The sequence below is a fragment of the Pogoniulus pusillus genome, chromosome 31 (assembly GCF_015220805.1).
Source record: "Pogoniulus pusillus isolate bPogPus1 chromosome 31, bPogPus1.pri, whole genome shotgun sequence".
NCBI classification, from domain to species: Eukaryota; Metazoa; Chordata; class Aves; order Piciformes; family Lybiidae; genus Pogoniulus; species Pogoniulus pusillus.
Genome location: NC_087294.1, coordinates 9,467,783 through 9,539,498, shown reverse-complemented (window position 1 = coordinate 9,539,498; position 71,716 = coordinate 9,467,783). Strand labels below are relative to the sequence as shown.

The 71,716-nt window shown below is 44.3% G+C and overlaps 1 protein-coding gene across 8 annotated transcripts; it reads left to right on the top strand.

Annotated features, from left to right (window-relative positions):
• The first annotated feature begins 35,161 nt into the window (after window positions 1-35,161).
• Window positions 35,162-66,655, top strand: MYB (MYB proto-oncogene, transcription factor). Of its 8 annotated transcripts, none has more exons than XM_064169314.1 (16): window positions 35,162-35,329; window positions 38,977-39,094; window positions 40,594-40,665; window positions 41,736-41,828; window positions 42,243-42,463; window positions 43,924-44,158; window positions 44,956-45,036; window positions 45,439-45,543; window positions 46,884-47,138; window positions 48,176-48,541; window positions 50,115-50,257; window positions 50,661-50,775; window positions 50,862-50,987; window positions 51,665-51,775; window positions 52,337-52,444; window positions 65,095-66,655. In XM_064169314.1, the coding sequence occupies exons 1-16, from the start codon at window positions 35,307-35,309 to the stop codon at window positions 65,209-65,211; spliced, it is 2,289 nt and encodes a 762-aa protein (XP_064025384.1). In that variant the 5' UTR covers window positions 35,162-35,306; the 3' UTR covers window positions 65,212-66,655. The 8 variants fall into 8 exon arrangements, with proteins under 8 accessions (XP_064025384.1, XP_064025383.1, XP_064025380.1 ...); XM_064169313.1 differs by having other exon boundaries at window positions 35,162-35,728; XM_064169310.1 differs by having other exon boundaries at window positions 35,162-36,047.
• Window positions 66,656-71,716: the final 5,061 nt, after the last annotated feature.

Genomic DNA, 71,716 nt, shown 5'->3' with positions numbered 1-71,716 from the left:
CTCTGCCCCATACCTTCTGACTTCTCTGGCCAGTTTCTGGAAATTTCAAAGTGTGCCAAGTGTCTGAGTGATAATTAGGATGCTAAGTGTTTCTTGGAATTCAAATCAGAAGCAGAATGCCACCCCACATTAAAAATTCTGTAGAGTGAAAGGGAAGGAGAATTCAGCAGTGACAAAAAGTATTTGCCACATTGGCCAATGAACCCACACATACTGGCTGGCCACCAAGCACATAAGTATCTCCAGATCAGGCACGATAGCAAACTCTCCTTCATGCTGGAGGTGTTGAAGGAATTATTGCTGAGCATGGGCTATTGTGCAAAAAGTGAAGAGGCAAAGGATTCAGAGCTGTAGGAAGCCAGCAACACCTTTTCTCAGGGAACCACTTATTAATCACACACCTGAAACCTCTGCAGTCAGAAATATTCAGCATGCAGTAGGCCATTCAATAAGCATATGCATGAAGAAATGTCTCAAATGCAGCTTTAAATGCAATTAAATATGTTTACCAAATAGCTAAGGAATATGTCCATATGTTTATGCAGCAATCCTAAACATTCAAATGCTTTCTTGAATATGCAAATACAATATACATTTACAGCACTTGTAATATAAGCAGCAAGAAAATGTGATTAGCATTTCAGCTAACCATAGAAACATTATTAGTTTTACCCAGACTACTGACAAGAATCTCAAGTCCATTTAAAAAGAAGGGGAAAAAAGAACTATCATAGAAGCATAGAATCAGTCAGGGTTGGAAGGGACACAAAGATCACCTCATTCCAACCCCTCTGCCATGGGCAGGGGCACCCTACCCTAGATCAGGCTGGCCAGAGCCCCCCCAGAAGTAGTTTAATATACTGTTATATATATATATATATTTACCAAAGGTAGACTTTCAAAATAAGTAGAAAACCTAAACTGAACATTATTAATTGGAGGAATATATGTTGCCAAGCACAGACAAGATAATGAAAGGTATCTTCTGAGACAAAGGGTGAAACAAACTTTCAGTCCAAGACATTGTTTTTTCATTGCTATCACCAGAGGGGCACATGGTCCATCGTGGCTTCTCTGCCAACTCTTTTTTTTTAATGAGTCAGCAGGAGATCAAATTCTGTCAAACAGCAGAAAAGAGATAACACATCCCTAGACCACACTCTTTCATTTTAACATGTCTTATTCTGACATGCCAGAAGAGGAGAATCAAAATGACTCCTTTCTCAAGTCCAGTCATGTGCCCCTCCATGCAAGCCTTGGTGAGCTAAGGTAAATGGGCTGCCCGGGGAGGTGGTGGAGTCGCCGTCCCTGGAGCTGTTCAAGGCAGGATTGGACATGGCACTTGGTGCCATGGTCTAGCCTTGAGCTCTGTGGTAAAGGGTTGGACTTGATGATCTGTGAGGTCTCTTCCAACCTTGGTGATACTGTGGTACTGTATGATAATGTGAATATCCCAGCTGCAACAAACACTTGGATTCCACTCCAAGAGTGCCAGGAGGGAGACACGTGGGAGCAACTACTGGCAAAACTGCATCACAGCTTTGACCTTCGTAATTTTATATGGAAGCTGCATAAAGGGTCAGACCCTCTGTGTGAAAGTCTGCATTGTGCTGGTGAAGAAAACAAGCAATGGATCGCTCTAATATGAAGTCATACCTCAAAATCAACCAATCGTTAATTTGTAGCCAGGTGCTGGAAGGTGTCCAGAGAAGAGCGACAAAGCTGGTGAAGGGCCTGGAGCACAAACCCTATGAGGAGAGGCTGAGGGAGCTGGGGGTGTGCAGCCTGCAGAAGAGGAGGCTCAGGGGTGACCTCATTGCTGTCTACAACTACCTGAAGGGAGGCTGTAGCCAGGTGGGGGGTGGCCTCTTCTCCCAGGCAACCAGCAACAGAACAAGGGGACACAGTCTCAAGTTGTGCCAGGGAAAGTCTAGGCTGGATGTTAGGAGGAAGTTCTTGCCAGAGAGAGTGATTGGCACTGGAATGGGCTGCCCAGGGAGGTTGTGGAGACACCATCCCTGGAGGTGTTCAAGAAAAGCCTGGATGAGGCACTTAGTGCCATGGTCTAGTTGACTGGGTAGGGCTGGGTGCTAGGTTGGACTGGATGATCTTGAAGGTCTCTTCCAGCCTGCTTGATTCTATGATTCTATGATTCTTTTTAAAATATCTACAGCAGCTTTCAAAGAAAAAAAGACTTTCTATATATCTTAATTTCTCAAGATATGTTCAGAGAACTCTCCTGCCCTTTTATGTGTTCACATCTTCCAGATGTGTCTGAAGCTGTAACACTGATAGATCACATTTATTAGGTACGATTCTGCACTGATAGTTAAGATGATGCAAAGTTTCAAAGAGAAACCTGTCATGTGCAATAGTAAAACAACAATAAAAAAAGAAGCCAAATGGAAAATCATCTTTAAAAACAGCATCAAGACTCTTCCCCAGAGACTGAGTACAGTCAAAATAAATTTTTTTACCGAATAATTAACAGGTGTTACTGAAAATGGGGTGGAGTGGCTTTAGGCTTATATCCTGAAGGAAGTAGCATGGTGCCACACTAAATCATGCATCACATGAAAATGTAATCCTACCCACCTAACTGCTCTTGAACCTCTAAGAACTGCCATTGCACAGGTGGTTAATAAGGCACAAGCTAAGGAAGAAGCCTGGAGCACAACTGCATCCTTCGACTTAAGAGTTTCAGCATTGCTCCAACAGACAGCTAAGATCACAGTGACACAGGATGTTAGGGGTTGGAAGGAACCTTCAGAGATCACCAAGTCTAGTTGATTGGACAGGGCTGGGTGCTAGGTTGGACTGGATGATCTCGGAGGTCTCTTCCAACCTGGTTGATTCTATGATTCGAAGTCCAACCCCCCTGCCAGAGCAGGACCATAATCTAGTTCAGGACCATAATATAGTGCATAAAGATCACAGTATCACAGTATCACCAAGGTTGGAAGAGACCTCACAGATCATCAAGTCCAACCCTTTACCACACAGCTCAAGGCTAGACCATGGCACCAAGTGCCACGTCCAGTCCTGCCTGGAACAGCTCCAGGGATGGCGACTCCACCACCTCCCCGGGCAGCCCATTCCAGTGTCCAATGACTCTCTCAGTGAAGAACTTTCTTCTCACCTCCAGCCTAAATTTCCCCTGGTGCAGCCTGAGGCTGTGTCCTCTCGTTCTGGTGCTGGCCACTTGAGAGAAGAGAGCAACCTCCTCCTGGCCACAACCACCCCTCAGGTAGTTGTAGACAGCAAGATCATGCTGGCGATGTTATAGGCAGCAATGTCAATTAACAATATCACCACCACACTCCAGATAAGAATTCAAGTCCAAAGCCTAGTGAAGTCAAACATGAGTGGGCTTCAGTGGGCATTGGATTAGATACAGGTTGCATGAGGTGGAGAAGCTGCACTCAAGACTTGGGAAGAGAAGAAGCCCACACTACCCAACCTACAGCAATCAACAAGGGAATGCTTCTTGGGTTCCTACACATAGATTTCTCTGTCAAAACACTGCAATCCAAAGACAATCTCAGGTCTCTGCAGTGCAAGTCTTTGCACTGCAACAAGCTGCCCAGAGAGGTTGTGGAGTCTGCTTCTCTGGAGACTTTCAAGACCAGTCTGGGTGCATTCTTGTGTGACCTGAACTAGATGTTATGGTCCTGCTCTGGCAAGGGGTTTGTACTTGATGATCTATGGAGGTCCCTTCCAACCCCTGTGATCCTGGGATTCTGTGACCTCTTTGTTTTGGCTATAACAGCTGAGCTGAAAGGGGTATAGAACCTAGTGCTGCACAATTAGCCGGTCTGACAGGTTGAACCCTGTTTGCTCATAGCATGGACTGCTGTAGAAGCCTCAATTTAAAGTGATATCTTGAATTACTAAAAATTGAAAAAGAAATACCAGAAGGTGTTCTTTGAGAATAATACTTACTTGACATGTGAAAGTTATGACCACCATATGAGTCACTGCAAGTAACTTCTGATGATTCATTGCCCTTTAAAAAAACCCTGATAGCAATCTCTAGCTGTTTGCAAACACTTTCTTTTCTTTTTATCCCCCCAATGTAATAGTTCAGGCAGCTTTTTGTGTCAAAAGTCTACAGTTTTGTTTTTCTGCTTTTTAAGCCTTGATACAGCTGTAATAGTGGTCTGTAGTAGGAGAAGTTTGCTTACATTTTTTTGCTTCTTCTATCCTGGAAGGTAGAGTTTCTAGTGGAGAGCACTGAGATCTTCATTGCTTCATCTCAAACTGTAAATGATTTGTGATTGTGGTGGAGGTGATCATTGCCCAGGAGCTGGACCAAGGGAACAGAGCTCATGCTAGTACACCACTGATATGAGACCAGATTACAACGGTTGGCTACTAACACTGCCTTACTTAAGTAGGGATGTTTAACCACTTGCTTAAGCCACTAGCATTGCTCAGATGAAAGTAGTTTGGTGGATGTTCTGTCAGGTATGAGAATGTTCCTCCCAGTCAAGCATAAATTCATGATTTTTTCCATATCATAGAATGATAGAATGATAGAATGGTTTAGTTGGAAGTGACCTCAAAGATTATATAGTTCCAACCCCCTGCCATAGGCAGGGACACCTCCCACTAGAACAGGTCACTCAAGGCCTCATCCAAACCAGCCTTGAACACCTCTAGGGAGGGAGCAGCCACAACCTCCCCGAGCAACCTGTGCCAGTGTCTCACCACCCTCACTGTAACGAGCTTCTTCCTAACATCTACTTTAGATCTCCCCTCTGCCAGCTTAAACCCATTACCCCTTGTTCTGTCATTACAAGACCTTGCAAATAGTCCCTCCCCAGTCCTCCTGTAGGCCCCCTTCAGATACTGGAAGGCCACTACAAGGTCTTCTAAAAGCCTTCTCCAGGCTGGAGAGCCCCAACTCTCATAGCCTGTCCTTGTAGGACTGCTGCTCCAGCTTTTGGAAAGCCATTAAAGACTGATCTGCTTTGCAGATAAATTACTTGAATAAAATAAATGATTGCTTTCTAGTTCAGGCTGCAGGAAGAATCTCTTCAGTCTGTTCATTCTGCATCTTATTACACATAGGTATTATGAAAATTTTGGATGGGGAAACACCAATAGTCAGATATTTCTTCTAGTAATTCTGCTCTGAATTTTTATTCTGTTCCAGTCAGTCTAAACCTACCCAGTCACAGCTTGAGGCCATTCATTCTTGTTCTATCACTCAATACCTCTGAGAAGAGACCAGCAGCAGCCTCTCTACAACGTCCTTTCAGGTAGCTGTAGACAGAGATGAGGTCTGCCCTCAGTCTCCTCTTTTCCAAACTAAGCAGCCCCAACTCCTGCAGTCGCTCCTCATAAGATCTATTCTCCAGGCCCTTCACCAGCTTTGTTGCCCTCCTTTGCACTCACACCAGCACTGACTGATCTCTTTTAATTAATCTATACTTTGGACTTCTTATCCTATGACACTGGTTTTGCTGTGTCACGTTTTGTGCATCACATGGAGAAAACCATTCTCATTCTATAAAGCCTGCTGCCTGGTGATTTTCTGGTGTGGCTCAAGCCCTTCTGCTGCATGCATCAGAAGTAGAAGGCACAAATAGCTTTTACTAACTGTAAGACCAAATTTTGCTGTCGTATTCATGCATTAAGCAGTATTTTTGCTTGTAAATCAATGCAATTGTGCAAGTCTTCACTGCATCTTCCATTTGCTTCTACTGCATGTAGACCTGGCAGTTTCTGCCCTTTCAGTTACAGTGTGAAGATGAAGGCTTTTCTGATTCCTATTGGGACATCTGTTCATTAGCACACAGGGTGGCCAATATTGCTTTAGGTAAAGATCAGCTAGTCCCTCTGTTCTACACACTTGGGAAGAATAGCATTGCTTATAAAATGTAACAAATGTTTCCTGGGCTCTAGCCAATATATTTTTGATCCTTTCTTGATCTTCATTTTCACTAATCCTTTTCTTTTTGTATTCTTGCCTTTTGTTGAGATGCCAACATTCTGTCAGTCTTGTTTCCTCTTTCAAAAAACGTATTTTTGTTAAGTTGAATTAAGCATTCTGCCCTGTTGCCAAGAGCAAATTAAGTTCCCCACGCACTGAAATCAAATTTCGTGAAGTGTCCGGGCAATTAGCTCTAATATGTGGTTGCTGTAACTCTTAATTTTCCCCTTTCAAGGGTTTTCTTTTTTTCCTCTCTCTTTGTTTCTGAACAGAAGATGTGAGATTCCTTCTCTTCCCTCTGGTTGTGGCCTTTTAGTTCCCCAGCATCCAGCAGCTATCCACTGATACTTAGCCAAACCTCACTTTTAATCTATTACCCAAAGGTATTTGAAGTAACAAATTGTTCATTCTTCAACCAGAAAGCTGAGCTGGTGGACCAGCCTGCTGGAACTGGAACAAAACTTGAAGAGCAGAATTCTGAGGAGCTCTTGCAAGCAAAGCATTTAAGCACATCATATGCTTATGATTTCCCATGACGACTTAAAACTGGCACAGCTCCCCCACCTAACTCAACAAAAGGAGTCTTTTACATCAGACACTGTCTTCTGTGCATTGGTTGTCAGGGGGTTGATTCCAGCAGGTTCAAGGAGAACAAAATATGAGCACATAATTATTCCAAGTAGATGGGAAAGGGAAGGCCTCATTTTATAAAGACCACAACAAACTGCTGCCTGCTGTTGTGTGGCAGAATGGCCCAGCTCTAGCTTTGCCTTCTGGCAACGCTTGAACATTCTCACATCCACATCAGCCTGCTGTAGGCTTTTCTCTCCGGGCTGCCTTCCTTGAAGAGTTTTTCCTCATCCCCTTCACCAGACCCTTTGTATTGCTGTCTACAACTACCTGAAGGGGCATTGTAGCCAGGTGGGGGGTGGCCTCTTCTCCCAGGCAACCACCAATAGAACAAGGGGACACAGTCTCAAGTTGTGCCAGGGTAGGTATAGGCTGGATGTTAGGAAGAAGTTCTTCACAGAGAGAGTGATTTCCCATTGGAATGGGCTGCCCAGGGAGGTGGTGGAGGCACCGTCCCTGGGGGTCTTCAAGAAAAGACTGGATGAGGCACTTAGTGCCATGGTCTAGTTGATTGGTTAGGGCTGGGTGCTAGGTTGGACTGGCTGATCTTGGAGGTCTCTTCCAACCTGGTTGATTCTATGATTCTATTGATGCACAGGCAGGATATATAAGACAAGGAATGAAACTTCTCTCTGCTAGCCATACCAAACACTCTGTGGTGAGGAAGGATGTAACCAGAGCCAAGGAAGCAGTTGTTTCAGTTCCAATAAGAAGTTATCTTATATCAAAAAATAAAAAAATCCTGGATGGCTTCCCAATGTCAACTAGATTAGGATCAGCTAATTTGTTCCTAAAGAATTTGACAGTTTGAACATTACTCAGTCAGCCACTGAGTCCCTCTCTTTCCTTTACATCCCCATTTATTTTGGCAGGCTTAAACACTGTACACGATAAAGCTGTGGCACAGTAAGAGCCATCCTGCTATTCTAAACATAGCACTAGGAGCTGGAGAAGAGCTGCTTGGACTCCACAGGATACCAATAGATATTTACAAATTACCCAGCCACACTGCAAACAATTAATGAAGAAACAACTGATACAGGTTGGGAAGCTACCCTGCTGGAAAGCAGTTCGGTGGAGAAATACCTTGGAGTTCTGCTGGACAAGTTCTGCACGGGCCAGCAATGTGCCCTTCCAGCATCCTGGAGTGCATCAGGAAAAGTGTGTCCAGCAGGCCTAGGGAGGTTCTCCACCTCTACTTTGCTCTGGTGAGACCACAGCTGGAATACTGTGCCCAGTTTTGGCCTCCCCAGTTCAAGAGAGACTGGAATCTGCTGGAAAGAGTCCAGTAGAGAGCCATGAGGATGACTGGGGGACTTGAGCATCTCCCTTACAAGGAGAGACAGAGAGACCTGGGGCTGTATAGTCTGGAGAAGAGAAGACTGAGAGGAGATCTGATCAATATATACAAATATCTGAGGGGTGGGTGTCAAGTCAATGGAGCCAATCTGGTTTTGGTGGTCAGCAGCAATAAGACAAGGAGCAACAGCTACAAATTGGAACACAGAAGGTTTCACCTCAACAGGAGAAGAAAGTTCTTTACAGTGAAGAAGACAGAACACTGGAACAGGCTACTCAGAGAGGCTGTGGCCTTGCTAAAACTCATGGTGTTGGACTGTGCCCATCTGTCCAGCCTGTCCAGGTCTCTCTGCAGCACTTTGGCCACAACAACCCCATGCAGTGCTACAGGCTGGGGACAGAGTGGCTGGAGAGAAGCGAGGCAGAGAGGGACCTGGGGGTCCTGGTTGACATCTGCTGAACATGAGCCAGCAGTGTGCCCAGGTGGCCAAGAAGGCAAACGGTATCCTGGCCTGTATGTGACCATCAGGACGAGGGAAGTCCTTCTGACCCTGTACTCAGCACTGGTTAGGCCACACCTTGAGAGGTCCAGTTCTGGGCCTCTCAATTTAAGAAAGATTTTGAGGTGCTCAGGTGTCTCCAGAGAAGGGCACTAAGCCTGTGAGGGGTCTGGAGCACAGTCCTACGAGGAGAGGCTGAGGGAGCTGGGGTTGTTCAGCCTGGAGAAGAGGAGGCTCAAGGGAGACCTTATTGCTGTCTACAACTACCTGACAGGAGATTGTAGCCAGGGGGCGTTGGTATCTTCTCCCAGGCAACCAGTGACAGAACAAGAGGACACAGTCTCAATCTGAGACAGGGCAGGTTTAGGCTGGATGTCATTAAGAAGTTCTTCACATAAAGAGTGATTGGCATTGGAATGGGCTGCCCAGGGAGGTGGTGGAGTCACCATCCCTGGAGGTGTTCAAGGAAAGCCTGGCTGAGGCACTTAGTGCCATGGTCTGGTTGATTGGATAGGGCTGGGTGCTAGGTTGGACTGGATGATGTTGGAGGTCTCTTCCAACCTGGTTGATTCTATGATACACAAACAAGAGAGACAAATTGCAATCAGCCACTTGGAAGAAAATATATATTAACAAGGTCAGAACAATACTGGACAGAGCAAAGAAAAAGCAGGTTCTAGAATATATTTAGATAAGTGAGTTACCTTCTAGCCAGCAAAGATGAGTGGAAATGACTCTAGACAACACTAACAAAACTTGAAAGTAGCCAAACTAGTTGGATTTGGAACTAAGTCAAATACTTTCCCAAATATTAGTTATTGTCTGTGGGAATCTGGGGAGCACAAAGGAGGCTCCCAAAGGACAGAAGCCTTTCAAAGAGGGGGGAAAAGGAAGATGTGAAGATGCCGAGCATCATAAACTAATCAGTCTATAAAAATCCTGGAATGAATTACTAAGCAATCCATGTCAAGTGCTCTACAGATAATAAAGTGATAAAAACAGGCAACAAGGGTGTGTTGAGAACAGCTTGCTTGTAATAGATGTAGCACAGAAGGAAGGAAGTAGAATCTAGGCTATATTTCAACAGCAGTAAAGTGTTGTCCACATGGCATTCTCAGAGGGAAGCAGAATCTCAGCAGTCACTATGAGGTGGATGAAGTTGGCTGAAAACATTGGTTTCAAATCTGCTTATCACTGATATCCACCAAACAAAGAAAGAGTCTTGAGTGGATGTGTTTCTGCTGTGGGTCTTGTGAATCCAGTTACATTTAATATGTCCATAATGACTTGCATGGTACAATAGAAATCATACTTGAAACATTTGTGGGCAGCCACAAATACTTTGGTGAGGAGGATCAGAGTTCACACTAATCTTTTCAAATGTGAAGAACTGTCAAAATGTACTTAGCTGAAAATCAGAGAATAAATCTTCATAATGCTGCAGGACACCACAAACACAAAAGTAGGAATAATCTAGGCAATGTGACAGTATCACAGAATTGTCAGGGTTGGGAGGTACCTCAAGGATCATGTAGTTCCAACTCCCCTGCTGTGAGCAGGGATGCTTTCCACTAGATCAGGCTGCCCAGAGCCACATCCAGCTCAGCGTTAAAAACATCCAGGGATGGGGCTTCCACCACCTTCCTGAGCACACCAAGAGCTGGAGTACCTAACAAACTGGATGAGAGTCAACAATATGACATGGCTAGTGAAAAAAGCCCAAACAAACAAATAATCTTTTATTCTGTGCTGGGGAGATTTCTGACGGTGCCCTCCCTATCTGTGCTGATACTGGAGGCCCCCAGACTCACCCTGGTCACATCCATATTACATACTAGATGTATTCTGCTTCTCAACTCTATTGCCAATCCTAGGAGCCGTTCTGGTTCTCCTGTTAAATAAGAGGTTGAAGGATATTGCTTGTGCTGAGGAGTTTTGAAGAGGCATGTTGTATTGTGAAGTTGATAAATGGATCTATCCCCAGAGACCACTTAGAATCATAGAATCAGAGAATCAACCAGGTTGGAAGAGACCTCCAAGATCATCCAGTCCAACCTAGCACCCAGCCCTAGCCAGTCAACTAGACCATGGCACTAAGTGCCTCATCCAGTCTTTTCTTGAACACCTCCAGGGACAGTGCCTCCACCACCTCCCTGGGCAGCCCATTCCAATGCCAATCACTCTCTGTGAAGAACTTCCTCCTAACATCCAGCCTAGACCTCCCCTAGCACAACTTGAGACTGTGTCCCCTTGTTCTATTGCTGGTTGCCTGGGAGAAGAGGCCACCCCCCACCTGGCTACAACCTCCCTTCAGGTAGTTGTAGACAGCAATAAGGTCACCCCTGAGCCTCCTCTTCTCCAGGCTAAACAACCTCAGCTCCCTCAGCCTCTCCTTATAGCGTTTATGCTCCAGGCCCTTCACCAGCTTTGTCACTTCACTTCAGTGAATACAAGTAATAATGATATGCAGGTGGGTGATAAAGTCTTTTGGACAGATTCTGGAAGACTTTACTTATTTCCCTAGCTAAGTGACTGGAGTATTTCAAGAACAGGTTGGACAATAATTTGACAATTGCACTTGTTTTCACTTCAGCAGAAATAGCCTTTGAGGGCTACCTTCATTAATTTACACTCCAGTAATTTGAGAACAGCAGTCCAGATATTCAGTGGCTATAGCTCTGCTTGGAAAAGATAAGTTTTCCTGATTTGTGAGAGGTTGTGGATCTGGGCTCAACTCTTCAGTCTGTATTATGTGCATGACCTGGTGCTATTTTATCTGGGAGTGTGTTTTAATATTATATCAGTCTCTTAGAAGATAAAAAGTATATACAGAATTCTGGTTCATATGGCATCTTTTCATAATCATAATACTTTTAAAAATCCATTAGTCAGTAGCACTGGGTTTGGTTTTAGCAAACGTTGGTACATATCATACACTTAGGCCTTTGTATCACAGGCTAACTGAAGCCAAGCTTAACAGCAGGAATTGCTTTAGTCACTGAACCACACCTATACTTTTTGCTGAATTCAGAGTCAAATCACCTTTACACAGAATCACAGAATGTCAGGGGCTGGAAGGGACCCTGAAAGATCATCCAGTCCAACCCCCCTGCCAGGGCAGGATCACCTAGACCAGGTCACACAGGAATGTGTCCAGGTAGGTGTTGAGCATCTCCAGAGAGGGAGACTCCACAACCCCTCTGAGCAGCCTGTTCCAGTGTTCTGTCACCCTCACAGAGAACAACATTTTCCTCATGTTTCCACGGAACTTCCTATGCCTCAACTTCCACTCATTGCCCCTTGTGCTGTCACTGGGCAGCACTGAGCAGAGCCTGGCTCCATCCTCTTGGCACTCACCCTTTACATATTTATAAACATGAATGAGGTCACTCCTCAGTCTCCTCCTCTCCAAACTAAAGAGATCCCAGCTCCCTTGGTCTGCTCTCATAAGTTAGTTCTTTAGCTCTATCTTTATTTTACTGTCACAGACTGCACAGATAAAATAGTAGGCTTATTCACAGGCACCAAGATACAAGAAGGTTTGGTCAAACATAGCTAACTATAATGGCAAGAACAAAGCATCTTTAGCTCTATCTTTATTTTACTGTCACAGACTGCACAGATAAAATAGTAGGCTTATTCACAGGCACCAAGGTACAAGAAGGTTTGGTCAAACATAGCTAACTATAATGGCAAGAACAAAGCATCTTTAGCTCTATCTTTATTTTACTGTCACAGACTGCACAGATAAAATAGTAGGCTTACTCACAGGCACCCCAAGGTACAAGAAGGTTTGATCAAACACAGCTAACTATAATGGCAAGAACAAAGTTTTTATAAAGACTCAAAAGCTTGTTCAGGCAAAACACCACCTCCACATCTTAGCTGAGTAACAGAGTTTTCCAAACAGCAAGATACTGGTTTTAGGTATGAGGGCAGATCAGATGAGTGTTAAAAATCAGTCTCATGCTCTTTGGACCAAAGATTGGACAAATGAATAAATCAAGGGAACCTACATTATCATCCAGATTTGGTGGCTCAGTGTTGCAGGAGCTCTGGTTCTGTGGACACCATTTCAAGAAATATCATCTGTTTTGCACAGCAACCACAGTCTGTAGGTGCAAGAACAGGATTAAAGAGAGGAAAAATGAAGCAGTATTTACAGTTGATTTTTTTTTTCTTTTAGCTGTCACACATAGATGTGATTCATTTTCACCAATAGGGAAAGTAAGGGCATCCCTTTTATGAGTCAGAGTCCTTTTTCTTGTAGATTTCTGTTAATAATGTTTTCTTTCTTGATTGTGCTTTTAATTTCATATGACAGAGATGAGCTTATCAGTAAAAAAGGTGACTATCAAATGGGCTTTCTTCTCATCCTGTCTTCCATAGTGTTTTTGAACTAAGTTGCACTTTGCAACCTCTTTTTCCTAATACCAATCTGAAGTGAGCAGTTCAGGTCAGCCTTAAATTTAAGTGCCTGAAGTGATGGGAACTAAATAATACACCTCTTTGTCATCTTTAGTCAAGAGATACAAAACCTCACTCATCAAAGCGGGCCATATTTCACAGGCAGATGGATGCGTAGATCAAGGACATACCTTTAGTCCTTACAATTTGAAGATCTTGATCAGCTTCAATAAAGATCAACTAAGGTTACACATGCAAACTTAAACTTCACAGTTTCCTAATGTAACTCAACTGGGCCCCTCGAATCACACCAGAAATTAATCAGCCATACAGAGGTAAGGCTGAAAGGGCTCAAAAGTATTCATTGACTTTGCATGACTCTGTTTACGGTTGTCTGGCTTTTAAACACTTACCAGCAGGTGTCTAAATTAGGCTACCCAAAAAAAGAAGAACCCAAAATCTGAGGGACTTTTAGAAAAGATTTCCCCAAGTGACTCGTTCAAGGATGTTGAGTGAGCAAGTGCTCAATTCACAAAAGGCAACCGAGGGCCTCATCCAAAACTGGCAGAAGGATACACAGTCAGCCTGTATCGCATCTCTGGGAGTGGGAATAACAGCATTCACCAGAATCTGTAGTAGTATAATGCATATATTACAGGGTTCTGAGGCACAGATCATTTTCATACTGAAACCATGCACTGCTCTTCTATGCACCTGGCTAGGTACTTGATAGATAGACCTTGGCTGCTCTGAAAAGGAGAAAGGAAAAAGAAGTGAAGGTTGGTTTTTAATCCAGTTCATTCGTGATCTATGCTACAATCCTGAAATCAAGTGAAAAGTAATCTTTAAAGCTTCACAGCATGCCCAAGGAATCTACTGTAATAATTCAGAAAGTGGACCTGGCTTTTTCATTATTTTTTTTTTTTGCTTGCTGGAGCTAAAAACAGATCTGGAAAAATCCATGTCACTTGGGTACCAGCCACTCAAGTATTCTGATTCCAGCCTTCTAGCCCCTCAGACTTCATCTTCCTCAAAGACACTTACTGCATAAGATTTAAAAACTCAAAGCCTCTTAACTTTTCAAAACTATTTATGGTTCTGTTCAACTCCTTAGCCCCCCTCCTTCACTGGCTAACAGGGCTTAAAAACTCCAGTTGTCTTGCTCAAGATGTTATCAAAGTTTAATTAACATGTCTTGAATTGCATCCCTTTTCTTAATTAAAAGCAGGCTGCATTTTTTTTTTTTTAAGTTACCACCAAGGGAGTCAGAATATGAAAATAAAATATTTTAACAAGACAGACAGAAAGAAAAAATGAGAAATTAGACTAACTGCCTGACAATGACACATGTGACAAAGGAGATGTGGGGAACAGTTTGCTTAAGGAAACCAGGGACATGTGAAAGATCATTGAGACACTGAGAACAGACTGTTGAGCTCACATCGTTCCCCAGACATCTTCTTGGGAAAAACAGGACAAGCACAGAATCACAGAAACATCCAGGTTGGAAAAAACCCTCAGGATCACCAAGTCCAGCCTATAACCCTACTCTGCAAGATTCACCTTAAACCATATCCCTAAGCACCACATCCAAACAACCCTTAAACACATCCAGGCTGGGTGACTCAACCACCTCCCTGGGCAGCTCATTCCAGTGCCTGACCACTCTCTCCGTGAAAAAATTTTTCCTAATGTCCAATCTAAACCTACCAAGTCTCAGCTTGAGGCCATTTCTCCTTCTTCTGTCTCCAGCTACCTGTGAGAAGAGCCCAGCAGCAGCCTCTTCCCAATGTCCCGTCAGGTAGTTGTAGACAGCAATGAGGTCTGCCCTCAGCCTCCTCTTCCTCAAGCTAAACAGCCCCAGCTCCCTCAGTCACTCCTCACAAGATTTATTCTCCAGGCCCTTCACAGTTTCATTGCCCTCCTCTAAACTTGCTCCAGTGCCTCCACGTCTCTCTTGTATTGTGGCACCCAAAACTGAACGCAGTACTCAAGGTGTGGCCTCACCAGAACCAAGTCCAAAGGGACAATCACCTCCCTACTCCTGCTGGCCACAGCATTTTTAATGCAAGCCAGGATGCCATTGGCCTTCTTGGCCACCTGGGCACACGGCTGGCTCATATTCAGCTGCCTGTCTAATGTCTGTCTCCCTTTTAGTAAAGGAAATCAGGGCAGATTAACAAGTTTTCTGGCTCTTTTTACAAAGAGGGAGAAAATTCCAGGATCTTGGTTGCTTCATGTATTTTAAAAAAGGACAGTATTTGGCCTGGCATTTGTCATTGTAAGAGACTGGGTTTTTTTCTTTCATGAGATCTTTCCTCAAGCAAGGCAATACCTGACGTACAACCACTGGGTGAAATCCAGTAGCTATGCTTAGGATGGGTAGAAGAGCACTAACTTCCCAACCCTGAGTGGGGACATGAGCTACAAAGCAATCTAAGGACAGGTACAAAAAGGGCACGGTCGAGCATCTCCACACTTAAGTCTCACTCACTGTGTACATTAGCAAGCTGAGCAGCTCAACAGGCGTGGATTTACTATGTGATACAGTTGATGTTGATGACCCTGTATCTGCCTGGTGAGTGTTTTGGGAGGTTTTGGATGCAAGAAGCTGCAGTCTGGCACCGAGTACTGAAAGCTGGTTAGCACAGGAGTGCATTAAGAGTGCTCTGCTGTGCACTCTCACCTTACTTCCACCTGGGAGAACATCCAGCCTGTGCACTTCCCAGCCACTCTGCAACTGGTGCAGAGCAAGCTGGGCAGGATGACTGAGGAATTCACTTTGAAGGGGCAATCATAACCTAGAGTGAAGGCAGTGACTGTCCTCTCACCTAGGACCTAGCCAGGTGGGTCAGCAGCAGGTGAGTCTGCCCCATCCCCAGTGGGAGGTAGGCAGAGAAGTGCCAAGGCAAGCTCAGGCATGAGCCAGGCACTGAACTGTTCAGTCATGTCCACACTGAAGTATTTCTTACACAAGCAGAGAAAAACAGAGGCTCAGGGGCCTGATGAATTTCGGGCCACGATCAGCAGCAATTTCAAGATGTGTTTTTTAAAGCATTATTTTGCTCCCAAAGTGACATTGTAGGGACCTGCATGGGACTTTAAGTAATTTGCCTGAAGCCACCGCAGACATTTGTGGCAGAACAGGGAAATACACCTTCATCCCCAGAGGCTCTGGCTAACACCATAACCACACCAGTGTCCTTCCTCTTTTCTCCTTCCTCTCGGCTGGTCAGAATTAGCTTCAATTCACACAGCAGGAACATGTTTTGATCACACAAAGACAGAGCCTTGAGTGGCATCGCAATAAGGCAGCTCTTCCTGAGAGGGAGACGCTTTGATCACAAAAGAAACGTCCACTGGGCACGTAACAAGCTGCACAGAGCCCACGGCGATCTATCAGCAGCATGGAATGAGAGATGTATGTGGAGATACAAGAGGAGAGGAGGTGAGGAGGTAAAAGGAAAGAAGCTAAGCAAGCTATGTGTTTAGTCAAAAGAAAATGAGTTCATAGCCACCATACTTCATCCTATTTCACTTCATGTCCGAATTTTCACTGCCTTCAACAAGACAATTGTCTGACAGGGCACATGCATGACTAAAGAAAGCTTATAACCCTACTCTACAAGATTCACCCTAAACCATACCCCTAAGCACCACATCCAAACAACCCTTAAACACATCCAGGCTGGGTGACTCATCCACCTCCCTGGGCAGCTCATTCCAGTGCCTGACCACTCTCTCCGTGAAAAACTTTTTCCTAATGTCCAAGCTAAACCTACCAAGTCTCAGCTTGAGGCCATTTCTCCTTCTGTCTCTAATTACCTGTGAGAAGAGCCCAGCAGCAGCCTCTCCACAATGTCCTGTCAGGCAGTTGTAGACAGCAATGGGGTCTGCCCTCAGCCTCCTCTTCCTCAAGCTAACTATCCCCAGCTCCCTCAGTCACTCCTCACAAGAGTTATTCTCCAGGCCCTACACAGCTTCACTGCCCAACTCTGCACTTGCTCCAGCACCTCTACATCTCTCTTGTGTTGCAGTGCCCAAAACTGAACACAGTACTCAAGGTGTGGCCTCACCAAAGCCAAGTACAATGAGAGATATTTGTGGAGATACAAAAGGAGAGGAGGTGATGAGATAAAAGGAAGAAAGCTAAGCAAGCTATGTATTTATTCAAAAGAAAATAAGCTCATAGCTAGCATACTTCATCCTATTTCACTTCATGTCCAACTTCCCACTGCCTTCCCTATCTGACAGGGCACATGCATGACTGAAGAAAGTGAACCACCAACGTGCAGCTTAGAAGGGTCAGTGAAAGACTCTGAGATGCCAACAGCTTGCAGGAAAAATTAAATATTAGTTGGTTTGTGTGGGTTTTTTTTTCCAGTTGAAATAGGCTGTGAATATTTCTATCAATTAAGTCACAGAATTTATTTTAGGCCCTGAATTGTTGTGGTAATGCTGTGATAGAAAAAGCTACAATGGTTAAGTATGGGATGCTCTGCATATTTAGCACGTATGAAGAACGAAATGATAGATCATTTTGATCATTTCTTTAAGATGTATCACCAAAATCAGTACATTCACATGAGGGGGTTGTTGTTTGGGTTTTTGGTTTAATTGAACAAGCTCTTTGAGACTTCTGCTCACCTTTCCATCCATTGCTTTTACAGGCTGTACTTGCATGAAGAGGAACTTGAATCTCAAAACATAAAGCTTGAGTTTTCAAAACTCAGGCAAGCTACCACGCTCAAAATCTTGCTCCTCCTGATGAAGGAACCTTGCCAATTAGTTATAATGACACTCTGATAGCACCTATTACCTTCCATAAGTTTTGGATCAGGTCTTGGGTGGAAAATCTTTAATCACATCTTCTATCACACTGAAAATCTAAAGAGATGGAAATCAATAAATATTTAATAGGGTTTGGTTACTTTTTTTTCTTCAAGGACTGTTCTAACTTTTGTTTCATTCCCTTTAGTCAAATATTTCGTTTGTAAAACTTTATTTGTCGGGTGCAAAACCCAGGGGGGGAAAATAATTAGAATGAAATTAAAGCTAATGGATTATTTCTCTCTTTACATACAATAAGGTCTTCAATAATTCACATTTTCTAGTTACAGTGCCAGAAGAATATGCTATACATTTTCACTGAGCATGCAGAGGTAGAAAGGTGTATGTGAATTGCTACCAAATATTTTGATCTACACATTTTCTAGTGGTATGTTGGCAAAAATTAACACCAGACCCCACTGAATTATTCATCTCCCATTCTGTCCTTTACACTAATCATAGAATAGAATCATACAATCAACCAGGTTGGAAGAGACCTCCTCATGATAATAAATCATGAAAAGAAAAGGAAATAATGGAATAAGATGTGGCTCTATTTAATGTTTTGGGGTTTTTTTCCCCCTCAAAATATCTAGGTTCTTTTATCAGGCTTCCAGAGTGTGAGCTCCTATGGGAGGGGAAAAATGTCTCACCTCTAGTCCCAAGCAGCTGGGTGAATGCACAGGGGAGAGCACTAGTGTTGGATTTACAGCTCTGCCATTGGGATGGGAATGAGCACAGTAAGATGAGTGAAAACAAGAACCACAGAATCAGCCAGGTTAGAAGAGACCTCCAACATCACCCAGCCTAACCTATCACCCAGCCCTATCCAATCAACCAGACCATGGCACTAAGTGCTTCATCCAGGCTTTTCTTCAGCACCTCCAGGGACAGCAACTCCACCACCTCCCTGGACAGGTCTTAAGCTGAATGTTTTTTCACACAGACCTGTCAGCATCCCTCCAGAATTCCACTGCTAGGGATGCTATACAAGCCAATACAGTTTCACCCATATGCCATCACCTGCAGGGTCTTAATTCCTGTTGTCTCACGGTGGCTTGGAAAGCAGAAGAAAAGGACACCATGTAGGAAGTTGCTTACAATCACTCTGCTACATTTTATGAGATTAAATGGGGGGATTTCCCATCAAGGTGAAGGCGAAAGCACACCTGTTAAGACTGAACATCAGCAATAATTTGGCATAGCCTCCTTCCTGCTCCAAAAGCTGCTGGAACATTTTTCTATTCTTTTTTTTTTTATCCCCAACCTCTCCTTTGTGTTACAACTAAAAAACAATACAGAGTTTTAAAGCTGGGAAGCTGTACTTTCCCACCTGCTCACGTCTTGACATGACCAGACTGCTTTTCATTCAGAAGGAAATAAAGTGAAGAGCTGCTTTTATACCTCTCTATGTCTTCACTTCCCAGCCTTGCTCTATGATTTATTTTCCCTCACTCTGTCTCTTCCTCCCATGTGTCATTGTGTTAAGGTTCTTCAAAACCTGCCACACCCTCTGCAACTTCACCACTGGGACAGCCTGGGCTCTTCTCGTAGTTGGATGGCTCACTGGGATGTCACTCTGCCGACAGAAGCGCAGAGTGCAGGAGGGAGATAAAACTCACTTCTCCTGTATGAAATAACGGTTGGGCAAGAGTTGACCAAAATATGTTCTGAAAGGGCCTGATCTAATATCCCTTGCAATCAATGGAAAGCCTTTAACTGACTTCAGCAGGTCTCTGATAAGGACCCACATTAAAATTCTTTCCATTATCATTTGTAACGGAGGTCTCTGAGCGCTGCTGTAGGGTATGTTTGGTAAGAATAAGAAGGTATGTTTCTCTCTAAGGTTTTAAAAGAGCATGTATTTAATGCATGGTTTTGTTTTCTTCACTGCTTTTACATATCAGATGTTCCCTTGGCATCTCTCCAGCCTTGACAGAAAGAATATTAAAAAGCAACAAGGAAGTTCTTCTCACAAATAGTTTAGGCAATTGTGGTAAGTTTTAAAGAAGAAAGGCTAAAGAATAATTCTGGCAGAAGAAGAAGTCCCACCTTAAATATTTAATCATAGAATCACAGAGTCAGTCAGGGTTGGAAGGGACCACAAGGATCATCTAGTTCCAATCCCACTGCCATGGGCAGGGACACCCTACCCTAGAGCAGGATGGCCACAGCCTCATCCAGCCTGGCCTTAAACACCTCCAGGGATGGGGCCTCAAGCACCTCCCTGGGCAACCCATTCCAGGCTCTCACCACTCTCATGCTCAACAACTTCCTCCTCACATCCAGTCTGAATTTCCCCACCTCCAGCTTTGCTCCATTCCCCCCAGTCCTGTCACTCCCTGATAGCCTAAAAAATCCCTCCCCAGCTTTTTGTAGGCCCTCTTCAGATCCTGGAAGGCCACAAGAAGGTCACCTGGGAGCCTCCTCTTCTGCAGACTGCACAGCCCCAACTCTTTCAGTCTGTCCTCATAGCAGAGCTGCTGCAGCCCTCTGAGCATCCTCCTGGCCCTTCTCTGGACACACTCCAGCATCTCCACATCCTCCTTATAATAGGGACTCCAGAACTGGATGCAGTACTCCAGGTGGGGTCTCAGCAGAGCAGAGTAGATGGGGAGAGTCACCTCCCTCAACCTGCTGGCCACAGTTCTCCTAATGCAGCCCAGGCTCTGGTTGGCTTTCTGGGCTGCAAGAGCACACTGCACTAATCATCTTTCATTTGTTTGGGTAACAGATACCATTATCCTTCACGTTGTGTTGTATTCCAGAAAGAAACAGACCTAAGTATCTGATATAAAAACACAAGCTGAACTTCCTTAGGCCACAGAGCCTGAAGGCTTTTTAAAAAGACATCAACACATACATTTTCTTTATAGAGAATTACCTCAAAATACTATGTAATAAAAATCTGTAGAGATCAGAAAAATCAAGAGGGCTGTCTCTGGTCCTGTTGACTTCCACTGCATGGGAAGAAGGAAGTGGAGTGAGAGAAACTGTTCTAAAAGAGAGGTACCTCTCAGACAATTGTTTTGCTTTGGTAACTTTCCATTTGATTTATATCATGATCACATGAACATCAGTGGATTAACTTCTGTAATGTCCTCTAAGAAATGGAAATGTTTTTACCTCTTGCAACAGTTCTTTAGCTGGGTCTGATGAAGCTAAATGGTATACCATGGGTCATGCAACAGATCAATGGCAGCAAGCAGTCTTCTTCTCTTAAGCTTTTAGTCTGACAAGTGACCTCAGGCACTCTAAGACCACAACTGATTATGCTGAGCATGGGAAGTTGGGCTTGTATGATTTACTTCTGGTCGTTGCTCTTGAAGTCATCACACACAGGACTGAGGTCCATGTGTTATGTTCTAGGCTTTGTCTTGATCTCATTTAGACAACTAGAAAAACTCTTCTGACCCTGCTATAAAGAGAAACAGGCATACAAAGTGATCCTGCTCAAGAGAGCAACTAATTCAAGGTTGTACTTGAGTCTGAATTCTACCTACACTGACATATGTACTTACATGTACACATATCTACACACCTTTTTCTATCAGCATCTAACAATCTGTTTCTTACACCACTTTACTCTTTTACCTGCTTTGCTTGATCTGTGGCATACCCTCACCCACCATCTCTGCCACTCTAAAGTTTAAGGGAGATGTTAAAATTGTAGTTTATGCCCAAACCTCATTATGAGGATAAAGCAACTAACCAATAAATCTAAGAAGTATCTAGCAACTTCTCCAGATACTTTGGCATCTAGTTTGTATTAACTTTGTACATTGAGATGTGTATGTAACTAGGGAGTTTAAATGAATGTAAATAGTATTATTTATCACCAGTGTCTGTATTAAAAATTACATAGCTTTAAACTTACATTCTCACTGGAACTCATGCATTAGAATTAGTTTGAAGCTGTGATTCATACACATTTTATCAGAGATGGATACTTAAAGCTAAAGTAGTATGGGTCAGGCTGAACAAAAGAGAGTAATATTTATACCATGCTTTATACTGTTCTCACTAGCTTGCTTTCTAGTATGATTCCAAGATAAAGATGAAAACCTAAGTCTGGCCTTAATACTCTAGAGCACTAAAATGCTGATGAAGTCACTTGGTAGCCAGAACAGAAGGAATTTTCACAGGTAGCTACCAAGTTTTAACATAAGGACAGTTAAAGGTAGAGGAGAGATCCCTCAGTTTCATAGAATCATAGAATCAACCAGGTTGGAAGAGACCTCCAAGATCATCCAGACCAACCTAGCACCCAGCCCTATACAGTCAACTAGACCATGGCACTAAGTGCCTCAGCCAGGCTTTTCTTGAACACCTCCAGGGACAGCAACTCCACCACCTCCCTGGGCAGCCCATTTCAATGCCAATCACTCTCTTAGGCAAAAACTTCCTCCTAACAGAAGGACCTTGAGGTCCCTTCTGACCTAAACCATTCTGAGATTCTATCCTATTCTATGATTCTATAACAGGTGATTTACTCTGAAAGTGGTGGAACACTGGAACAGGTTGCCCAGGGAGGTGGGTGGGGTCCCATCCCTGGAGATATTCAAGGTGAGGATCCCTGGAGATATTCAAGGTGAGGCTTGATAGGGCTCTGGGCAGCCTGATCTAGTTGAGGTTGTCCCTGCTGACTGCAGGGGGGGTAGGACTAATGACCTTTGGAAGTTCCTTCCAACCCAGACTATTCTATGATTCTATGGTTCTACAGTACCACAGAGGTCATTCTCTGCAGTCAGTTCATCTGTATCAGGATACAGGACTATGTGGCCTTCCTAGTACCCATTAAAAAAAAATGTTTAGCAAACCAAAGTGCCTGAAAAGATCTATTGTACAAGAAAGAATATTCTGTGTATTGTTGCTTACCATATAAACCATATTTCTTTCTTCTCTTGTAGGAAACCATGTGAAGCTTTTATGCCTCATTCCATACAAGATTTCCGCTAGTAGACTATTGGAGTAAAATTACTCCAAAGCCCAACACGACCTTGTCCTACAGAAACCTTTGGTAACAATAGCTATCCCAACCTGCCATCCAGTCCCAGGAACAAGAATCTCAATGTATTTATCCTGTGGCAGAAAGCACAGACAGTAGAGGGTCAAGGAACCTACAGGCCATTGCTCTTTGGGAACATCAAAACCACCAAACCCACATGTGTCTGATTAGAACCTTACAAAGTTGGGTAAATAGACACAAAATGCTCCCTGCCTTTTCAAACAGATGTGAATCACTAGTTGTAAGAGGAGGAGGGAAAGAAAGAAAAGAAAAGGAAGGGGGGGAAAAAAAGCCATATTCTTTTGTATGTTTAGGGTAATCCCTAAAACCTGGAGAGGAAGCTGAAAATAGAAGACAGGATGGCCCTGAGGCTTTTAGAAACTGTTGAAAACCCCCAGTATTTCTAGAGTAGCCTACAGCGTGTAAAAAAACCAGAGAGCCTCTGAATTCTGACACTTCAATGAGGCAGGGGGGAAAAAAAAAGAAGGAAAAGAAAAAAAGAGTGATTTTGTGATAATACCAGCTTTGTCTGAGGAAGACCAGGAGAGTGGATATCAATCTTCATGCACTAGAAGGAGAAAAAATAGCCAGCTGGGCTAGAATATTAGCCAAAATACTTATGAACTCTATGGCTGCCAAGTACAACTAAAATGTCACTGGGAAGGTTAAAACTATGTTTTCTTACTGGGGAATTCCAGAGGAACTATTACTGGGGGGGGGTGGGGGGGTAGAATTAAGGACCATGGTTTACAGGGCAAGGTTTCAAAGTTTATTTGGCAAGATGTAATTTCTACTGCATTATCACCAGCCCTCAATATCCTCAAGCAAAGGCAGAGACTGGAAGAAATGTGCAGACAAGATGATCCTTCCTTGGCACAGTTACGTACAGATCAGCTTCTGTTATGTCAGCTGAATATAACAGACCTTGCAAAGAAGCACTTGCTGTCTCAGGGACTGATGCCACAAGAAGTCCTGTCTGTCTGTCTGTCTACCCATAGATCTACCCATCCATCAATCTATCTATCTATCTATCCATCCATCTATCTATTTACCTACCTATCTATTTACAGAAGGTAGAGGTTGGACAGACTATATTATGACACTGTCCATCTGTCTATGAAACATTTAGATTCAGGTGGGAATTTAGGTGAGGAGCATAGATAAAAAACAAATCACAGGAGAATCTGTCTCAGCAAAATCATGTGAGTGCTTCTCTACAGAGATGCTGAAGTGTTACCAGGTGTACCTAAAACAGCACATTCAAACAAAAGCAGCAAAATTACCTCTGCTGTTTGCAAAGACCAGAGGTAGTTGAGGTTTAAAAAACAAAACAAATCACACAATTTGCCACAGAAACAACCTCTGGTGGTGTGAGAATAGGTTTGATACATAACTGGTTCAGCTGAATGTTTTCCTCCCCTGCAGCTGCACAGTCACGGGAGCTGGTGCAGTTTGTACTGGTAGGGGATCCATGCTCATGTTTAAAGCAGCACCTGTAATCTGCTTGTGAGTTTCATTTGGCTGAGCCTGAAATCTAGAGGTGGGCCATTTAGACATTGCCATTGACTACTTCATCATTTATATTTAGAAACTTAGTCCCATGGTCTAGTTGACTGGATAGGGCTGGGGAATAGGTTGGACTGGATGATCTTGGAGGTCTCCCCCAACCTGGTTGATTCTGTGATTCTAAACATTAAACATGCTTCTTACTTATGGACAAACTCTGGAATTAAATTCCTTCTAACCCAGAGTAAATGCCTTCAGCTTCGCTCTTGGCCTCTGGAAGGCACCGGCACCACAGAGGGGAGAATTTGGCATATGTGTGTGTGTTAGCTTACTACATTGAGATTTAAGGCATCTGAGGCTAATTTTGATGCCCACTCCTGTGCAATCAGATAGCTTCTGCATGTTTGTCAAGAAGACATTTATCACTGCTCTGTAACAGCACTTAGCTAGTGTGTTGCCACTACTCACTTCCAGTACTTCACTGCGAATGTTGAGCCCTGCTCTCCAGTTACATTTAAGCAGAGAGTGGGTGTACAAGCAGATATTGGTCTCTTCATCAAATTAAAACATCTGACAAGTGATAGATCAGTAAAGATGGATGCTTTACTTATTCATATGCACCCCCTAGCAATTTAGCTGGTTCCCTAATTGACTTGTTTAAGAAAATTGAGTTGCCTCTACTTGTCTCATATTTCAACCCACAAAGCACTAAGGATCCACCTCATTTTATCATTCTCAGAGCTACTAAAGGTACTTTCACCTATTTTGTTTTTCCTTTGCTTTTGCACAGCAATCACACCCAGTGTGAGACTGCTTCTCTGTTAGTGACCAATTCAAAGAGACATTCTCAAGGAGAAAAAATTGGAATTCTCCTTATGTAAAGTAGGTGCATTTTAAAACAATCACTCCCCAGGAGAACTGTGATCATACAGGATCACAGGATCAGAGGATGTTAGGGGTTGGAAGGGACCCAAGGAGATCATCCAGTCCAACCCCTCTGCCAGAGCAGGACAATGCTATCTAACACAGATCACAGAGGAACACATCCAGACAGGCCTTGAAAGTCTCCAGAGAAGGAGACCCCACAACCTCTCTGGGGAGCCTGTTCCAGTGCTCTGTGACTCTTACAGTAAAGAAGTTCCCCCTTGTGTTGAGGTGGAACCTCTTTTGCTGCAACTTACACCCATTGCTCCTTGTCCTATTACAGGGATCAAGTGAGCAGAGCCTGTGTCTGTCCCCCCCGTCCTGGCCAGCCCTCAGATATTTTTAAACATTTATCAGATCTCCTCTAAGTCTTCTCTTCCAGACTAAAAAGCCCCAGGTCCCTCAGCCTCTCCTTATAAGCCATGCCCTCCTATCCCCTAATCGTCCTTGTAGCGCTCCGCTGGACTCTCTCCCTAACTCCTACCCTGTCCCTCTGAAACTGGGGAGCCCAAAACTGAACACAGTATTCAAGATGGGGTCTCACCAGGGCAGAGTAGAGGGGGAGGAGAACCTCCCTTATTCTGCTGGACACACTCCTCCTAATACACCCCAGGATCCCATTGGCCTTCTTGGCCACAAGGGCACATTGCTGTGCCATGGTTAACTTGTTATCCACCAGCACCCCCAGGTCCCTCTCCACAGGACTGCTTTACCTTGCTTTACCTGTATTTCTAATTGAGAAGTGAGGGGGGGGGGGGGGGGGGGGGGGGGGGGGGGATGGAAGAACTGCAATTTACCTAAAACTGGAATCATTTTTAAAAATTAAATTTCCATGTGAAAACACAGAGCCAAGACACAAAGAAATCATATATAGCTGCAAGGGAACAAAAAGTAATCTGAGCATAATAAAATTACTATTCTCTTGCTATATTCTTAATAAGCCAAGTAGTAAATCTTTGAGACTTAAGACTAACAGGTGACGAAGTAAAGGAAATTTTTTTCCAGTGATAATGTTGCATGACAACATCAGTTTTCACAGCCAATTTTCACAGGCAGGAAAGGAAGAAATATCCAACTTTGACCTAAAAGTACAGACCAGAAAAGCTGTCTTTGGCTGCATCTGATTTTAATCTAGCAATAAATATTCCCATCAAACTGGAGTCCAAACAACTACCCCCGCAGCAAATTCACCTCTGACAAGAAGACAAGCACTGCCAATGCTCTGTTTCTTTACCCTCTCCAAAAATAACTGAGCAATCAGAACTCGACTGCTGACCCGCTGGTCCAACAGGCAGATGATGAGCCAGCTGCTTCTTCACAGCTCTTTGTGTTTTACACTGCTGGCAGCGCTACAGCTCTTTTTCATCAGTATACTGTCCAGATATGACTCAGAAGACATATGGGGAATAGACATGTGTATTACCAAGACTCAATTTTTAAAGCCACTTTTCTGATCATAACCACCCTGAAGAAAAAAAAAAAAAAAGGGGGGGGGGGGAGAGGGGGGAGGAGAGGAAGGCAAAACCAAAAAAAATTCCCAACAACCAACAGACACAAAAAGCAAAAGGCAAACTCACCACCACTACCCAGCAAAAAAGCATGCTAAACATACAAAACCTGGCAGTAATAGTTAAATCATATCAGGTCATATCCTGCTCTCTGACTTCAGTACGAACAGAAAGGGGCAAAGCACTTGATGTATAACTGGGAAAAATATCCATTTGGGGAAAACTCTTAGACTGACAACTGACAAATAACAGCTGATGGATAAAGAGAGCACTACCTGCTCCACAAAATGAAAACCTCTAACTTTATGGCAGCTGAACACACAGCCCAAGCATATTGGAATTATATATTCAACAGGAAACAAAATATATCAGTTTGCTACAGAGACTTTTGCCTATAGTATGCCTGCAAAATATGGAGTGCCTATAAACAGGAGAACAAGCTCTTGTGAAGTCCACCTTTGAAACAGTCTGTGTAGTGTGGCCATTTGCTGGTGATCTGGAATCCATACTAGAAAGCAACAGTAGATGGCCTACTCTTCACAAAAAGTGAGAGCTGGAGAAAAACCACATTGTGCCATAAGGAGGGGAAGCACAAGCATAGACTTCATTATTCACTGGCATACGCAGAAAGAGCAAGCAGAAACACGACTAGCAAAAGAGAGAAGGGAATTCTCCCCGGAAACATATGGGAAGCACAGACCAGAAGTAATAAAACATTAAAGCATAGGGATACAAACACCAGCATGTCCAGAAAGTGTAATTATTAGTTATGAATGTAATGAAAGCACTGGAAGCATAAATGTGAAAGTTAATGGCTTCTTTTACACATGTGAGAGAGTGCGTGGCAGGGTATTTAAATCAGAAATGCATGAAAGAGCCTTCCAAGTATCATTTTCTATATAACTCACTGGCCTTCACGAAAGGAAGAAGGAAAGCACAGAAAATTCCACTTTGGCACCTGTCTTCTAAAGCTGTTTTCATTTTCACAATTTATCTTTGTAGTTCCTGCACAACAGAGCTTCCAGAGCTGTCAGCAAATCGCTCTGGCCACAGACCTACTCATTTATGCCACCAGTCCACTGGACCAGCTCCGTTGTATAATTAGACACCAAGGCTAATTGTCAGGCTAACCTTGCCAAGCAAAGCAAACACAGGCTCAAAACCCTAAAGAAAACTAACCACCCAACCACTGTTGAGGTGTCTTCTCTGAAAGCTGAGCGTAAGTCTTTTCAATGCTTTTGACTATCCTTTTCCTTTCTGGTCGAGCTCTCAAACCACAAGTTTCCGAATGTCGTCAATTGCCATTGACAAGGTGCCTCAGGAAATATGTTTTGCAGCTCCCTGAAGCATTTCTGACTCTGGAAAACTGGTGCATGCAAGCAAATGCTGATGCAACACCACACGCAATTTGTAGAGTTATTCGCTGAAAAACATTTGGTGAACACATTTTCAAACAGGATGTACAAAGTTTGGTGGCCAAGAATAGTCATTAATAGCACAGTGATTGCTTCATAGAACACCAGGTTGCAAGGGATCTCAGGGATCACCTAGTCCATGAATTACTTATTCTTGCATCTAGTTAGGATCCAGCAAACTTCTTTCAAAACTAGTATCACAGTATCACCAAGGTTGGAAGAGACCTCATAGATCATCAAGTCCAACCCTTTACCACAGAGCTCAAGGCTAGACCATGGCACCAAGTGCCACGTCCAGTCCTGCCTTGAACTGCCCCAGGGACGGCGACTCCACCACCTCCCCGGGCAGCCCATTCCAGGGTCCAATGACTCTCTCAGGGAAGAACTTTCTTCTCACCTCCAGCCTAAATTTCCCCTGGCGCAGCCTGAGGCTGTGTCCTCTCGTTCTGGTGCTGGCCACCTGAGAGAAGAGAGCAACCTCCCCCTGGCCACAACCACCCTTCAGGTAGTTGTAGACAGCAATAAGGTCTCCCCTGAGCCTCCTCTTTTCCAGGCTAAACAATCCCAGCTCACTCAGCCTCTCCTCGTAGGGCCTGTGCATTCCTGATGCAGGCCAGTATGCCACTGGCTCTCTTGGCCACCTGGGCACACTTTTGGCTCATGTTCAGGCAGGTATCAATCAGCACCCCCAGACCCCTTTCTCTTTGGCTGCTCTCCAGCCACTCCAACCCCAGCCTAACTCCGACCCATCACCCCCCTAGTAGTGTGATGTTGAGGAAGTTTAACTGAATTAAATGACAGCACTTACAGGCACAAGGAAGAGAGGAAGGAGCACAGCCTTATTTGTATACATAATGCATATGATTTGACTAGCTCTTGAAAAACAGTGGGTAACAAGAGTCACGAGGTATCAAAATGGAGGTGATTTATTCTCCCTCAGACTGAAAAAAACCTTCTGTTCCTACCAATCTTTTGCCACCTCCTACTGATAAATAGAGAAAGGAGTGACACAAGGCCTGAGGATGAAAACAAATACAGTGAGAAATGAAAAGCTTTACTATCTAGGTGTTAATGGACTACAGGATAAACAGGGGTTTGTGTATGACAAATCCACAAGACAGGTCTGATAAGTTAACATACAAAAGGAAACATGTATGAAAAGACTGCAACCAGTGAGTTAGCACCACAGAGGCACATCTTCCTTACTTATCTTCCAGGACAACCAGACATTTATTAATTTTGCAGACAGTGGGCTTGACAAGACAAGCTTTCATTGAAACCAGTGGAAAACAAATGTATTTCCTTCCAATAGAACAAGTCAATAGAACAATAGGCCAGAAAGAAAGGGGAAACTAGGCCTCCCCAGTGAAAAAAAAAAGTGAATGTAAGCAACTGGTGTCCACAGGACATTGATATGTTCTGCATAGCACAAATAAGTTGCTAAACTCGTTTAGATGTCTTCACCCTCAACTACACTACTACGGCTTATAGATGGAGCTCTGCTTTCAAGTGCAACCAGGTATATGCATCACTCTTAAGAAACATAACTGGAGTTGCTTTGCATTTGAAAGAGTAAAAATGGGAGAAAAGCATCAGGCTGAGGTCTGTTAAACTGGTGCAAAGGTGCACCTCCCTCAGAGGACACTTTTAAAAGCAGCTACAGAACAAAAGCCTCAGTGCTTGCCAGCCGGGCATACATTATAGTTACCACACCCTTCTAGGTAAACATGTGCATAGAGCAAATCACTTCTTTTGTGAATAGGGTTTACTACATCATTTTGAAAGGCATATTGCTATTTCTTGACATATTAGTATGCTTAAATGAATCACTTAAGAAAATAAACTCATTTGCCTATGTTTACATTCATTTGTCCTCTCCTCTGTTATTAATCAAATGTGTATAATATTTTTTATCACATTGTGCTTAAAATAAATAAATAAACACCACGCTTGCCTTTGAAATGCTAGTTGCTGGCAATAAAATAAAGGCACGAAATCACAGCCTCTCGTGCAATGAGAGTAGGTGGAAAGGATGTATTGCTGATAACATACAATGTCAATGCCTCACCATATTGCTTGGGTTTTGTTACTTCGAATGTCAGTGCCCTGCTACAGGTTAAAAAAAGAAAGATGGAGCTGCACGTGCAACAAATGGTTCTCACTGTTAGCAGTGTGCTTTAAAATAAAATTGAATTAACAAATGTAAAAAGAAACATGAAATCATTCTGCAGGTTTTGCATGGAAAAGAGCTAGCTGTCACAGGGCACTGCGCTCAGAACACCAGAGTCCATTGCGCTTGGCCAGCCGAGGAACTGGTACCGCTTGCCCTGAGCCTCAGTTTGCTCCTACTATACCATTTCAGAACAAATGAGGTAGCTTTTGTGCAACATATGTTCGGTTGCAGTTGGAAGGCCTCAGGCATTGCTCTCCTTCCAAGCTATACACAAACAAAGAGGGTTTACCACAAAAAAAGAGCTTCTGCTGGAGAGCGTAATGTTTACCTTTGCAGTGTCACTCAAGATCCTAATTTGATGTCATGTCCCTTCCTTTAATATGATATAGCTATAATCTAAAGTTTTCTCCTAGCAGCAGCACAATTCCTTCTTGATTTTCTCCTCCCTTTTAAACCGAGGGGATCATCCAAGCTTTTGCCATCAGGAAAATCTAGATTATTACACCAGAAAAGAAATGGATCTCTTATTCTGTTAGCAATCTCTTAGATAGAAAATTTCAGTTGATTGAGTCTAACATTATCACTGAATTGTTATTGCTACCTGGCCTGAGCTAAGGCAAACTGTACTTTAAAAATAAATAAACAACAAAACAGGCAAGTCTGAAGCACTGTTGCCTTATTCCAGCTCTATCCCAGAACACACAGAGGGTTTTCAGTGTAGGTGCTCCAGTATAACCACAGGGTAAGTGTGGTCTAGTGGGATCTACAACCACATGTGCTGAAACCAGATGAGCAGACCTGAAGACCTAGGCTATGCCATCTACCCAGCTGGAGTAGGAGCCAGCAGAATACCTCCTCCCTTCTCTAAATATATGGAGGTTTAGCTAGGGAAGGTTTAGTGCCTAGGTGCTGAAAGAACTCAGCTCAGCTCACTACCTTTTCTCTGTCTTTTCAGCCTGGCTGCAAGACAACGTTGGGTATGATAGTGTGGAGTAGCCACTTTTGCTAGCCTACAGCTTGCCATCTATTGTGGCCCTAGCCAGGTTCACACAATGTTCATTTTCAGTAGGGCAGGTGGTTGCCACTCATACCTACATGTTTGCTGTTCTTGGAGTCCCAGGGCACATGCAAATGTGGGTGGCAACACGTCCAGCTACCTTTGTGGCAAGTACCCCTCAAAAAGGCAGAAGTGTAGCCACAAGGCTGGCTGTCAAAAACTACAGAGTTTACTGGAACCAATATGTCAATGCACATTGTTGAGCAGAATTTATATCCACAGCTAGGGGAATCCAGCTAAATACGTGACTCTAAGTGACTTGGTATGTGATACAAGCGGCATTAAACACCTGCCTCCTGCTTCCCTCCTCAGAGTTTTAATCAACCCTCTTATCTTATGAGGAAGAATTTTGGGAAGCCTGGATTAAAGGGAAGCACAGAGCTTTATTTTGCTTCAAATTTGTTAACAATAATGATTGAACTTATTTCCATCCAAAATATTTTTTAGAAAAATCTGATTTTCATTGATAGAAATACCACAACTGCATTTGAAACTGCAGCAACTACAGCCTAAAAGTGAAACTAAAAAAAAAAGTGAAAGTTGCTTGTTAATTTTCGGTGCAGAAGCCGAGAGAAATGCAAGAATTAAACAAAACAAGCAAACAAAAAAAGGATACATTAGCATGCACTTATAAAAATGCTTCTTGCACTCTAAGATGCCTTCAGATCAGAGGGAAAGAAAGGTGACTATTTGTAATGGTTGTGATAGAATAAAGAGGTGTGTATGTAACCATATAAGGCACCGATTTCACAGTATTCCTTGAAGACTTTGTGACAAACTCAACAAAAGTAGGAAGAGCAGAGAGGCAGAAATTGCTGCTGGCATTTCCCAAAGTCTGAAAAGAATTCATGCAACTACCTCTTGTCCTTCTGGGAAAAAAAAATCCTAGTGTTTGGGCTTACTTTTTTTTTTTCCCCCCTCCCAGCTAAATTTCCTTCACAATTCATTTTCTATTGGTTATGCCTCGTTAGCTAAGGCTGGCAATACTCGGCCCGAGTCACGCCAGCCAAACAGCAGATCACAACATGAAAACACGAGGGATGAAGAGAGCATGTCTTGGGTTTGATGTTTAACTAGGATTCTTGAAACTTCCCTCACACGCTTTTAACTCCATTTTGAGGTTTGTGTCTGTAGTGGAGGTGCAGGAAATCAAGTAATTCAGTGTGTATTTTCCATTTATATAATTACTTTTATTAAATTACTTCTATAATTCATCTAAGTAAAAGATTACCAGAACATGCAGTTACACTGTTTACAATTACTCTGTCAGTTGATGCAATTACTATAAATAGGCTCAGAGACATCACTAATTAATGAAGTTGGAAGGGTAATACAAGAAGAAGTCTGCAACTGCACATCCAGGGCACATGATCTCTAAGTTCAGATGCAGAGGGGCGATTTCTTTTTCTTCAGGGCTTTGGCAAGGATATTTTATAAGGAACTCTCACACACCAAATTGCCTCAGGCTACAGATGCTTGGAAAAGAAAATAAAATAGTAGTCATAACTCTTATTTAGCTAAACTTTAGACATTAAGAATGAAGCAACACCAGTGGAGCGCATGCACACACCTTGCTGATTTTAGTGGGGTTTATATATGCAGGGTTGGGGATAACTGATCTTTAAGCCAGGGGTAGAGTTTTCCTCTTTACTTAGAACACAGTAGAAATAGATTTTATTTGAAAATTTAAACATTCTTACAAACCAAATGTGGGTTGGTGTTGGGTTTGGTTGTTGTTGTTTTCAGTTTGGAAAGAAAAAGGGTATTTATTCAGTCACCAGAGAAGAAATGTAGTCTTACACAAAACCTTTCAGAAGAAAATTGTGCATATTAACAGTTCTCTTGAGAGCAATGATAGACATTCTTTGCATTTATTCAGCAAATTTACATCCAAATTGGGAAGATGTTGGATTTGTCTCAGTTAACACTGAAATATTTGCAAAAATCAACATGGGAAAATGTTTTCCACAGAAGCAGAAAGAGATAACCATGCAGAGTTTTGTTCGTAGCTCTGTAGGAAACTATAGGCAACATGTCCACAGCATTTCAGTGAAAAGCACATTTTCAGTCACAGAGTAAGTTGTACCTACCCCTAACAGCAGATCCAGTAAATCCTTAGAGCTACACTGAGAACAGGCCTAGCATCAGGTCCCCTGAATATTTAAGTAATATTCACTGGTGGAGCAGCACTCAGAAATCTATCTTAAAGGACTTTCTGAAAAGTACTCAGGAGTAGATCCTGACAGTGCTAAGTACCATTCCCACTGTCAGTAATGGAAGCAACATTCTGTGGATTTTAATCAGCTTTGATTCTGCATCAGTAACATCCAGAACACCTGGCAACAGTGTCCAGCTATGCCGTGGACACCAAGATGTCTTTCTGTATTTTTCCCTGGCCTGCCAATTCCCTTAATTTTCCTAATACTTCTTTACCAATTAAAAAAAAACCACCCACTCAAAAAATCTGATGGATCTGAGCAGCCCAGTTCTCTGCTTTATATAAAGTTCACTGGGTGCAGAACAGAGCAGAATTGCTCTTTTGTTTTCCAGTTCTCCCAGTGCCATTAGTATTAAAGCCGAGCAGATAAATGCTCAGCAAAGATGCAAAGCTGTCACTGAACAAGGCACCGTCACCCTGCGCTACCGTGGGTTCCCTGGTGCAGCAGACCCATTTTACAGGTAGGCAAATGCAGGTCCTTGAGAGGGAGGGCAGATCAGGTTGGAGGCACGGGGAGGTCAAAACAGCAATGACTTGCAACTGTTCGGCTTCATTTGAGAGACGACGTGATCCCTAGAAGTGATGTATCCGTAGTGCTCGGTGGGACAGCCTTGTCTGCCTGTCTATCACCACGCAGCCTGCGCCGGTGAACTCCGTTACTAGGGAGTCCACGGGACATAACAGAACCGAAGGGGCTGCGGCTGCCCTCGGGCTACGCTGTGCCCCACGCACGGCCCCTCCGGACGCTCCGCCTAGGGACGACAGCGGGCCCCTAGCCTGCCCCGGCCCTCCAGGAGTGGCGCCGCGGGCTCAGGAGCGGCTCCGCGGCCCCGCCCCGCCCCGTCGGCGGCTCATTGATGAGCCGCGGGCCTTTGAGGAAAGGGCGAGTGCGCCGAAACCGCTGCACAGCCCCGATTTTTCAAGCGGCAGCGCAGCCTGGGAACCTTGCATGCTTCGCCATTTTTCACATCCTGACTCATTTCGGTATTAAAAGACGTGTTCTCCGGAGCTGATCAGACACCCGCCGCCTCTCCCGCCGCGCTGGCGACAGCACGCACCATCTACCGCCTGCCAGCACTAAGGGGAACTATAGCGAAAATCCCCCGCGGCGCGGCAGCCGCAGTCAGGCACCGGGCAGCCCCCAACTCCGGGCCCCCCGCCCCCATCCCGAGTTCTCCCGCATCTCTTCTATTTTGTATTCCCAATAGGGGACTGCTTGCCCCGCGAAGGCTGCGGCCACTTCAGCCCGCACGCTGCGCAGGAAGCAGAGCAGGTGCACTCGCGACGGGCCAACTGCACCGTCGGCGGGAGGCACCTACGTGGCCCAGTGGTGGTCGCCGAGCCCCCGGGATGACCACGCTGCCTCACCCCACGGCGAGACTCCCCTACTCTGCTCGCCTTGCAGGGGAGGGAGGGCTGTCCCTCACCCGACGGCTTCACCAAGGAAAACCCCACGCCGTGAAGTTGGGGAGCTGCGACCGCGCTGCCGGCGGACGGCGGCGCTGCGGGTGGTGGCGGCGCTGCCGCGGGGGGGCTGGGGTCCCGGCGGGGCGGGGCGGGGCGGGGCGAGGCGAGGCAGCGCGGGAGTGTCCCGCCGGGCGCGCGGCCCCGGTCCGCCCGCTGCCGCGGCACGGGCCCGCCGCGCGGCGCCAGGCGCCTGCGCACTGCAGGGGCGCCAGATTTGGCGGGAGGGGGAGTGTCCAAGGGCCCTTTGTTTGATGGCATCTGTTTACAGAGTTTACTCTTTAATCTCAACCTGTTTCCTCCTCCTCCTCCCGCGGCACCTCGGCACTCCCGTGCGCGGCGGCGGAGCGCCTGGGCGCAGCCCGGCAGCCAGGGCGCGGCGACGGGCGCGGGTTCCCCCGTTCTCCTCCCCCAGCGGCCGGTGTGAGGATGGCCCGGAGACCCCGGCACAGGTAACCCGCTGTCTAAGGGCGGGCGGTGACCAGCCCCGCTCCGCGCCTGTCAGATGCGGAGCGGAGGACAGGGAAAGCACGCAGCGGGAGAAGGTCTTGCCTGGCGAGCGGGCGTGCAGCCCCCTCCTCCGACTTCCGTGCACCTGGACTACTCCACTCCCGGCCCCGAAGCACAGCGTTCAGTGCTCCTCTCCTCCAGAGGCTCCGGAGAAGCGGCAGCCCGGCGAGATTTAAGGCAGAGCCGTCTGTGACGGGGCGCCCGAGTCCCGCGCCGGACGCCTGCCGGACGCCGCGACGGGCCGGGACTCGCTGCCCTCTGGGGTCAGCGCAGCGCCCAGCAGTGCTGTCCGTCCCGCAGCTGCACGGCAGGACAATGCCGGGCTGGCTCGGCGGCGGCAGGTAGCGCGTCCCGACTCATTCATTCATTCATTCTCGGCGCGGTGGGACGGCAGGTGGGCGGCAGGCGCGGGGTCTAGGCTTGCTTCCTCTTCTTCATTTTTATTTATTCTCGCAGTGGTCGCCCCTTTGCCCTCGGGAGCGCGGCTGTCCCCCGCGGCGGTAGTGACGCCCCGCGGGGCATGGCTTTTTTCCGCACACGCCGCTGGGCGCATGCAGGAGCGCGGCAGCGCGGGCTTGTAGCTGCGCGGGGCTGCGGGTCCGACGGGAGCTTAACTGGAGCTGTCACCCGTGCCTGCTCACCCGCTCGCCGCGCTCAAGGGTGAGGGCAGTCCCACCTGCGCTGGCGTCTGGGGGCAGCGGGCGCTCCGGGGGACTGTAGACTGGACAGGGCGGCAGCGCCGCGTGGCCGCGTCCGTGCCGCCACTGCCCGGCGGGAGCACAGAGAGGGTTGTTGTTTAATTAGCTGGGAACGGCGAGTCAGACACGTGGAGGCTTTTTGCTCTTTCTCTTTCCAGCCCGGCATCCTCCTCTATTCCCCTCCCCTTTGACTGGGCTGTGACAGAGGAGAAAGTCACAGCCCTGCTTTTCCCTGCCCGGCTGTCGGTCTTGTGCGGCGGGACTGGGGGCTTGGTGGGGAATGGGCTCATTTTAAGAAAGAGGGGTTGCGGTGCTGGAGGAGGCAGCGGGCCGCTGGCAGAGCGCCGGCCTGTGTTTTCAGTGTCAGAGCTAGGGTGTCGCTGGGACTGTCGGTGAATCACCCGGCCAGTCTCCCGAGAGGGGCAGCCTCGCGGGCGCCTCCCGCCGGGGTACACCGCTCCCCGCCCCGGCTCGGCCAGCAACCCCGGCGCGGCGGCGCAGGGTGCAGGCGCGGCGCGCTGCGGTGTCCGCCTGCCTGGCGGGGCGCGGCGCGGCGCGGGGCCGCCCCGGCGGGAGCGGGCGCGGGCTCTGCTCCGCGGGTATGATGCCCGAATTCCTTCAATCAGTGTAGCAGTGGCGACTCGTTTCCTCTTCGGTCCTTATTTTGTTTGCTTGTTTTTTCTCCTCTCTCTGCACTTTTTTTGCCCCTTTCTCCGTGTATCGTTGCATAAGTCAGCTGCCCGAGCGAAAAGCGTAGCGCTGCTGCTGGGGGAGCGCTCATGCGGGGGCGAGCGAGGGGCTTCAACCCTGCCAGGCGGAACGCGGGGCTCGTCCGGGCGGGGCTGTGGGCCTGCTTCTGGAAGTGCAGAGTAATAATACAAAGTTTAAGAGCAACGGTGAGGGCCCGGCTGATTAAAGCAGCTACCGAGCGTCCCTAAATGCCAGGACTCTTCTCCTGCTGGAGAGCACAGGTAGTACAGCGGGGTTGGCTCAGGTCTGCTCTGCGGTGCCAGCGAGGCCGCGGTTATTTAAATAAACCGGTTACATTGCTGGCACCGCACTGAAGGCACGGTAACCCCTTCGCCGCCGGTGCTTGCGACTGTTGCGGCGACCGGCGTTGTTGTGCTGTGCCTGAGTCACGTCGGCGCGCAGGAAGCACCGCAGTTGGATGGGGACCTGGTGCCTTCGCTGCCTACGAAACTCATTTTCAAAATGATACTTGGAACCCGAGCCACAAAAACTTCCTTTGGCATACGAGCAGTCGCACAGCTGTCGCCGCGTGTCGTTTAGAAAAGTGAATCTAGTTCGGGCGGCGGGCGGGGGAAGGCGCCGGCAGCCTGCGAGCCTTGCCCGGGCGAGCTGCCGCGCCGAGCCCGGGAGGCTCCAGCTGCGAGAGAAGGGCGTGCGGAGCGGGAGGGAGCGCCCGTCACCTGGGCCTGGGAATAGGGAGTGGGGACGTGGGGCCCGGCAAGCTGCAGGGCTAGGGCACTGCGGGGGCAAGTTGAGGGTGGCAGTGATGGGCTGGGTGGGTGAGTCAGGGGCCACCCGGCTGAGAGGTTCAGAGAGGGCCACACACAGTACGGCAGGCTCTGGGAAGCTTAGTACACGCAGCAGAGCTCTCAGGACACGTGCCACAGGCCAGGAACCAGGGCTGAAGATGGAAGGTGCGATTAGCCCAGCGTGCTTCAGCGTTTGAGAGGTGTTAGGGTCTTAGTTTTTCAGTCCCTTCTTCATTGCAGCTTGATTCAAAAAGCAATCTCCTGAAGAGAGGCTCTTGGGATAAGCAATGCCTGATAATTTTATTACAAAATATTTTGATGTTTTAGGCATACCTTAACACACAACATACCATGCCATCAGCTACATTACAGTCCTTAGTCTCGTAGCACAGTATTTTCTCCTTTCTAGCATTTGTGGTTGTCATCTCTTAGCCAAAGTGTCAGAAGTGCTGCTCATATCTTAGAAGTTGGAAATAAAATACTGCCCTCCAGAAGAAACAGCCTCTGTTGCAAAACTCTCTTAGTTTTAGCTAACTGGGTAGAGTGAGTTCTGTTTGTGAAAAGAGTCCCTTTTTACCCACGGATAGCCTCTGGGGAAATCCCTTAGTCATGAATTAGGGGAGAAGCAGAGTATTTAAAAAACAGTATGAGGTATTTAGAAATGGAGTAGCATTAATAAAGCCTGAAGTTAGAGAAACAGAATATAAGAGGATTCAGGCATGCACTTGATGGTTAAAGGATATTAAATATGTGTGTCCTCAGCTCTTCAGAGCTGTGAATGGCAGGCACAATTTGTGTTAAAGTGTGTTGCAAGGTAATGCTATCCCTTAGTGACTTTACTTAATTATAGGAACTTTTGCCCTCAGACATAGGGCCCATATTCTTGAATAAAGAGTTACTTATGATTAACTTTTTGTATTGACACAGGGCCTGTTTTACTTGGAAATGCTCTATTAAATGTACAAACCCACTAATATTTTTCTGAATGTATGGCACGAGTTAAAAGATTTGGAACATGTGCTTGTGTCACGGACACAGCCTCTAGTTCTCTTTATTGTCCCAAACATTGTGTTTTAATTTGAAACTTTCATTGGTTGGAAGCTGGCCAAATGTGTAATTCACCACTGATCTAACTTTAAGAGCAGGTCTAAACATGCACGGTAATACGAAGGTTGCCAGCCCTTTGCTTGTATCTGTGGATACCAAAAACAGCAGAACCAGTTCAGAATACTAGAACAACAGAATGCAGAACAAAATCTTGTTGTGCAAGTTTTAAAACTTTTATCTGTGTAACCTTTGTAAGGAGGATTGTAGGGAGGTTTTTGTGTTTTGTAATTAAGTAGCTCAAGCCCTCACGTTCCACTCTGTGTCTCTTTATGTTTCCTTTTCCAGCATATATAGTAGTGATGATGATGAAGATGATGTTGAGATGTATGATCATGATTATGATGGTCTGCTTCCTAAGACTGGAAAACGTCACTTAGGAAAAACCAGGTGGACCCGCGAAGAGGTAAATCTGAGTTCATTCGTCTCCTGCATTTGGAAGGAGGAAGAGAGCCTGTACTGCGTTCTCCAGGTTGCTTGTCTGCAAACTGACTTCAGTGGCAGTCCCGTGTATATGAATGAGGACAGCGTTTTGAACCCATTAGCTACATTCAGGGTTTAACTTTGAGAATTGCTCTTATCTTCTAAATAAAATGCACAAACAGGATTCTTTAATGAGCACCAGTGTCTGCATTACAGGTGTAAGACCCTGTGTAATCCCTGTTGGAGAAACAGATTCAGAGTCACCTACAGCTAAGCTTGTTACTGCTGCCGCCTCTTGTTTGAAAGTGGTTGCTATGTGAGAGCTGACGTGTGTTCAGTGTCCCACAGCAGCAAACAACTGTGGCAGAAACTGCTGCAGTCCTTTTGTGTCATTTGAAATTTTTGCTTTAACTGCAGTGTGATGATTCCAAGGGGAAATAAATTAAAACCAGAAAGAAGTAAATCCAGTAGCACCAAAACTGAGCATTCACAATGTATTTTGCTTGCAAAGGTCACACTGTGTTCTAGTTGTGATACTCCTGTGCTGACTTTCCTGGTAAACTCTGGTAGCAGACTCCTTTGCCAGGTGGATATCCTGTGGCCATTGAACTCATTAGAGTTTGTTGTGAAATACACGAATAGAGCTCTTAAGTTCTGTTGTGACTTTCCCCTCTCTAATTATGCATATTGATCTATAAACAGTGGCAGGTCACCTCTTGCAAGGATTTTTAATGTTTTTTCAAATTGTAGTCTGATCTTACAGAAGTGGATGTGGTCGTGTTGTGGCCCAAGAGAAAGGGATAGCCACGGAGCCCAGGGGCCACTTTCCTGCTGCATGAACTGGGAGCATACTGGGAGGTGCTAATCAGTGAAGGGGAGGGTTGCCCAACTCTTATCTCTTGGGGCAGTTGTGTCTCGTTTTACACTGTCTTGATCTTTCCAGTACATGAGATTGGTTTCTTTTGTCTTTAGATTATATGTTTATGACCTTACCATTAAAAATACTGGGCCAAATTTCTTGCTGTTATGTGTGCACAAAACTCCCTTACAGTGACCAGAAGCAAAAAGGAGCCATGAGTTTAATTGTGCATTCGTTGTACATGGATAGGCAACAAGCAAGTTACTGGAACTCCTATTACTTGCAAGGCGTAGAAAGCTTAAGGCTGTGATTTTCAGAGTCCCTAGACAGCTGGATGACTTGAAGAATCACACTGACATCACTTTGAGCAGTAAAATGGCAACATGCAGTGAGAGTCAAAGAACAGGATCTTCTCCTGCAGTACAGTAAAGAACCTACCAAAATCAGAAAGATCTCCTGATTTAAGCCATTAAAGTATGAGAAGACTGTAAACGACCTCTGCTTATGCTCAGGAAGCAGAAGCATGCATAACATTCTAGAAGGACACAGTTGTTAAAAAATGTGTTTCATTTGCATTCTAAGATTGCAATATTAATTATGTCATATTGTTCTTTATGGCTCAGGATGAGAAACTGAAGAAGCTTGTGGAGCAGAATGGCACAGAAGACTGGAAAGTCATTGCCAATTTCCTTCCTGTGAGTGGATATTGGTTTCTGTTTCCAGTTCTAGTGACAACTCTTTTATCAAAGGTTTCCAAGTAAGGGAAAGGGGAGTGGCTGCTTTATAGTTACATTTTTTTGCAGGAGATATAAAGCCTCCACAGACCTCAGAAATGGGGTTAGAATATTGTGGAAACAGTTAACTTTAATTTTCCTTTCACTTCTCAGAAAGGGTTGGAGAAAAGCAAGCAAAAAAATGGGGGGTGGTGGGAAATCACCAATGGCTCAGCACAAAGGAAAAATAGCTGTGATGAATAGAGCGGGTCCAGAGGAGGGCCACAAAAATGATCAGGGGGTTGGAGCACCTCTACTGCAAAGACAGGCTGAGGGAGCTGGGGCTGTTCAGCCTAGAGAAGAGGACACTCCAGGGAGACCTAATAGCAGCCTGCCAGTACCTGAAGAGGGCCTACATGAAGAATGGAGAGACAGTTTGCAAAGGCCTGTAGTGGCAGGGTGAGGGGCAATGGCTTCAAACTAGAGAAGGGCAGATCTAGATTGGATCTTTACAAGGTCTTTACTATGAGGGTGGTGGAACACTGAAGCAAGTTTCCCAAGGAGGTACCTGGGGCCCCATCCCTGGAGATATTCAAGGTGAGGCTCAACAGGGCTCTGAGCAACCTGATCTAGTTGAGGATGTTCCTGCTAACTGAAGGGATTGGGCTAAATGGCCTTTGGAGGTCCCTTCCAGCCTGTTCTGTGATTCTAAGCATTCTAAGTACGATTTAGCAGGTAATTGCTTTGTGAACACTTCAGCTGTTGTAGAAATACTGCATGTGAAAGCATGACAGCTGTTGGCATAGACGGTGAATGAGTTTCTGTAGTTTTGATAATGCAATCCTTACTGCAAACATTATGGAAGTCTTAGTTTAGTGAGGAAACAGATAGTTGAGCACTTTCTCATACTTACTGTATCACTCCACATTGTTTAGCAGTCATAGCTGGCAGCAAAATTTGGTGGAAACAGGCATACCTAGGTAAGGACATTATCACTCTGCATTCATCTTGTCTGAAGACTAATGGACTTTGCATATTTTGCATTTCTGTAGAATCGGACAGATGTTCAGTGCCAGCACCGATGGCAGAAGGTACTAAACCCAGAACTTATTAAAGGTCCATGGACTAAAGAGGAGGATCAAAGGGTAACCAGTTTTACTTTCCATCTGATTAATGCCTTACTGGCAGATCCCATGTGTTGGAGAAAAACTCCTAGAGACTTTGGTGGCCTCAGTATTACTGCAACCAGAGGCAGACTGATCTTGTCAATATCAATGCTTAGTGTTTGTGTGGTGCTTTCTGACTTTACTGTGCAAATTAATTATTGTTGCTTCACAGCTCTGTAATGTAGAATGGCAGTCTAGAAGTGCCTGAAGTATTACCAAGGGTTTTCTTTTCGGGTAAAATATAAATGGGAAGTGGGGAACCTTAATTGTGTGCTAATTTTAACGTGGCAATTTTGGAAAATGTTTTTGAGAATAATTGCTCCAACACAGAGAAGTTTCATTGATTCATCATGCATCATTAAATACAGGCAGTTTTTATGTCCTTCTTTGAAGGTAATAGAACTCGTGCAGAAATACGGTCCAAAGCGCTGGTCTGTCATTGCTAAGCATTTGAAGGGAAGGATTGGAAAACAGTGCAGGGAGAGGTGGCACAACCATTTGAATCCAGAAGTGAAGAAAACCTCCTGGACAGAAGAGGAAGATAGAATTATTTACCAGGCACACAAGAGGCTGGGAAACAGATGGGCAGAAATTGCAAAGTTGCTGCCTGGACGGTAATGACATACACCTTTAGCTCTTAAATAGGAAAAGAGGAACAAGCTGTAGGACTGAGCAGTCCATTTCAGTTGCCTCAGGCTGCACTTGATAAACAATCAGAAAAATCTGCAATCAAAATCTGGAAAGCCAGTGACATTGATGGGCATTTTTCTCAGTGGGGAACTCTGCTGTTTGGTCAGTACATGGAACCGTACACTATTTTTACATGCTTTTGTGGTTTGCCATAGGCAAAAAAAAAAAGAATTGACTAGAGCAAGATCCTAACAGCATCTTAAATAACTGTCACAATTTAAATGGATTTAACAGGAAAGAATTAGGCCTTGCAAGTGGAACATAATTTACATTCAGGATATACATTCAACTTGAAGTCCAGTCTGTTTATTCAAAATTATTTAAGAGAAGGCTGCCTCAGCACTTGTAATTGCTCCTGGATCATCCAGATGCTTTTGACCTGTTCAAAATCCATGTATAAACCAGGAATAGCTGCCTTCCTCAAACTCTGGAAGTAGCTGCCTTGTTGCAGTCTTTTGCACAGCTTGCATGTAATTTCAGAGGTTCAGTGTCTTACCTGCTCTTCAGTGAAAGTGACTTAACATAAAGTGTAGTCAAGGAAATGTAAGCAAGGAAGAGGTTTTCCTTTCCATTTCTATGCCTGCTGTTTGGGGAAACATCTTCAGGATCTAAATACAACGCCTAAGCTGATGATAACTTTTTAAGTGGGCATTCCCTAGGCTGCTTTCACCTTGTAGAAGAAAACAAGAAATTAATTACCTTTTGGAGATTGTTTTTTTGTAACAGATACCCCTTTCAATGATACTGTGGTGGTGATGCTTTTTGAGTAGAAGAGATGTTTCAAAGTGTATTCTCGCAGACTTGATAGATTTGCTTTTTCTGACTCATCTCTGTGAGAATCTGAATCTCAGTTTTTCTGCATCTTAAGAAAATTCCCAACAGCTTTGTTCCCTGACTTTGGCTGTATAGCATGATGTCTAGGTGGCCAGTTGGAAAGTTGCTTGGAGGTTGAGTCTTTTCACAGCTGTTCTCCAGTCTTTTTTTCCAGCAATGGGATGCAATAAAGCTCCACTGTAATATTAAGACTTAGGAAGATGATGTTGACAGTCTTTTCACCTCAGAGGTTTGTTAGCCTTTGCTGTCATCTCCCTTCATGGGAGTGAGATAGAGCTGAAGTTACTAATTTCTTACAGTATGAGGACCTAAGGCTGAGAGATTGCTTTTATAAGTACATAAACAACCATAGTCCATTTCTCTTTCCCCTGCCTTTCCTATTGAGCATCTTTCCTGACTCTGGTTTATGTAAAGGTGAGGGCAGGAGGAACGTCAGAAAACAGTTGGCAATTTAAACAGAAATGCCAGCAGCAGTTACCTGCCTATTAATCTGTTGGAATTGGAATTGCTGATTTTTAAAGCTCCTCAAGTACATTTATTTCTGTTGCAGAACCGATAATGCTATCAAGAACCACTGGAACTCCACGATGCGCCGGAAGGTTGAGCAGGAGGGCTACCTACAGGAGTCCTCCAAAGCCTGTCACTCCTCAGCAGCAGCTGGCTTTCAGAAGAGCAACCACTTGATGACCTTTGCTCACAACCCTCCTTCTGCACAGCTGCCAGTAGCTGGCCAGACAGCAATGAGCAATGACTACCCTTACTACCACATCTCTGAGCCACAAAATGTAAGCCCCTGAAAACATGGAGGATTTCTGGTTTGTTTTTGAAGAGGTTGGGTGTAATGTAGGTTTACCTGATTTCAGGAGGCATGACGAATTTTCTTCCAGTCTTGGTGCACTTGTATGTGTTTATTATCAGCCAAGGACTTCTTTGATGTTGGCTTCATTCAGTGATGAAGATAGGTACATTTCAAATTGACTGCCAGCTTTCAAATGGCAAATTCGGGTTCAGCATTTTTAACGTCTTGTAAGCAGGGAGCGTATTTCCAGTACCTTTTCTCATAGTGGTGAATATTGCATTTACTTGTATCAGTTGAATCTGCATTAATTCTGTGCACTGTGTCAAAATCTCCCATGATCCTTTCAGTAATTGTTTGTGGGTTGCCTGTTGCAACCAAATAAACAACTGCTGTTTTTTAATCTGATTTCTTTTCTATCAGTGATTAATAACGAAACAGGCTGCTGCTTCTTCAGACAGTTATAATGCAGAGTTTCAGATGATAATAAATTGCATCTTCTGCATTTTCACTTCAATTTAGAAATTCCTTACAAATGCATCTGTAAATTATTCATCTTATTCAGGAAGTGTAGGTATTTATGGTATGAATTTTCTTTCTTCCTCTGTAATAATTCTCACTGTCATATGCCATAAAAAAGTGTTTACTTTTATTGTAAACATTCCTGTTTCCTCTCCATAGATGATAAATGTTAAGTACCTTAAACCAAAGTATGCTTAACACATATTCACTATGCAGGCAGTATGATAGAAATAATAACTTTTAGTCTCTTTGCTTTTGGCCTAGGTCCCTGGTCAGATCCCATATCCAGTAGCACTGCATGTAAATATTGTCAATGTTCCTCAGCCAGCTGCTGCAGCTATTCAGGTAGATAACTTGAATCTCATTTCAAGAGTCAATTGGTTAAACATTTGATAAGTCAAAGTTGAGATATTGGACATTAAGGAAACTTTTTAATATAATGAAGTGTGGCGAATAGTGAAAATGGGGAAGGTGGGGGACTTCTAACATGACTTAAAATTGTTTCTTCTGAAGTGGATTTAAAACATACTAGTTGACTTCTGGTGTGATAGCTTTCACTTTTCTCTGTTTCAAATGTCTGTACTGAAATTCAGCAGGGACTTTGGTAGTGGAAAACACAATTAACATTTGTTCCACCTTTGAGTCTAATTTGGCTATTGTAACCACAGGACGGCAAGCCATAAGCATTTTAGTTGCTACATCCTATCAGACCTTTATCTTTTCTTTTCCCTTAACTCTTAATTTCAGAGACACTATAATGATGAAGACCCTGAGAAAGAAAAACGAATAAAGGAATTAGAGTTGCTACTAATGTCGACTGAGAATGAACTGAAAGGGCAGCAGGCATTACCAGTAAGATTGTCACTGTGTGCTTGGATGGAGGGATAGCAGCGTTACCCCAGTGCTTGTCTTTTTAACTTTTTACTCCCCCCTCTGCCTTTAATACTAATCAAGGCTCTATATTTCCGTTTAAAAAAGATGAAACATGGCACATATGTAATCTGTATTTGCTTTTTAAACTCTTCCAGTTAAAAAAACAAAAAAGGCAAACATTTTGTGCCTGTTTTAATTTGCAAAGTGGGAGCAGGGCTGGGCTCTGTAATGCGATGGGAAACTGGAAAGACTACGAATGTACAAGAAAAATCCCACAGATCTTAAATCAAGGGGATCTGCATTTGTGGAAGTGTGCAATGATTCATGTGATGAAAATGTAGTGCCTGTACGTTAGATTTTTCTTCTCTGCTGCACTCTTTCCTTCAGCTGTGTTTTATACACTTGGTAAGCTTCAGACTTGCTGCATGTTTGACAGTTTGTTTTACTTCTCCCAGTAATGTTAGATTCTTCATAACTGCATGCGTGGAGCACATGCTGGCTATTACTGAATTCTCACACTTTGTTTTGTATGCCATTGGATGTTAATGTATGAGAACCCTGATGTAATTAACACTGTTACCAAAGCCAAGAATCTCCAAATCGTTTTTGAAGATAGGTGATAGCCAGCAGATTCTTCTTTTGGTTTTTTTTTTTTGGGTAATATTTAAATTAATAGTAAAACAACTTCATGCATGAGACGTTAGTTTGGCCACTTTTTAACTTTAGTCAATGTTTTGCAATTTCTTCTGTTGCATGATCACACTGGAAAGAAACTTCTGTTAATTTGTTCTTCTGCTTTCCTAACCACGTTGATTTGACAGCCTCTTCACTGCATTGGTGTAAGCTGTAGCATTAGACAGGGATAGAAGAAGAAAAGGAGATAAGCAAACAAAAGCAACTCTAACTCTTAAACTCTTCAGCCTTCTACAGCGTTGAACACTCAGTAGGGAAATCCTGCCATTTCTTGCTTCTCACAGAAAATGACTTGCAGACATGTTTTTGAGCTTTTGGAGTAACACAGTGTGAATTGATTATGTGTTAGTAATGATACATGCTCATAATCCTGGAAGTAAATTACGAGGTGACTTTGGGATAACAAATACAATGCCAGTGTTGCTTAAAAGGAGATCTTGCGCTGATGAAAGGAAACATCTTGACAATTGTTTCATAGGCATAAGCTTTTAGATGATGATGCAACTACTTTTATCTTTCCTCCAGTGGCATCTGACACCTTGTGCAATGTCATTGCTAAGTTCCTTCTGCCTTCTTCTTCCCCCCCCCCCCCTCCCTTTTTTTTTTTTTTTGTCTTCTTCCTTTAGACACAGAACCACACATCAAACTACCCTGGCTGGCACAGCACCACAACTGCTGACAGTACCAGGACCAGTGGTGACAATGCACCTGTTTCCTGTCTGGGGGAACATCACCACACTCCATCTCCACCAGTGGATCATGGTTGTTTACCTGAGGAAAGTGCATCCCCTGCACGGTGCATGATTGTTCACCAGAGCAACATCCTGGATAATGTTAAGAATCTCTTAGAATTTGCAGAAACACTTCAGTTAATAGACTCCGTAAGTAGACTTTGCTGCCTCAGGTGGATTTGTGCATGGTCAGAGAGTAAGGGGAGAGGAGCTGGGACAGTCCTAAATGTGCTGCTTTTTCTTTTAAGTAATTTCTATTTGTTACAAGATCCGAAGCTGAGCTTCTGACATAACAAAACACAGTTGCTCATAAATGAAACCCTTGAGCGTGGATTCATACGCTTTTTGTGGGCATCTCCCTTTCCTGCTACGTCTTGGTAGAGGAGTGGGATTTTCAGCAAACTACAGGATCTTGAAATGATTTCTTCATATTAAGGCTCCTTAAAATAAAATCAAATGCACTGTTGAAGATTTCAAACAACGAAATGATACTTACTTTTATTTTAAGTGACACTTGCCATAGGTTTTGTGTGGCTGCTTGCATATTTGCATCGTTCTCTAAAAGCTTTTGTTGTAGCTTCAGTAGCTGCTTCTCAAGGTTTAAAGAGCTTGCCCAGTCAAATGTGAAGAACTGGAAGTGAGCATTTTGAATGCCAAGTGGCTGACTGACACTTGCATGAGCCTTTTCTCATTGTGATCTCTGGGATACTACAAGTAACAGAGGTCGCACATTGAAATTTGTTGGTGGCACCCTCCTTAAGCAGTAGAGGTGTCTGCTTCATGTGGTGTCAGGTCCCGTTTACTATGTCCAGAGCAGACATGCAGGCTGGGAGGAGTTTTAGTTTAGAGCCCAAGACACACGTTTTTCAGGAGCAAAAGGCACTGTTTTCATGCTAGGCAGAAAACCTGGGGCAAGTAGATAGTAAGGACGTCATTTGACTCATGGTTTCTATAGCGGCTCAGTTGTCAGCAACACTGCTAGGGCATTAGAGAGTTTGATATGGTCAAGCTGTATATTGAAAACACAAAGAAGAGTTTGTGGTTTTACTACTCAAACAGCATCATGCTAAATTGAACTGGGAAAAGCTTTGTTGTTGATATTGATTAAGGGCATATCCTAGCGTTATATTTTCATGAGGTGGCACTATACACTGCCTTATAGCTCCGTGCCTCCCACATTGTTTCAGGATCCTTCATCATGGGGTGAGCTCAGCAGTTTTGAATTCTTTGAAGACAAAGACACGTGGGCTAACAAAGCTCCCTCTAGCAAAGTTACACAGCTTCAGCAAAGAGGGGCCAGTGCTTGTAGACCTCAAGGACACCCCGTCACAACCTTGAGCAAAATCACGTCGAGTCAGAACTCTCCTGGCTCACCAAAATACTTATCTGCCTCACAGGGCAGCGCGGCTCCATGGGTCCTTGTTCGCAAAAGGAGAGGGGACTCCAGCCCCTTAGCCAGTGGCCACGGTAGCACCTTTGTCCTAGCTGACGTCAGCAGCTCAACTCCTCCTAAGCGCTCCCCTGTCAAAAGTCTGCTCTTCTCTCCCTCGCAGGTAGATCAAGACTTCTGCACAGATGTTACTAATTCTCAAAAGTCACCCCAGCCTTAACAATTTAGAAACTAATCTTTTGGAACAAATGACTAATTACCATTGCACTTGTTGATTTCACTCTGTGTTTGAATCTTCCCGCTGCTCTTGGTCTTTACCACTGAATTTAGATCATCAGCAAGCTAACTGTTGATTCTCTTGTTTTGAATTCATCTATGAGGCTTAGCTTTGTTTATTTTTTTTTCCTCTTTGGATCATTTTTGTAGGGTGTTCCATTTGGTTTCTTTGCTTTTGCTGTTTAACTCCTTCAGCTTCTAGAGTTTTAACATTTCTGATAATTTGTATTGCTTGCCATCTCTGTCCACTCACAGTATGATTCACTGACCTAGAAAACCCCAAACTGCATTTAAATAGCATTCAGGTTGTGAGACAAACTGACAACAAAAAGAAAGTTCGAATCACAGCTCGCCATCCTCAGCCTGGGCCATGTGGGTTGGATCGGAATAGGAGTGAGGAGAAAAATGGCCTGTTAAAATGGCCTGGCATGCACTTCCACATTCTCGTTGGTGGTTGCTTTGTTTCACAGCTGTAGCACTATTTAAACGTGTTTTGGTCTGTTTGTCTGTCTGTGTTGGGTTTGCCTTGGTTTAGCTTTAGTCCTTGAAGTCAGAGAAATCCCTGTTTCACGAAGGGTAGTAGAAGATTGCATGTAATGATCTCCCACTGCATATCCCATTATCTTTTTGGTATTTTAGTCATATTTCATTTATCCAGTGAAGTCTCTGTTTTCATAAAGTGCATTTTGATCCGAAGCAGGTTGAGTTGGGAGGTAATATAGTGAATCCTTGTCAGAAGGAAGGGTATCGCTGTGCTCACAGATACACAGACACTAGAAATGGAAGCAATATTTTAGGTTACTAGGTAGAACTCCTGCAGAAGCAATTTTCTCCAGACTAATGCTGCCATCTCCTTTTCACTCAGCTATTTCCATTCCAAACACTCCACACTCTCCTCTCAGGTGGCAGTTTACATTTTATACTGTGAAAATGGAGCATTTTGTTTTTCTAAAGAGATGATAGGAAATATATTTTCCTGTCAAACACTTTATTTACTGCCTCAGAAGTACCTAGGTTCCATGTATAAATCTGTGTGGAATTTAGCTCCATTTCCTGTGGGTTTATTCCAGAAACATTCTTTGCTCATTTTTAAACAGTTCTTACTTGGACACTCTGCTCTTAATTAAAGTTTATTGGCAGAAAATCTGAATCAGGCTTTTAAGATGAGGCTCTTAAACTGGTGAAGTGTTTCTCACTGGAACAGTACATGATCTTTTTATAGCTTCCCTCTCTAGAAACCTGCATTTTGGCTTCCTGAGTGCTCCAGCCAAGCTGTTGAGTTTTGTTTTGCCATATAGTCTGATACCTCATATACATCTACCCGCATTGTAAGATCAGGAGAACCACTTATGCCAAGCTGAAGGAAATAATTTCCTTTCTTTGGTTCAATAATGTCAACTTAAGGAGTTAACCTTATCATATGGATATTCCTGTTGATTTTTCCTTTTCCCTGCCTGCAGTTCTTAAACACCTCATCCAATCATGAAAACCTGAACCTGGACAATCCAGCACTAACTTCCACACCAGTGTGTGGCCATAAGATGGCTGTTTCCACACCATTCCACAGGGACCAGACTTTCAAAGCTCAGAAGGAAAATCACATGTAAGTCTATTCTCACTTTGTTTTGTCAGATTGACAGGGGTTCACTTCTTCAGATTTGGTTGCCACCTAAGTGCTGGGTCACTGTGTGCATCCTGCAGAGTTGTTGGCTGACACATGGAGATTTTTCATAGTCTGGAGTGTTAAACTTTAATTTCTAGCTGTGGAAGTGTAGGGTATTAATACAGGACAATCAAGCTTCTAGATTCACCATGATTTTAGATAAAGCCATTCTGTCTCACCACAGCAAAGTAGCTGTTCTGCCAGAAAAGCTGCGTGGATTCTAGGCTTGTAGGATAATGCTTCTCAGAGTCTTAGAGCAGCCACTGCCTGTATGCACACATTTCTGTAAAGAGGTGATATTTCCAAGCATGTTCCTTCAAAGTTTTTCTCCCTATTTTTAAAGTTTCAGAACTCCAGCAATCAAGAGGTCAATATTAGAGAGCTCTCCAAGAACACCCACTCCATTCAAAAATGCACTTGCAGCTCAGGAAATCAAATATGGCCCTTTGAAGATGCTGGTAAGAAGGAAACAATGATAAAAGTTGCTTTGATATTAGTGCAGAGGGATGCTCTGGGACTTGGATATAACGTTTCTTTCTTTCAGCCTCAAACTCCGACTCATCTTGTAGAAGATCTGCAGGACGTTATCAAGCAAGAGTCAGAGGAATCTGCAATAGTGGCTGGGCTACATGAAAGTGGACCCCCTTTGCTGAAGAAAATCAAACAAGAGGTAAATCTCAAACTTACCTGAGGCAATTTATTTCAGCAGTCTTTGCTGAGAAGCTCATACCAATACCCTTTCTGCTAAATAGCTGCGTCTGTTTTCTTTTATGTGAGCCCCAAGATCTTAGTGTCAGTTCTATATAGTGTACTAGGCATGCCTAATTCATCTCCCATTGATTTCCATAGAAGTCTTTCTGCTGTTTTCAGCAGGGGTTTGCTTGGGCTGTTCTAATACAGTTTTCATTTGAAACTTAAAAAAAAAAAATTAGACAGGAATTTAACTTGAATCTTTCTAATATTGGTGAAAAGTATAGAAGAGCCCCACGGGGACCAAGCTTCATGGAGTGGCTTAGAAACCTGAACGTTTGAGAACATTGCATTATGTTACTTTAACACTAAAGTTCTAAAAATACATATATTCTCAATCCTTTCTAGAGGATTAAACTCCTGAATACTGAAAGAACTGAGTTGCAATATTCCAAGTTTTATTAGATGGGAATTTTTTTGAGAACCTCAGAACTTTTTTCTTCTTCAGAGGAGACAGATTGGGAAAGACAGTACTGTAAGCACACATTCTGCACTGCTGTGAGGAGTATTTATTCAATTTATTAAGCAACTGATAGATAAATCTCCTTCTGGTCAGGTAGGTACTGGTTTTTATAATGGTGCCTTTCCTGCTTTCAGGTGGACTCACCAACAGATAAAACTGGAAATTTTTTTTGCTCCAATCACTGGGAAGGAGAAAACCTCAACACTCAGCTCTTTACACAAGCATCTGCTGGAGAGGATCTGCCAGTAAGTGCAAGCTTTCACACCACCAAACGATTTTTCTCTTTTACATCCCTGTTCATTTCTTCACTGCAAGAGAGAAAATACTTTGTCTAAACTTCCTTATAAGGTGGTATTAAGGTTTCCATTTAATTTTCCTGTATTAAGTGTAGGAAGCAGAATCTCACTCCTAAGTGACTGTAATGCTTATAGGAGGAAGCAGAAATTGCAGTCATTGTGCAGTCCACAATCTTTGAATCAACCTGCACTTGTGTATTGAAGTGACTAGGACATGGAGTTAAAAACTGGTTTTGTTTGTGCAAAGGAGACCTTGCCTAAGCATGCTTCCCTTTGCTTCACCAAGGCTAGTCACCGAATGAAAAACCTTTGCACCTGACAGCACTCCTGCTAAGCCAACTCCAAGGGACCTCAAGCTGAGGTCTGCTCCCAGGCTGAGCACACTATGACCCGTGCACAGTGTTGCACTCTACAGTCTGGCAGAGCTTGCTTTCAATGTCAAAATCCAGGCTGCACTCCTGAGTTACTGAGAAACATTTTGGGTCATTTTTTTCTTCTTTTCCTGTTCAGAATCTTCTTACCAGCTCCATTTTAAAGATGCCTGTGTCTGAAGAGGATGGTAGTTTTCACAAAACATTTGCAGTGCCTCGGAACAGGCCACTAGCTAGCCCTCTGCAGGTAACTATTACTTTAAAAACTACCCTTTGTATATAAAAACACTCATATATATATAATCCTTTCTCACAGTCTGAATTTAAGTTTTGAATATGGAAGAATGAACCTTTCAGATGAACATGCAGTGGTTGGGTCTCACTTCTCCTATGGAGCATCAGCACACAGAGACTCTAGCTGTGCTGAGAAATTAATCAGGGCAAAGCACTGTGCATGGGCCATTGTGGCTTAGCTGGCTCCAGTGTTAAATGCATAGTGTGGTGGGTTTGAGAAATTTCCCTCCATATAAAATCTACCAGACCAGCTCAGACAGCTTGGAAGTAAGGTGCAGCTATATTTTACAGGAAAGCTGAATTTACAAGCATCAATACAAAATATATTTGCATGTATTTACAATTACATTCAATTATTTACAATTTAGAAATCATACAAATATCCAATCCTCCCCCCTCAGACAAAGAAAGCCCAGAAAGGGCCAATGCCACCTTCTTCTCTCCCCTCAGAAAACCAGCAAGATCTCATGTGTTATCAGTTCAATCAAGGTTAGTATTCAGCTGTGCACGGAGGAGCGGTGGAGAAGGTGGAAGGCAGAAGGCAAAGGGAAGAAAGAGTGAGGAATTGTTTATATATTGGCTTTTTGTACCAAGTAGCAAACCAATGAATGATACAGACTTCATTTTGTTTTTACAACCAATGCCCTGCTCATTCATTCTATATTCAAAACAATGCCCATAAAGTTCCTTTCTCTTGTTTATAATTTAGAACCAAAATAGAGCCTTAGCTCTTGAACTGCTACAGAGAGGACTGAGAATTAACATGAGCCAGACACTTCTTCCTATAAACTTTGTAGGTGGCTCTGCTGTTTGGAAAGCAGGATTGTGGTGTGGTGGTGGATAGAACTTGTCAGTAGCCTCAGGGCAAGAGCAGAAACTCTGGCAGTGCCCAGATGGCTGGCGTAGATGTAGTCAGTATTGCCCATCCAGCCAAGTACCAAGACGGCTTTTCCCTGAGTGTGGGCTGGGGTCACACCAGAAGTGTGTTTGTAAACAGTGGTCTGAAGGGGTCTTGTAATCCCTACAGCCAGTTGTATGTTCTGGAATCTTTGAAATGACTTAAATAAGTGACTGATTTAATGCAGGCCAGACATGAAACTGGAGTTTACATATTCCTGCTTTTCCCAAGTGTTAACAAACACAGACTTTTGCTGTACTTCAAAATGTAGCTGTTACATAGCACCTCATCCAAAGCCTACCAAAGTCTTTAGCAGCCTCATTCTCAGCTCCTGGGGACAGAAGTCACTCACAGAACAAAACACAGTGCAGATAATAATAAATTTTCCTTCCACCACAGCTAATATTTTTGAGGTAGATGAGTAAGTAATTTTATATACCTCCTCCACGGGGGCAAATTGAGGGAGAGAGTCATACTCCCCAGGGTGAGTCACTGTCAGAAAGGAAATTACAGCTCCATAGTTCCAACCACTTTCAGACAGTCCACTTGGCTAATCCTTTCTTTCCTCCCTCTTTCCAGAATTTACATTAGGGGTTATTTACAGTAGGAAGGAATGGACAAAGCCTGGATTTGATTAATCATCTCTAGCTTGACATTATAAAGTGGGGCATTAACGTTTTCACACGCATCCCCATTTGGCAGTTTACTGTGTGTTTTGCACCACAGCATCATTTGATGAAAGCAACTCTGCAGAGCAGGAACAGTGTCTCCCCTTGTTGTGGGAATATGCAGAGGGGCCAAAGACTCACATTCAGTATTGCCGTGTTTCTCAGCTGGCTAAGAGGAGGGTGTAAACCTCCACTGCCCCTGAATTAAGGAACTAAATTCAGGTCATGTCATTGCAAAGGAGCCCAGGCCTCCAGCTTTACAGTGGGTCACTGGAGCTTCCTGGCTGCTGGTGCCCACACATTCAGTCCTGCTACTTTACCAGCATGCTGACATCTGGACATGTTCCTCGGGCAAACTCCAGGCTTCTCCAAAAGTTTAGAGCAGTGGTTTTTGGCAGCTAAACAAGGGTATGTTGGTGGTAGTTGTCTGTACTGTGCTAGTAATAAAAAAGAAGCATCTGAGGTGCCTGTAAAATAGGATCTTTTGATCTTTGGCATAGCAGTGTTATGTTTCCTGCTATCTAAAAATAATTTCTTTACAAGCTGCTGTAAATGAAAGGGCTTGTTGAACCTCTCCTCACTCACGCTGATTTTGTTGAGGGAGTTTACAGGAGTGACTTTGTGGGCCATTTTGGATCCCATTCTTCAGTCCTTGCTCAGGAAAAGCATGTTTAAAGTCAGGTATTATTGTTTGGATAAAGAGGGGTTTTCCTTAAGTAAGAGTTAAAAAGGGCTTCCCAGCTCATCTGAGTGTTTAAAATGTGTTGAACTGAAAGCAAAACAGTTCTGAAAAGCCCCCAAATGAATTCATGCAGCTTCTTGGTGAACCAATAGGAAGCTGAAATTCTTCTCTCTGATGGTGAAGGATCATTGAGTGTTTCAGCTGAAGTGTAATCCTGAATGAAGAATGAGGCTGGGAGTTCTGTGGTGGTGGTATAGGGAACTTTTCCACGTGTTTTGTAACAATGCAGTATTGTCTGCTGACCACAGTGCTCTCTGAGTTGGACATAGTGTCATGGTTAAAAGGGGAACTCGGCTTCATCCTTGGCTTCATGTCAGGGGGGAGTTTGGCTCTGTACAATCAGAAAGGACATGTGCTCTGGCTGTGTTTCACACCAGAAACTGCTGCTGCTCTTCTGCCCCTCAACCCCAGTGGAATTGGATACACAGCATGTATAAAGGGTGCAGAGCAATTGAAAATGTTAGCATTTGCACCAGGGCAGGTTTAGGTTGGATGTTAGGAGGCACTTCCTGATGGAAAGGGTAATTAGACACTGGAATGGACTGCCCAGGGAGGTGGTGGAGTGGCTGTCCCTAGAGGTGTTTAAGGAGAGATTGGATATGGCACTTAGTGATGACATCTTGTCAGCGTGGTGGTGTTTTGTCATAGGCTGGAATTGATCTCAGAGGTCTACTCCAGCCTCAATAATTCTGTGATTCCATTTTGACTGGTAGCATTTTGTACATGATCAGTTTCTAGCATGTTCTTCTTCTCTGCTTTCTACACTTGCTAGTTTATAATTTGATGCATCACCCTCATACATGTACAGACATGCAGCTGCACACATGAACACTGGACTAGCTCCATTGATTCTCTGTAGGTAGACATTAAACCCAGGGGAACTCATCTAGGTGAAATTTAATTGTGTCTGCATATGTTTACATTGCTGTTGTTAATGTTTTGGGCCTGATCCATCTGTTGTTACTTAGGCAAATCCTGATTGACTTCAGTCCAAGTAAGAATTATAGTGCTCTTTGCACCTTTGAATCTGTGTGTGAAGAGGGAAAAGCAAAGAAGGCATGACACTTCTTTTTCTTTTATGTTCATTCTACTTTAAATTTGCACTTACACAAGAAGAAGGTAGCATGTTTACAAACCCACAGTGTTTTTCATTGCTTTAGTAATTTGTACTGCATCTACAAAAGGAAAATTGTATTTTGCTAGCAACAAACTCACCAAAATGCCTAATTAGTTTCTGCTTTGCTGTTAAGTAAGTTCGAAAGGCAAGAGTAATAAATACTCAAAGCAGTGGGACACTTATTTGCAGCATTTTGGATACACAAGTGACCATATGCAACTTAGTAAATAGTAGTTGGTGACCATATCAGATAGCACAAGCTGATTCACCATCATTTAGGAGGCAGAGCATGTTGCATCATTTAGCATGTGAGGTGGGTTAGCTGCATATAACTCTTCTGGGAATAGGGTGATATGAGTGTTGCACTAGAGCAATGAGAGAAAAAGCTCCCTTAGACTCAAAAAGAGTTTGGGCTTCACAACTTCAGTGGTGATTAACTCTCTGTAAACCATTGGATGTAAAGGCAGCTGTGTGCAAGATGTTTTTGGTAAGGTAAAGAAGTTCAGCCAGCTTTTTTATCCTGCATGGCAAATCTCATATTTCTGTGTGGGTTACTCTCTTACTGACAGCAATAAGCCGATCCAGAGAGGTGATTCTGCCACTTTGCTCTGGTGAGACCTCACCTGAAGTACTGTATCCAGGTCTTAAGCCCCCAGTATAGGAAGGACAGGGTCCAGAGGAGGGCCACAAAAATGATCAGGAGGCTGGAACACCTCTGCTACGGAGACTGGCTAAGGGAGCTGGGGTTGTTCAGCCTGGAGAAGAGAAGGCTCTGGGGAGATCTAGTAATGACCTTCCAGCACCCAAAGGGGGTCTACGAGAGGAACAGAGAGAGACTGTTTTCTAAGGCCTGTGGGCAATGGCTTCAAACTAGAGAAGAGCAGATTTAGACTGAATGTTAGGAACAAGTTCTTTACTATGAGGGTGGTGGAGCACTGCAGCAGGTTGCCCCAGAAGGTGGTTGGGGCCCTATCCCTGTAGACAATTCAAAGTGAGGTTTGACAGGGCTCTGGGCAAACTGATGTAGTTGAGGATGTCCCTGCTAACTGCAGAAGGGGTTCGATTAGGTGGCCTTCCAAGGTCCCTTCCAACCCACACCATTCTATGTGATCCTTTTTCACCAAACGTGTGTTGCTTTGAGGTGGAATTACTCTTAACATTCATTTGCATAGATCCCAAATACTTCTGCCTTTTATTAGTGGAGCTAGTTACAATCTCTATTTTTGCATCTTGTATTTTTTTGTCATTCAAACAATCCCTCTTTTTGCTGCTGGGAGTTGTTTGCCTCCGCAGGAATTTTTCTGCAGGTTAAGATTTTGGGATAACATGAAGCTCTCATTGAGGCAAACTGATTATCTGAACACTGCCTCACAAGAGGTTACATAAAAACTGTGTTTCTGACCCTTCCTGTGTAAAAGTTATGTTCTATTTCACATTATGTTCCATAGCACTAGCAGTATGTAATACAGGCTATCCTAACACAGACATTTTAACAGATAGAAAAGTAGGCTAAATCACAGACCATCCACCTAACCCTGCAGGCTATCAAAAGATAACCATGAAATGGAACCTTTTAAGAAAATAGCACTGCTTTGATATCTTCTTCCCCCAGTAACAAAGGAAACAACACAAGGTAGAAACCCTGCAAGCTAAAGAGAATGTTCTTTAACCTCGAGCTCCTGTCACTTTCCATTTTTTAACCACAGACTGACACGTTTCAGCTCGAATTTCCTGACTTTCAGTGGTTTATGTAACCAGTTTCTTTAAAGAGTGAGTTTAAAGGATTCTAAAACAGTTACCTGGTTAACCTTTTTCAGGAGTGTGATAAGCTTAATTTTCTCCATTTAAAAGGTGCAATGTGGAATTTTATTTGCAGCTGAGTTTAGGACAAAATATATAGGTGAGGCAGCATGCTTTTCTGAAGCAGCAGCCTTTCTCTGGTTTTCCTCCATGGCTTTTGGTGGTGGCAAAAAGATCCCAGAGTCTCATCCTCTTGGTTTAATCAAGGGAGAGGGGGAAGCAAGATGTGATCAAGCCCTGGGAGATTTAAGATTTGCACAGCAAGGAAAGATAATCTGCAGGTTTCCCTCACTTGTCTTGTCCCTTCTGTTGCCAGTGACTGAGGAGTAGAGGAGTTGTGTTTGTCACAGGTGAGGGAGCGAAAGGACATTTGAAGTTATAGATTAGTTATTGTGTTTTACATCCAAGGTAGCAGAATTCAGGTTGCAGACAGATCAGAAGTTAGAGCTGCCCCAAGTAGGCAATGGTCTCTCAGAAAGAGTAAAAGCAGCAGCTTGACTATCAGCCATTTGCAGCAGTGTGTTCTGATCTGATCTGTGAATTAAAAAACCCTTAACTTAAGGGTAAAACTAGAAAGGGACTGAATATTCAAATAGGAGTTGTAGGTGCTTAGCCTATTTCTGTATCTCTTCAATTAATCTTTCTTGGAAAGCTCATGCAGCTCAAACAGGAGTTTTGTCTGAGAAAGGTCTTCAGGGTTAAGCTCTTAAAAGGGCTACCAAATAGCTCTTTCTAGCTCTGCTATCAGGCTTACAGTAAAAGGCTGAAAAGTTGGACCATCTTACTCTCCAATTTAGCAAGTTGTATTTGTGAGCAACTGATGAAGCCCCAGAACTTAGGAGAAGGCTGTCCTGTGCCCCAGGGGAGAAGGAGCAACCTGAGCAGAAATAGTAGGTAGAATTCATTTATGATCACTTGATTTTTTTAATTAGTCTTTTATACCTGGTCTTGATAAGCAAAAGGATTTCTCTGGCTTCTGCATTCTTACTAAACAGAAAGCCATGGAATTCTACATGATGTTTGTCTTATTCTGCTAGGAAATTGCTTTGTTTAGGGACACTGACTGTTTTGCTGTTTCAGGAGTGCTACATTTCTGTTGCAAGCCTTCTTTTCTGTGGCATGCTTTGCAAATTGTTCATACTGTGTTACCTAAGGAAAATCTGGCAAGAAGTCCAGATTGGTTTTGCACACAATGAGACACTTTCCAATAGTTTGAGCCTTCTAAATATTTTAAACATCTTAGCTTTTTCTGGTTTCACATGCCAGCACAACCTGGCTACATTAATGGGAGCATATGTAGCACCAACACTTTTTGCTGGAGTTGCTGGAGATTCCTGCCAGCATAGCAGAGATTTAAAGATGTGTCTTCTAACACATCTATTTGCCCAGAGGTTTGTTAACTACAGTAGCTTCTATCACTTTGAGAGCTCAGTGCTGCAGGATTGCAGCAGCGTTTGGGTTTGGCATCCACTCCTAACATAAAAGGTGTCTTAACACAGGAGCTTTCTGAAGATGTGCATGCAGCACACAAAAAGGTAGTCCAGACCCTGAGTGGAGGAGTAGCTCTGTTAGAAAAACACATTTCTGTAGTCTTTTCTTCCCGTACTCCTGTCTGTTTTCTCTAGATGGTCCAAGTTTTTATTTGAAGTGCTTTAACTGGATATCCCAGTTACAGCTTTGACAGCTTGTTTACAGTTCGCATCTGCCTGAAGGCAGCTGAAGGCACATTACAGGATAAGTGAGGTAGTTCTGCTGCCAGGAGGAGGATGTGCTGCTAGGATTACTGAGGTAAAAAAAAAACGAGCCTAGGAATAGCTGGGATTGTAGCATGGGACTGTAATTTTATCCTATGGGAACTCAAACTAGTGTACCTTCTTCTCCTCCTCACTCTCTGTTTTAATTTAAAGAGAGAAAATTGCTGTGTGTGAAACACACACCTGGAAGTACTGGCAGACACGGGCTTAGGTTCTCCTGATTGACAGCAAAACTAAGAGTAGTTCCGGCTCTTTGAGGCAATAAAACATATATGTGGAAAGGATTGTACTGTGGAAATCCCTTTCTTTCCCCCCTGGCTAAGGATTTAGATACCAAAATAAGCACCTTAGTCTTAGGTGGCCGAATTTATGGTGAATCCACTGAATAAATGAAAACAGACCCATCAGTTTCAGTCGGGTCTGGGTCAGGCCTTTTAGCATCTCACAGAATCACAGAATGTTAGGGGCTAGAAGGGACCTTGAAAGATCATTCAGTCTAAACCCCCTGCCAGAGCAGGATCATCTATAACAGATCACACAGGAACACATTCAGGTGGGTCTTGAGTATCTCCAGAGAGGGAGACTCCACACCCGCCCTGGGCAGCCTGTTCCAGTGACACCCTCACAATGCAAAGATTTTTCCTCAAGTTCACATGAAACTTCCTATGCCTTTCTAGTTACAGCCTTTGTGTTTCCATCCGCTGATTGGCAGAGCTGGGCTTCTGAAGGCGGTAGGGGAGATGCAGTGAGCATTCTGCCTGGGGTTTCTGTGCCGTTTCCCTGCATGCCTCCAGAAAGCTAGGTTTCTTCCTGGGCCAAGCACTGCTTTCTGCAGAGCCCTACCGGCCCTCGCTGTGATGCCGGGGTGGAAGAAGGTGGTGTGCTTGCCTTTTCTTTGCTGAGGGATGCCGCAGCCCTGTGAGCCCGGAGCCGGCCAGGCGCTCTGCCCGAGCTGTGGGACGCGGCGCTCCCTGCCAAGCAGGGAAGGGAATGCTCCCCGCGTCGGGAGGACTTTGCTGCAGGGCTGGCAAGGCGAAGGCGCTTTGCTTTCTCTCCTGTGGGCTGCTGAGAGCCAAGGCTTGAGACAGAAATGTTTACTGAAAATACCCACTTAAATTTGTTATCTGATTTCCCCAGGACAGAGTTGATAGTTAGCTAAACAAATATGCTACTTTGGGATCGAATTCTGCTTTCTTTACTGCAGCAAAGCTCTCACTACCATCAGCGAGGCTACAAAGTTGAGTCTCTTCTAATTTCTCCTAAGAAGCAAAAAAAAAAAAACCGGGAAAAATAATACAAGGGTCAGAACTCTCTGGGGAGGTTCTCCCACACTTTATCAATGACAAAACTGGACTAAGTTGTCTCAAGCAGGCTGAGGTTCAGGGGTCTAGCTGATGCTCCTGTTGCTTTGCACTGACTGCTGCCCCCGAGAGGGGCTCTGAGGTGGCCGAGCCCGTGGAGAGGGCAGAGGGTTACTGCCTGCCTGAGCAGCTTCTGCTGCGCTGACATCAGGATAAACGAAGACCAGGCTTTCAGTGGAATGAGTGACATGTAGCAGCCTGCTGAGATCTTGGAGATACCAGGATACAGATGTATTACTATTTTTTTTCCTTTTCTAAGCTACATGGCTGGTAATACAAAGAGCTCAGTGTAGATGCTAACAATTAAACCTAATTTATAAAATCAGGACACTCCTTGCCTGAAGTTACTTCTATTTCTCAAAAATTGACTTATCCTGATGGATGGATTTTCCCTTAGATGTTTTCAGTTACTTAAGGGACTGCTGATCTTTCATTTCTAGACCAGTGCATCGAAGCTTTGGTGGATCACAAGGAAATACCAGTTGGAGGCATATTTTGTACTCATTGAAATGACAAATACTCTGGAACAACCCCCTGCTTTTGAGGTGTACAGACCAAATCTGACTTCTGAGTGAAACCAATGGCATGGTATCAGGTGCTCATTTTGTCCCCGATGAAAATACCTCTAAAACAATAGGCAAAGTAGTCACAGGTGCCAGAGTCCCACTAAGAATCAATAGGAGGTTGTAGGTTCCCAGCTGGTGTAGGTGTCTTTGAAAAAGTTGCCCTGGAAGCTGTTTAACCCAGAACATAAAAGGAGCTGTGGCATGTCACATGCGTGGCTGCGGCATGCAGAAACTGTGTCACACCTGCTGTTTGGCAGAGGCTTGTGCCTTAGGCTGAGCTGCAGCACAAGGTGCACAGCCAGCTCAGGTTGAGCCACTCTAGAAAAGAGGTGTGCACAGATGCACCTTTCCCACAAAAAGTTGTGGAACATTAATGGTCTGAGGCCCGACCTGGTTCATTTTTACAAGGGGAGCTCCCACTGAAGCTCGGCAGGAGTTTTGCTTGCCGTAAGACATCAGGAGCAGAGACAACATGTGGAACTTGTCTGTGTAGAAGAGAAACCTGTTTAGGGAAGCCTATCAGAAGTTTACAGAGGACTGTCATGCTTGCCTTCGTCTTGGCCATGCTGCTAACATCTTCAGTGGTTCTGTTCCTTTTAGACTGTAAGCACTTCGAGGCAGTGCACCTCAGCGCCTCTGTCTCAGTACTAGTGCCCTGATTAGGGCATATCATGAGGAACTACCCATATTTCCTATGCTGTCTGGCCTTTTACTGTGCATTTGTCTCAGGTAACAGTTTACAGGCAGAAGAGCATTCTCTAAACATTTAGGCAAGGATCTTCTTGCACATTCTAGTTACTAGAGGGAGCACTGTAAAGAGCCATGGGCGCATCAGGACAGTTCTGCTCCTAGCAGACAGTTTACAGTCCACAGCTTCACCCAGTGTCCTAGATGTTGAGAATCATAGAATGTTAGGTGTTGGAAAGGACCTCCACGGATCACTGGGTCCACTCCTCCCACCAAAGCAGGATGACCGAGGGCAGGCCACACAGGAGCATGTCCAGATTGGCTTTGGTAGTCTCCAGAGAAGGAGACTCTGCAGCCTCTTTGGGCAGCCTGTTCCTGTGCTCTGACACCCTCACAGTAAGGAAGTTCAGGTGGAATAGCTTATATCCATTATTCCTTCTCCCATTACTGAGTGGCACTGAAAACAGCCTGTCCTCTTCTTCTTGACACCCACTCTTCAGATATTAATCAGCTATTAATAAGATCCCCTGAGAAGGCTTTGACCATAGCATTGAGCAATGTAGATCTTGAACTGCAGAGATAATCCTTGTTTGAAGCAGAGGAAAATAGAGAAGGGTTTCTCCTGATTTGTCTCTTCTCCCAGGCAACCAGCAATAGAACAAGGGGACACAGTCTCAAGTTGTGCCAGGGTAGGTATAGGCTGGATATTAGGAAGAAGTTCTTCACAGAGAGTGATTTCCCATTGGAATGGGCTGCCCAGGGAGGTGGTGGAGGCACCATCCCTGGGGGTCTTCAAGAAAAGACTGGATGAGGCACTTAGTGCCATGGTCTAGTTGATTGGATAGGGCTGGGTGCTAGGTTGGACTGGATGATCTTGGAGGTCTCTTCCAACCTGGTTGATTCTATGATTAGATATAGACCTTCTCAACATTCAGCAGTATTGGGATCCCCTCACTGGCAGGCACCTTTCCACTAAGCATGGTTGTGTGTATTTGTGGGATACACAACTAGCTCTATATAATAACAGAGTTTTTATTCAGGTCTTAGGGAGTATCTCAGTGTGGAAAAGGAAACAAAGTGAAGGAGTTCAATAGCAAAAAAAGAGGAAAAAGATAAGGTGTGTGAAAATGTCTGTGTATCCTGGTAAATTCCAGGAGCTTTGAAATTTCATTACTGTTTGTAGCTCAAGGCAATGAGGAGCATCTCACATGTGTGATGAGTAAATAAATACAGCACGCACAGCATTCTGCAGATAGGTTTATCTCGCTTTAACATTATACTGAATGGTGTCTGTAACCTCCATAAATACCACAAGAAGTGAAATGGCTTACATGATAATTAAAATGCTGTTTCTGCTGAGAGTGCCCCCTCCTTCTTGGCCTTTGCCAGAGGAGCTCTGCTAATGGGCACGTGGTAATCGCTGCACACAGGTGAGAATGGATTTGAGCATGGAACTTTTATGGCCAGGCTGTCAAGATCATCAGCTTCATTTAGGGAATGCAGAGGCAGAGCAGCTGTATTGCTAGAATGGAGGTTTGACAGGAATTTGTGCATGGTCGTAGCACTGAGCATTATAAGTGTGTGTTAGCCAGTCTGTACCCTGTTGACTGTAAAGTCCACCTGCAAGCAAGTTTCTCTTTTTAGACCTTTCACAGCAGGCAAGGATTAAAGGCAAGGCTCTCATTGAGAACACATGGTTTGAGGGAGAAGTGAGGAGGTTTAGATCCTGGGTTTTGTGATACAACCCTCTGCAGGTTGTCTGGTCTGAAGTGGGGAGGGATAACAAGTTGCTAAAAGCAGCAAGACAGTGAGGATAATGTTATTATTCTGTACATTTCATAAATGGTGCTGTACTGTGCATTATTAATACTCCAATGAACTGAGCAGTAGGCAAAACATCTGCTTACACAGAAACAAAAGAGGTTGGTTTTAGAATTAAAATAGACAATCTTTAAACCTGAATTGAAATTCCTGGAACCCTTTCCTGAAGCTGAACAGAGCTAAGCATAGCCAGCTTTTGATTTCCTATGTTTTTTTTTTTTTGTGTTTAGTTTACTGTTGTCTTTTGTTGATTTTATTTTTAAAGTTAGCAGTAAAATGGTAGAAATTGGATGGCAAATTAAAAAAAAAAGTCAGTCTCAGTCTGCACACCCTCTCAACATTTTACATGTTTGCCTCTAAAACTACCTATTTATCATCATCTTCCATATGACATTGAGATGAAAGGATGAACATGTAGTCACAGAGGTTAGGGGCTAGAAGGGACCTCAAAAGGTCATCTAGTCCAACCCACTTGCCAGAGCAGGATTACCTAGACCAGATCACACAGGAACGCATCCAGGAAGGTTTTGAATGTCTCAAAAGAAGGAGACTCCACAACACCTCTGGGCAGCCTGTTCCAGTGTTCTGTCACCCTCACAGGTCAAAAAACTTTCCTCATGTTTCCATGGAACTTCCTATGCCTCAACTTCCACCCACTGCCCCTTGTCCTGTTATTGGGCATCACCAAGCAGAGCCTGGCTTCATGCTCTTGGCACTCAGCCTTTACATATTTATAAACATGAATGAGGTCACCCCTCAGTCTCCTCCAAGCTAAAGAACCCCAGCTCCCTCAGGCTCTCCTCATAAAGATGTTCCACTCATTAATCATTTTTGTGGCTCTCTGCTGGACTCTTTCATGCAGTTCCCTGAGATCCTTCTTAAACTGAGGGGCCCAGAATTGGACACAGTATTCCACATGTGGCCTTAGCAGTGCAGAGTAGAGGTGGAGGAGAACCTCTCTCAACCTACTAACCACAGCCCTTTCAATACACCCCAGGGTGGCATTGGCCTTCTTGGCCACGAGAGCACATTTGTGTGCCTGTTTGTGATTTCCATTACTGTGGAGATGGGACAGCATCCTACTGCAGGTTCATGCAACACTTAACCTCAAACAGGCCTGGCTTTGGCTGGGGCTACAGGTAAATCACAGGACATTCACCCCAGATCTCTCTGCTTACTCCTAATTTAGCATCTGAACAATGCCTGGGAGTCAGCGTCCTGTGGGAAGACCGAGGATCAGATGGCCCTGACGGATCAGGCGCGCAAGTACATGAGCACCTTCCCCACCCGGACTCTGGTGATGTGAAGGGATTGGCGGACAGAGAAGCATTATGGTTCTGAGAACACTTCACCTCCACAGGGAAATTCCTGTTCCTCTGCATGGAAACTTTTCACGAATGGGAGAAGAGCCTATCTTTGTTGTGGTACAACAGTTGGGAGCAGCACAAAGTGCGTTTAGTCACTCAGCATATATATTCTTGTTGGATTTCACCCAACTTAAGAGGATTTTCTTTTTTTTATTGTTTGGGTTTGTTGTTTTTTTTTTAATCATACTTACCTAAATTATTAGGTATTAAGTTTGACTCAGTAATTAATGATCATAAGTGCAGACTTACAATAAAGATAATTGTTTTTCCTTGTACTTTTTGAGATCCAGTAGAGCTAATACACCAGTATTGTTATTTCAGTGATGTGCTAGTCAAGGGTGGGGGTTTGTTTGTTCCCTTTTTATGATGTTTTTATACTAAAAGAGCAGGTACTCAGATGTGTTTTAAATCACTGAACAAAGTTGCATTGGTGTAAAATACTGAAGTGGAAAGCATTACTACAAATCAGCCTGTGCAAAAGGAGGGAAAAACTGATCAAGATCATGAGCCTCTTGGAGAACTCTTTTCCTGTCGTGGTTCTAGACCATTATCCATTGTGTGTTTTTGTTTGGGGAGGAGGGGAAGAGAGGGCAATTAGCTTGCTTTAAAAAAAAAAGGAAGAAATATTACTGTATGAAACATAGATTTATGAGAAAAATTATATTTTTTATTCAGTAATTTAACTTTGTAAATGCCAAATGAATACTGTGTTTTGCTGCTACAGACCTTAGCGTGTAGACATGCTGCTAGTGTAAAAGGAAGCAGTAGAGCTTTATATGGAAAGAAAAGAAGCCAGCAAATGGTGATGTTAGTTGATTGACTATGCACTAGCATTTCAGACCTTTTTTATTTTACATTTGTTTTTACATCATTTATATTTTTTCCTCTTTTTTTTTAATATATATATATATATAAGCAATATTTTTTGAACACTGTTCCTGGGAGATTATTTTTTTGTATCATTAATTTTTTGTTTGTTGTTTGGTCGTCGTTCTGGATGTGTTGTTTTGTTCCTCATTGGTTGGTAACAGCATGCATTGCACCTTCACATGTTTGGGAGAACACTGTCTTGTTCGTGTCGTCTGGTTTGTTCCATGTCTAGCTAATTATTCCCGTGTCTAGCTAATTATTGCCTAAGTTGGGTTTTGTGTACTGAATCAGGTTCTTAGAAATACATGGTCCTTTGTACTGCCATACCAAATCTTGACTGATATGGCAAAAACACTGATTTTTATTTTGGTTTTTATTGTTTGGGCTTTTTTTTTTTATAACAGCCTCTGACTTTGCTGCCTTAAGAGCATTTGGTGCAGCTTCATCTGCACTTAATTTTTTATATGACAATGTACTGCCTTGTAGATAAATAAAGTGTGTTCTTTTTTACTTAGACTCACATGGTCTCTTAATCTTGTTTGCTTTAGTGTTTTGGTGGTGTTGTTATAGGCAACAATCAAGCCAAGAAAGGTTTTTTATTCCCAGCACACTTAGATAAGTAAGGAATAGAGTTTTGCATACCATACGTAGCCTCAACACCCTTGGTTCTCATTGATTGTTAAGAAGTGGAAGGAGTGCAGCATGAAATAGTAAGTACTGAGCATGTTGTGGACTTGAGACACATCTCTGGGGCCACTGAAGTCCAGGTCAGCTTCAGGTGGTGGAAGGCTTGCTGTGCCTTTATGCAGAACTGCTCTTCTCCCAAAATACTGGATCATTTATTTATCCAAGCCTGTCAGGTCAGAAACCAACTGAATAGGAGCAGAATATTCTGGAGTTCATATTAGAAGAGATTTTTTCACACTTGCCTTAAGAAGCCAAAGGTGAGAATATACTTGGAAACCTGGTGCTTTATTACACCTCACAGCAAATAATTGGGCAGACCTGCAGAGCCTCATCTAATGTTAAGTGCTGAGGACATTGAACCTCAAGAATGCTGCAGAGTAGAAGCAACTGTCAACAAAACAGCAAAAAAAAAAAGAGAAAAAAGATGCAACATTCCAGGAAAAGAATTAGCTATCTATTTTATTGAAAATAAATTACTTGCTGAAAATTAATCTGATGCAAGCACTTCAAAGTCAGAATTACATTCCTGGGAGCAAATTTCAGCTCCATGAAAAAAAAGTAATTCACACTTCCAAGTGTGTGTAGCCACATATGGGCTGAGAGCCCCCAAAGGCTCTTTCCAATCCTTACTCCTTCTCTAGCAGCCTGCTTAGTCCTTCCAGCTGAAGCTATATGATTGCCCTTGCTGTGCAGCACCCAGAACAGCAGGAGCAAAAAGGCCTTCTTTCACCTTCTGCAAGGTCCCTTCTCATGGTGCTCTTGGCTTTAGTGTGAGAACAGACTGGTGCTTGCAGCAGCTCCTTCCAAGTTTTGCCTGTTTCCCATTTATCCCTGTTACATGGTTCGGGCTCTCAACCAAATGCTGAGGGACTGGGGAGGAGCCAGCACCAAGGTGTTCTTGCAGCAGTTAACCTCAGGCAAGACCCTAGGATTGGGCATGGATTACAGAGAAGGGGAAGTCTGCAGGAGCACTTGCCTATGTTGTGGGCTCACACCATGAAAACGCTTGCGCAAGACGTGAGGTAGGACTGCAGGACTCAGTGGTGTGCAACTTGGGAAGAGGGAAAGGTCTGTCTTTGAGGCATGCCACAACTTAAGCAATGCATTGCAGCTTGAAAAAAAACAAAAAAGCAACACCAAGCTTACAACAGGTCTTTGAGACGAAGCTCTTGCCTTGTAGAGTTCCATCTGTGACTGCACTGAGCCTGACTGAGCTCAAACAGATCAGTACCTAAGCACCCAGTGTGGAGCAGTGCTAAGAAACATTGAGGCTCGCCTACAGGTGCCCAGCACAAGGATTGGGTTTTTTTTTCCTTTACCCCTTCAGTTGCTTTAAAACTCATTTTTAGCATGCAAAAATAATTGCTGCAATTGTCTTGTTGATGGCCACACTTTGATCTAATACAGAGGAAACTGTTTCTTTTTCCACTTTCTGGTGTCTTTGAAAATGCAAACCACTCAGTAGGTTAAGGCTGATTTGCATACATTTCTGCATGCATGTGGTGCTCATGCTGAGGCAAAAAGAAGCTTTGTTTGAAAGCTGTAGCCCAGGAACCTGATTATTTTCCCTGCACCAATACTTGGCTGAGTTTCCTTTGCAGCAAAGTGGCACCTCCGACATGTCTTTCTCACACAAACATCCCCAGGTGGCTATGCTCTACCTACTGTCTGAAATATGCATCCTCCTTCCAGAGATCCCAGAAAAGTCCTAGCTGTCTGTTGTGTTCCATTCTGACTACACTTAGGGCCATGCCAAAGGTCTTGGCAATGGCTATTTGGCTTTGCAGCAGTCCTTTGCACAGGTGTGTAGCCATCCCAGACCCATTTACAGCTAGAGTAACCTAGCAAAGTGAAGGGAGAACAGGTTCAGTCCTGTTTCCAGTTAATGGAGAGTAGATATTTGGCTCAAATTCCTATTAACCTTTTTCTTCACTGTAATTATAACTTAATAATGTTGTCAGTGGGAATTCTTTTGATTTCTGGAAAGAATTTAAATTATCATTTCAGCATGTGCCACTAATTAAAAATGAAGAGTCAAAGGAGCCAGGGCAAAAAAATAAAGGCAAATACCAGGGCACGAAGTGTTTCCCAGCCTGGCCCTGTAATTCTCCAGCTATCCCCAGCAAAGCATGCTCTGTGCCAGAGGGTTCAAATCCCACAGGTCTGACCTATGCAACAGCTATAGGCCCACACTGGAAAGTGTCAGAGCAAACCAAACATTACAGCTGGAATGAAAGAGCCAGACTTCATAGTTAGGAGACAAAACAACAAGTCTGATGAGGGTAAAGCACAGAGCATGGCATTTAACATTCTGCAACACAGAGTGATCCTTCAAAAAAGCCATAGGGAAAGGTTTTTCTCTCAGTGTTTGCAATCTTGATCCTTTTCCGTGCCAGCTAAGGCAATGGCAGTCTGCCATTCCTCAAGCCCACACAGTCAGGCACATAAGCAGGAGGAGTTTCTGTCTGACCAGACAACCATCAGCTCCTCTTTACTCCTGCCACATTTAGTTGTATTTCTGCCTTGCTCCCGACTGGGGACAGGAGTGATGGCAAAGGACAGAAAAACACCTTGTTCCTAAAAACCTATTTAAATTCGCTTTGGTTTTGGCTTTGGTTGTTTTCTAAGTGCATGTTAAAAATATTTCATTTCAGGAAAGCATGATTTTGAGGTGTATATATGCATCTTGCTTGTCTTCTTGTTCCTGAACATGAGTGGAGCCTGTCAATACCCCAGACCTTGCTCAGGAGCAGTTAGTGTTTTGCCTGGGTGGCCAAGTTAAGACACTGGCAACATCTTTCAATCATCAGGCTGATGTCTCAGTTCAAAAACAAGTTGTATTTCCTGCCCAAATGCACTTGTTTCATTCTTTACCTCTTTCTGAACCTGATTTCAATGCCTCAGGAGTTTTCATTGAAGACCCTTATACATGTTTGTGACTTTTATTTTGTTCTCAGTGACTGACCTGGGTAAACAGTGAAGATAGAGCACAGAGATCCAAATTAGCCCTTCAGTCATGCTTGCAAGCTGGTAGTGGTCATACAGCAAATGGTTAAAGGTTGTAAAATGCATGCCCTCTGCTATTATTTTTCCATTAGTTATTTGTGATCAGGTTGCTGGGGGTTTTTAGTTGTCTCTCTTCAACATCAGCCAGGGTTGGAAAGGGCCACAAGGACCATCTAGTTCCAGCCCCTCTGCCATGGGCAGGGACGCCTCATGCTAGATCAGGCTGTTTAGAGCCTCATCCAGCCTGGCCTTAAACACCTCCGGGGATGGGGTTTCGACTACCACCTTGGGCAACGTGTTCCAGTGTCTCACCATCCTCATGGTGAAGAATTTCTTCCTAGCACGCAATCTAAATCTACCCACTTATAGTTTTGCTCCATCCCCCTAGTCCTGACATGCTAAAAAGTCCCTCCTCAGATTTCTGGTAGGCTCCCTTCAGATACAGGAAGACCACCATAAGGTCAGCTCAGAGCCTTCTTCTCTCCAGACTGAACAGCCCCAACTCCCTCAGTCTCTCCTCATAGGAGAGGTGCTCCAGATCTCTGTTCCTCTTTGTGGCCCTTCTCTGGATATGTTTCAGCACATCCGTATCTGTCTTGTAATAGGGGCTTTAGAACTGGATGCAGTACTCCAGGTGGGGTCTCACCAGAGTGGAATAGAAGGAAAGAATCCACCTGCTGGCCACACTTCTCTGGATGCAGCCCAGGATATGACTGGCTTTCTGGGCTGCAAGTACACACTGGTGGTTCATGTTGAGTTTCTCATCTACCAGCACCCCTAAGTCCTTTTCTTCAGGGCTACTCTCCAGCCAGTCACTGCCCAGCCTATATCTGTGCTTGGCATTACCTCGATCCAGGTGCAGGACCTCGCACTTTGTCTCGTTGGACTCCATGAGGTTGGCTTGTGCCCACCTCTCCAGCCTGCCACGGTCCCTCTGGACGGATCCCTTCTCTCCAGCTCGGCAGGGCATTTTTTCCAATCCCTTTGAGTGTCAGAACAACTGCTGAATTTAGCACTGTGTTTTCAAAGCAGCCTCCTCTTCTCCGGCTGCACGGGTCTGCACTTAGACTCACACCTGAGGAAATCTCATGTCACGGGGGAACAGCTTTTGCTGCTCGCTGACATCACTCCGAGCCGCGGCAGCTGCGAGCCGCGCTCTGCGCACACATCTGGCGGAGATGCCCTCGCAAACAGCCAAGAGGAAAGTTTCAGGAAGCTCTCCCCAGGCAAGTTTCTACGTTAACCATAGAGACCACCTCTGCGTCTCCCAGTTCCTGCCGGCCCAGCTGCAAGGCGAGCCCTGGCCCTCCCGATAAAGTCAGCCCCCAGAGAGGCTTGAAAGGGAGGCTGCAGGTGTGCTTTCCTGCCCTGCCTGGCGCTCCCGCTGCCTCTCATGCTGCATTAACGCTCTGCTCGGTCCGCGTCAGCGCAGGACTTATCTGACGGCGAAGGCAGGCTGAGGCTATTTAAACGATGGGGGTTTTGGTATCTCTGTGCCTACTAGCTCAAGGCACAGACCTCAGAGGCATCAGCTCAGCCTTCCTGTGCAGATAAAGGCACTGCCAGTCTGTGCAGCTGGCAGTCTGCACGGGGTTGTGGCTCCTGCCTGTCCAGCCACACTCACTGCACCCAAACAGAGAAACAGCCATGGCTTGCTGCAGTCAAAGACAAAAACACAGCTCCTAGTGAAATATTTCAGAAGGGAACTGATACTCTGCTTTTGTTTTCTGCTTTGGGCATCCTCCTGGCCATCTCCTCGGCCCTCACAGATGCTTCTGGCGGGCTCAGTAAGGTGCACATCCCTGATTGGATCTGAGCCAAACCCCACTGAAAATTCAATGAGAGAATCAGGCACTCCCCACGACATCAGTGAGCCCATGC

What these genes read in the sequence shown, in the direction of transcription:
- MYB (XM_064169310.1), top strand. Translation starts at nt 35,908, where the DNA reads ATGGCTTTTTTCCGCACACGCCGCTGGGCGCATGCAGGAGCGCGGCAG. An exon ending in CCAGGTGGACCCGCGAAGAG is followed by an intron (nt 39,095 to 40,593) that starts GTAAATCTGAGT and finishes TTTATGGCTCAG; the next exon opens with GATGAGAAACTGAAGAAGCT. An exon ending in ATGGCCCTTTGAAGATGCTG is followed by an intron (nt 50,776 to 50,861) that starts GTAAGAAGGAAA and finishes TCTTTCTTTCAG; the next exon opens with CCTCAAACTCCGACTCATCT.